Genomic DNA, 72089 nt, shown 5'->3' on the forward strand with positions numbered 1-72089 from the left:
TTTGACTGATTTTTTTTATGTTCTCACCCATGGCATTTGGAAGTTCCCAGGCCAGGAATTAAATTTGAATCCTGATACCGAACCCAAGTTCTAACCTTCACAGTGGATTCTTTTCTTTTTTTACATTTATTTTTATTAAAGTTTACTTGATTTACAATGTTTCATCAAGTTCTGTTGTACAGCAAAGTGATCCAATCACACACATTTCCCTGTACTGTGCAGTAGGATCCCATTGCCCATCCATTCCAAATATAAGAGTTTGCTTCCAAAAACCTCACAAAATGCCCATCCATCCCAACCCCTCCCCTTTCCCCCTTGTGAACCCCAAGTCTGCTCTCCTTGGCCATGATCTGTTTGTTTGTTTGTTTGTTTTTAGATAGGACCATCTATTCCACATTTTAGATTTCACAAATAGGTGATACATGGTATTTGTCTTTTTCTTTCTGGCTTACTCCACTTAGTTGAGAAACTCTAGTTCCATCCATGTTGCTGCAAATGGCATTAGTTTGTCTTTTTATGGCTGAGTAATATTCTATTGTGTATAAGTACTACATCTTAATCATTTATCTATCAATAGACATCTAGGTTGCTTCCATGTCTTGGATTTTGTGAATAATGCTGCTATGCCCATAGGGGTGCATGTATCTTTTGCAATGAAGGTTTTGTCTGGATACGTGCCCAGTAGTGGAATTGTTGGATCACATGGTAACTCTATATTGAGTTTCCTGAGGTACTTCCATACTGATTTCCATAGTAGTTTTACCAATTTACATTCCCACTAACAGTGATGAGGGTACATTTTTCTCTACACCCTCTCCAGCATTTGCTATTTGTTGAACTTGCTAATGATGTCAATTCTGACTGGTGTAAGGTTGTACCTCATTGTAGTTTTGATTTGAATTTCTCTAATAATTAACGATATTGAGCATTTTTTTCATATGTTTCTTGGCCATCTGTATGTCTTCTTTGGAGAAATGTCTATTTAGGTCTTCTGCCCATTTTTTGATTGGGTTTTTTTGTTGTTGTTGTTGACTGACATGGGTTCTTTGTATATTTTGGAGATTAGGGCCTTGTTTGTTGCATCATTGGGGGAGATTTTGTCCCATTCTGTGGGTTGTATTTTCTTTTTTTTTTTTTAATGTTTTCCTTTAGAAGAAAATGCTCTTCCTTGCAGGAGAAATCTAATCAGTAAAGTCAAAAATACTGATGGAATGAAAAAAACAACATTTTGGCAGCCACTACAATAATAGGTGTTTTAGGCAAAAATCATCAATGACTCAAAACCAGAGGGTGAACGTATGATGTAAAATGGAATATTCACCTAGTTTCAAAATATTTCCTTATGATATACTTATTAATTTCAAAGAAAAAAATAGTGTCTTGACAGTGGAGAAACCTGACAGAAATCATCTTAACCACACAAAGTTAACAGGCTTACAAATGGGACACATGGATGCCCTGTGCCTTTTGAGAAAGACATAACATGTACATGATATTTCTACAAGAATGCTTAACTGGACTCTAATCATGAGGGAATATCACATACAAAAGAATAAAATACCTAGGAATAAACCTACCTAAAGAGGAAGAAGAGCTTTACTCTGAAAACTATAAGATGCTGAGGAAGGAATTAAAAGACACAGAGGGACACAGAGAGAATGATACACCATATTCTTGGCTGGGAAGAATCAGTATTGTCAAAATTACTATACTAATCAAGTCAATCTATAGATTTGGTGCAATCTCTATCAAATTACCAATTCACAGAACTAGAAAATTTTTTTTGCAAATTTGTATGGAAACAGAAAAGACCCCCAAATTGTCAAATCTTGAGAAAGAAAAATGGAGCTGGACGGATCAGGTTCCCTGACTTTAGACTATACTGCAGCTACATCAAAAACCGTATGGTACCAGCAAAGAAAGAGAAATATAGATCAATGAAACAGCATAGAAAGCCCAGAAATAAATCTATGCACATATAGTCAACTAATCTATGACAAAGGAGGCAAGAATACACAATGGAGTAAAGATAGTCTCTTCAATAAGTGGTGCTGGGTAAACTGGACAGCTACATGTAAAAGAATGAAATTAGAACACTCTATAACACCATACACAAAAATAAACTCAAAGTGGATTAAAGACCTAAATGTTAGACAAGATACAATAAAATTTCTGGAGTAAAACAGAATACTTTTTGACGTAAATCACAGCAATATATTTTGGATCAAACTCTTAAGAGTAATAAAGTAAAAAAAATAAACAAGGGGGACCCAATTAAACTTAACAGATTTTGCAGAACAAAGGAAACTATTAATGAAATGAAAAGACAACCCACAAAATGTGACTAAATCTTTGAAAATCACGCAACTAACATTATATGAATCACTAAAATATACAAACCTACCAAACATATTTATATAAAAAACCAACCCGATTAAAAAATGGTCAGGTGATCTAAACCAACATTTCTCCAAAGTAGACATACAGATGTCCAAAAACACTTGAAAAAAGGCTCATCACTAATTAGTAGAGAAATATAAATCACAGCTACAATGAAGTATCACTCACTCCAGTCAGAATGCCTATCATCAAAAAAGCTACAAACATTAATGCTGGGGAGGGTGTGGAGAGAAGGGAACCCTCCTACACTGTTGGTGGGAATGTAATCACTATGGAGAACAGTATGGAGATTCCTTAATAACACTAAATATAGACTAACATATGATCCAGCAATTCCAATTTTGGGCATCTATCTGGAGAATGCCATAATTTGAAAAGATGCATGTACCCCAGTGTTCACTGCAGCACCATTAACAATAGCCAAGATGTAGAGGCAACCAAAATTTCCATCGACAGAAGACTAAATAAAGAAGATGTGGTACATATACACAATGGAATATAACTTATTCATAAACAGCATGAAATAATGTTTGCAGCATCATGGATAGACTTAGAAATCATCATACTAAATAAAGTATGTCAGAAAGAGAAAGACAAATTTTATATTTGATCACTGATATGTGAAATCTAATAGAAATGATAAAATGGAACTTAAAAAACAAAAAAGGCTTAAAGATTTCAAAACCAAACATTTTTATCAAATAGGAAATGTGGGGGAGATTATAAATTATGGGGTTGGGATTGATATATACACACTGCTTTATATGGTATAGATGGTAATGGGGACCTACCGTTTAGCACAGGGAAATTTACTCAGTACTGTGTGGTAGCTTGTATGGGAAAAGAATCTGAAAAAGAATGGCTATAGGTACATGCAATAATGATTTACTTTGTAGTATACCTGAGATTAACACAAATTTGTGAGACAAAAGTATTCTGATACAATTTAAAAAATTTAAGTATTGTTTAAAAAATATATACATATATATATATATAGGAATTCAATCACTAGAAACTTGTTTAATAAAAACTTGCATTTGAACTACAAACCTTGATGATTTGTATGCATAATGAAGTTGGACAAGTGCTTGTCTAGAACAGGTTTTTCTTACCTTCTCAATGTTGACATTTGGGGCAGGACAATTATTTCTGTTGGGTGTGGTCCCACGGTTTAAATGAAATTAGCCACATTTCTTCAGGCATGGACAAATATTCCTGGGGAAAATCATTTCCAGTTGAGAGAACCATTGCTCCAGATTCAAGCACTGGGAGCATCCTGACAGATTCCAATCAAGATCCCATCCCTTCCTGGGTGAATACCTTACAACGTTAAGTAACTCTAAGTCTCATTTCTATAATAGAGAATGGAGTCCGTAAAAGCAGTACCTCTCTAAAAGAATTCCAAAGGAATGCATTATTTTAAAATTAAATTCATCAATCCCTATCATATGCTAAGCTCATTTATGGTGTATAAAAATATCTAAATATGTCTCTTTAATTACAAGCATTTAATTTTCTCACTTATAATTAGAGACCAAATGGCAGTCAACTTGTGTAAGTATGAAATCCCTGATTGGCTTGGAAAAAAATGTCATAAGTCCAAGTAGTAAAGAACACATGCTTTTATATTAATGTAAGAGCAAATAATAAGAGCAAAGTTACCCTCCTTTTTGAAGAGGAGAGCATTTTTTTTAAAGAGATTTCAGGGGTTGTGACCTCCATAACCAAAGCTTTGAATATCCAAGGAACATATTCAAGACCAATCCTCAATATACTTTTGAAAGAGTTTGAACTCAATAATGAGATGATGTGATGGGAGGCTTAACGCTTTGGAACCAGGAAAGTTCATGGAGAAGGGGCAATACAAACTGAATTCACTAGCTTATAGTGTAGTCTCCTAGGGATAGAGAATTAGCAGAAAAATTCCATTCTGTCCATACCAGTGTCTCTAATAGAACTCATATAGTTAGTGGTTGGAATAATAACAGGAAAACAGGCCTAATGAGCAGATGTAGGAAGCTGTAGATATACAAGCTGCTGCAGTCCCTCGGCCTCTGCAACTTTTGCTTAGATAGGACATGGCCTTTAATGTTGCAGTCAAAATATGTATGGGAGACCAATACTTGATCTCCTCCTATTGTCTCATTTTAAGGGAAAACATGGTCTGCATCATCAGAAAAATTCAGCAAGCAATTTTGACTTCTGCATGGAAGGCTTCCTTTCAAAGTCTGCATGTAGGTGAGTCCAAGAGCTGAACAGACACTGTAGGACAGGATCAGAGAGGATGGAAGCCAAGAACATGTACTTGAGGTCTCCTGAGCACCACCCCAGCATAGCCCAGAAGCCAGAGGTCACTAGTTGTTTTACTTTTCTAATTACGTATTTATTTATGATGCTGAAAAAGTGAACATTGCACTCGGTGATGTAAGCATCAGCATAGACAATTAAATGGTATTCATGGAAGCTCAATTTGAAAAAGGAATGAGAGGCATACCTTGCTTCCAGTAAAAGTGGAACCTAAGTCCAAGGATCTTATTAATTAACTGGAACAGACAAATAGGGAAAAGGCTCAGGAGAAAAGGAGACTTCTAACATCATCATATCCCTGATTTCAACTTTTCTCAAAAGTATGTTGAGAAAATATACCCAGTATTATTGTATTTTGTATCTTTCCATTCTGAGTTGTTAGTTTATACCTGTGATTATTTTTCTCTTGGGATATTCTATCTGCAGAAAAAATTTTCTATCTGTAGAAAAAAATTTCATTATTATTTTTTTCTAGGCATCAAGTAGATGTCACTGGAGTTGGAATGCTGTCAAACTAAGGAAGCTTTTCTTCATCACACTCTGTCAGGGGTCATATGAGGTTATTCACTTTATTTAGATAATTATCTCCCCCCCCCAAAGTCCATATGTTCATTTTGTGCCTCTCTCTCTCTTTCTCTTTCTTGCTCACACTTAATTTTTCTTCTTTCTATACTGAGCAGAAAGTGTCACTACCAAAAAGTAACAAGTTTATTGTTACACAAGGACCTTGTGAACTGGAACTTTTATGTACCATTTATACATTCTTTAGGAGTAAAGTAATATGATATGACCAGTTGGAGCTGTAAACTTTCATGGCCTAAGGAGGGTGTTTCTGGATGAGAAATGAGTGGTACTAACACAGCCCAGGAGGCCATGCTGTTTGGTTGTGTGCCTTGTGGGTGTTAGTGCAATTCTCCAAGCAGAGGCACCTGTACTCATATATTAAGGTGAGTTCCGAGGTCTGAATTCAATCAACAGATGGTACTGAAGGATGGGAACTGCTTTAGCTCATACAATGACTTTGCACCAGAATTAATAAATTACAGGGGACATCATGTGAACAAGGGATTCTCTTTGTACTGAAGTTGAGGCTGTAGCAGGGAGGCCACAGTGTCTCTCAACATCCTCTGACACCATCTCTCATCACTCCTCTTCTTGCTCATTCCTCTGTCCCACTGGCTTCTTTGCTTGCATTTGAATGTATGAAATAAGTCTCTTTCTCATGTCCTTTGCAGCAACCATTCGCTCTACCAAGCACATATGTCTCCTGACATCATACTAGCTCTCTCTCTCTCTTTCCTGAAGTCTGTGTTCAACTATCACCTTGTTTTTTGGCCTTACCTGAATGTTCAGCACAAATAATATCTCCAAACACTCTCTCCTCTACACCTGGTTTTGTATTCTTCATAGCATCTGTCACCTTCTGACACAGTGTGTCATATTTTTATTTGCAGGTCATTTTTCATTAACCTTGGATTTCAGGAGATTTTTTTTTTGAGTACTATATTTATTACCTATATGTTCTTGGAACATGGTTTATAACTCAATATATATTTCTCAAGTGTATGGAAGAATTTCTCATTAAAATTACAAACACATCAATAATTCTGGCATATGTTGGGAATGGGACAAAAATTCCTAGTCAGAGATGAAATGGGACATAACTCAAGGGAAACTTATCTGTATACAAAATGTTAAAATCAAATTCTTGATGACAATAGGGACATTTCCCTACTTCAGCTTTGTGAGTTAGGCCCAGCTGTGCAAAAATTAGTCATGTTATTTTCCTTTCTCCTGGCAGTCACATCCACCATATGGAACCAGGGAACAACAATACACACACTTCAACATTTCTTCTTCTGGGACTTTCAGAGGAACCAAAACTGCAGCCTCTTCTCTTTGGATTTTTTCTCTCCATGTACCTGATCACTGTGTTTGGGAACCTGCTCATCATCCTGGCTGTCAGCTCTGACTCCCGCCTCCACACACCCATGTACTTCTTCCTCTCTAATTTGTCCTTTACAGACATCTGTTTCACCTCTACCACCATCCCAAAGATGCTTTTGAACATTCAGAATAAGAGCAAAGTCATAACCTTTGATGGCTGCATCACCCAGATATATTTTTACATACTCTTTGCAGGATTAGATGACATTCTCCTGAGTGTGATGGCCTATGACAGGTTTGTGGCCATTTGCCACCCCCTGCACTACTCAGTTATCATGAATCCCTGACTCTTTGGGCTGTTGGTTCTGCTGTGCTGGATATTGATGGCCATGTATTCCTTGTTACACACCTTAATGGTATCACGATTGTCCTTCTGTCCAGATTTGGAAATCCCACACTTTTTCTGTGAACTCAATCAGGTGGTACAACTTGCCAGTTCTGACACATTTCTCAATAACATGGTGGTGTATTTTTCAACTGTCCTGCTGGGTGGTGGTCCTTTTACTGGCATCCTTTACTCTTACTCTAAAATAGTTTCCTGCATATGTAGAATCTCATCAGCTCAGGGGAAGTTCACAGCCTTTTCTACATGTGTATCTCACCTCTTGGTTGTCTCCTTATTGTATTGTACAAGGCTAGGAGTATACCTCAGCTTTTCTGCTACCCAGAACTCACACTCAAGTGTAATTGCCTCAGTGATGTACACTGTGGTCATGCCCTTGCTGAACCCCTTCATCTATAGTTTGAGGAATAAAGACATAAAGAGGGCTCTGAAGAGATTCTGTTTGATGCCAGATACAAAGGCCCAGTTTTCCTGGGGGTGATGTAGTGCTCTTGCTGAATGGCTTAAAGTTTTGGAAAAAGCAATTGTGATTCTTTGATCATTGTGGAATAAAATTTGCTCCTTTTATTTATTTCCTGGGATATTCATCTTTTTAGTATTCAACTTCTCTATACAACTTCAGTATTTCACTTATTAAGTTTTATTTTTCTGTTTGATATTTTAGGCAGTTTGTACTTTTTCCTACCTCAAAGTTTTCCTAACTTTGGTTTAGAAATGTTTGTAAATTCCTTTTATTTGGTAGGACATCCTAGATTTATGTAGAATAATTGCTTTTGAAAAAAAATTCATCCCAAATAACTTTCTCTTGTTTTTATGAAAGAAACAATCATGAGTTGCATTACTCATATGAGGAACTTACAGATGACAACCAAGGCAATTTATTTATTTTTAATAAGATTGGTTGTATCAGTGGATATGGAGAAATGACTGTAAAGTTATATGAGGACTTTTGCTTATGCAATGGGTTGATATCCCAATTCTTTGTGTTTTTTAATGGTCAAGTTTATATGTATATACAATTTTATCATCCAAGGATGGCTCACGGGAGAGTTTGAATGCTTGTCCACTCATGTAGTTCAGGGTCACAATTTATACCAAAAAACAGGTCTTCCAATTTCATGCTTACCTGGAAGGCAACGTCAGTAGAGTCACTTTTTAACTCAGTTATCTGAAATTAGTTGTTTGGGGTTTGTAGATGCAAACTGTTGAATTTGGAGTAGATAAGCAATGAGATCCCGCTTTATAGCACAGGGAAGTATACCTAGCCACTTGTGATGGAACATGATGTAGGATAATGTGAGAAAAAGAATATGTGTATACACACAGACACACAGACAGACAGACAGACAGACACACACACACACACATACACTCACACACATGTATATGGTCGTGTCACTTTGTTGAATAGAAGAAATTGACAGAACACTATAAATTAACTATAATAAAAATTTAAAAAGTTAAAAAATAGAGTAATCATGAATGTTTACTTTAAATATGAGAATAAATGCCTAGAATGAGTAGTAAATTCTTATAATTGCTCTCAGTTCTGTTGACTTTTATTTTATAATAGTTAGCTATTGCTGCATTTGAACTTATCCTAATAATAAATATTTTATTATAAGGCATCTACTATCAAGTGAGACTGTGCTGAGGAGTTGTTCTGATCTTTGTTGGGTTGGGTGCCTCATTAATCTATATGCACCTGTAATCCTCTATGTTTTAATTCTAAAATTCATCTCTGATGTTGGATACAGCTTTTTTTATTTCTTTCTTCACCACTATATGATGGTTGGCTCCACTTATATATGTTTAACTTAGATTTTATGGAATAAATGGTTTACCATTTATGCTCATGGTGGAGTAAAACTCCCTTTAATCTCACACCTTCAATATATTATTAGTAAAATATTCACTAGTAAAGAAGAGCTTCTCTGACCAACACCTAAGGACACCAGAGATTCATACAGTTATGCATCTGAATATGGGTGGGTTGTAACAGATAGATAAGGTGGAATCAGGAGAACAGCAGAAACAGTGCCCCTAGGCTCAGATCCACAGCTGAGAAAGTTGAGCTAATAGCACCAGAGAATGTGATCATACCAGTAGAAGTGGCACACATGACTCTGGCCTCCTGGATGCAGCAGCTTCTACAGCCACGGGGAGTCATGCAGAAGGGGTGTTGTTGCCTTCAACGCAATTCATCCTGTATTCAGCAATATTGCCCACTATCCTGGCAGTCCCTCCTCTACTCCCAGAAGAGATGCCAGCCACAGTATGGACTCTGACAGACAGGCTGAGACTTGGGACCTGGGACCCTTTGCTGCAATGCTTACACCTGGATGGAAGTCTCCTCCAGCAACAAAATGCAAAGACACTATAAGGGACTAAAAATAACTGAGTGTCTGAATATTTGGGGCAAATTTTGAACAAGATACAAAAAGACCAAAAAACCCACTGCCACTTCTGAAGACCTGAGAGGTAAAGCAGGGCGCTGTGCGTGAACTTTGCATACAGCACCACCAAGGGGGTGAAAAGACCACCTAAGTCACCCAACAGGCCCAACACCTAGATCTGTCCCTATCCTCATCCTATATAAGGAATCAGCTCATGCCCCAACCCGCCAGTGAGAAAGGGAAAGTTTTACTTTCTCTTGCTCTCTCTTGGTGCAGCAGGAGCCCTAATAATGACTTGCCTGAATTTCCTGTTTGTCCACTTGTCAATTTCTATTTATTAATGAGGCCAAGAACCCTGGTTGGTAACAGCAGTAGCAAGTCTCCAGTGAGCCTGGAGTCACAAACCATGATGCAAAGGTCACTGGCAACACATTTGGCAGAGGCCATGAAATGCAAAAAATGTAGTTTCTCAAATAGAGACAGCTGCAGCTCAGGTAAAAGAAAAACTAAACCTTGTTCTACAGAGTCATCTAACTGAATCCTAGAAAGGCCTCTAGTTATCAATATGTTATTATTAGAATTAAAATAAACAAGGATTTACATAAATAAAAATGGTATTTGTTATTTCAAATGCACTGGGAGAGGAGCAGCTCATTGATCATTAAAAAAAAGACAGTAACATGAAATCACAAAAAAGAAAGGGCAATTATCCAGAAACCCATTTTAAAGTCACAGAGGATTGTGATCAAACACGTAGAGAATTCAAAATAGTGTCAGAATGAAACTTGACAAGCGATAAGAAACCTCACAAAGGGACTTAAATAAGCTCAGGGATAAAAATAATGAACATAAGAAAAATTTCCCAAAGAGATAAAAACAAATAATGAAACAGAAATTCTGGAGCTGAATAACTCAATAAATGAGATGAAGAATGCATTTGAAATCACTGGAGGGAATTCCCTTTGTGGCTCAGCCACAAAAGAAAATAAAGCACTGGAACTGAGTGGCATAAAGTTGGCCAACAAGTACATGAAAAGAGGTTCAACATCTTTAATCTATTTTGAATTTATTTTTATGTATGGTATTAGTGAGTGTTCTAATTTCACTCTTTTGCATGTAGCTGTCCAGTGTTCTCAGCACCACTTACTGAAGAGACTTTTTCCATTGCATATTCTTGCCTCCTTTGTCATAGATTAGTTGACTACAGGTGTATGGTTTTCTTTCTGGTCTTTTACCTTTTCCTACTGATCTGCATCTCTGGTTTTGTACCAGCACCAAACTGTTTTGATGACAGTATCTTTATACTAGTCTGATGTAAGGAAGCCTGAGTCCTCCAGTTCCATTTTTCTCTCTCAGGATTGTTTTGGCTATTTGGGGTGTTTTGTGTTTCCATACAAATTTTAATATTTTTTGTTCCAGTCTTTGAAAAAAATGCCTTTGGTCATTTGTTAAGGATTGCGATGAGTCTGTAAATCACCTTGGGTAATACAGTCACCTTGAAAATATTGATTCTTCCAATCCAAGAGCATGGTATATCTTTCCATTTGTTTGTATCATCTTTGATCTCTTTTATCAATGCCCTACAGACCTAAATATAAGAACAAATAGTGTAAAGCTCCTAGAAGAAAGCATAGGCAGAACATGCTCTGATATAAAATGCAGCTATATATTCTCAGATACACCTGCTAGAGTAATGAAAATAATAACAAAAATAAACAAATGGTGACATAATTATACTTAAAAATATTTGTATAGCAAAGGAAACCATAAATAAGCCTCAAAAGTCAATAGACAGACTGAGAGAAAATATTTCAAATGAAGTGACTGACAAGGAATAATCTCCAAGATACACAAACATCTTATGCAGCTCAATACCAAAAAGACAAACAGCCCAAGTGAAAAATGAACAGAAAGTCTCTATAAATGTTTCTTTAAAGAAGACATACATATGGACAAAAAGCACATGAAACAACACAAAAAGACAACCCACAGAATGGGAGAAAATCTTTGCAAATGAATCGACTGACAAGGGATTAATCTCCAAAATTTATAAACACCTTCTGCAGCTCAATACCAAAAAGACAAACCACCCCATCAAAAAATGGGCGGAAGATCTAAACAGACAGTTCTCCAAAGAAGACATACAGATGGCCGAGAAACACATGAAAAGATGTTCAGCATCACTCATTATTAGAGAATGCAAATCAAAACCATGATGAGGTACCACCTCACACCAGCCAGAATGGCCATCATCCAAAAGTCTACAAACAACAAGTTCTGAGAGGGTGTGGAGAAAAAGGAACCCTAGTACACTGTTGGTGGGATTGTAAATTGGTGCAACCACTGTGGAAAGCAGTATGGAGAGTCCTCAGAAAATTAAACCTAGAACTACCATTTGATCCAGCAATCCCACTCCTGGGCATCTATCCAGAGAAAACCCAACTCGCAAAGACACATGTACTCCAATGTTCATTGCAGCACTATTTATAATAGCCAAAACATGGAAACAACCTAAATGTCCATTGATAGAGGAGAGGATCCAGAAGATGTGGTACACATAAACAATGGAATATTACTCAGCCATCAAAAAGAACGAAATACCAGCATCTTTTGCAACATGGATGGACCTAGAAACTATCATGCTAAGTGAAGTCAGCCGTACAATGAGACACCAACATCCAATGCTTTCACTGACATGTGGAATCTGAAAAAAGGACAGACGGAACTTCTTTGCAGAATAGATGCTGCCTCACAGACATTGAAAAACTTATGGTCTCCGGAGGAGACAGTTTGGGGGGTGGGGGGAATGTGCCTGGGCTGTGGGATGGAAATCCTGTGAAATTAGATTGTTATGATCATTATACAACTACAGATGTGTTAAATTCATTTGAGTAATAAAAAAATGAATTTCCTCCCCCCAAAAAATGAATTCCCCCCCCAAAAAGGCACATGAAAAGACACTCAGAATTGTTTGCTTGCTCTTCTATATGCTAACAGATAGAGAAGTTAGGGAAACAATTCCATTTATCATCACATTGAAAAGAATAAACTACCTGAGAATAAACCTACCTTAAGAGACAAAAGAACTGTACCCTGAAAAATATAATACCCCAATGAAAGAAATCAAAGACAACACAAACAGATGGAAAAATATACAATGCTCTTGGATTGGAAGAATAAATATTTTCAAAATGGCAAGCAGTTCTGAGAGGGAAGTTTGTAGGAATACAATCTTATCTTAGGCAAGAAGAAAAATCTCAAATAAACAACCTAACTTTACACCTAAAACAACTAGAGAAGAAAAGACAAAGTGCAAAATTAGTAGATGAAAAGAAATCATAAAAATTGAGCAGAAAGTACTGACATGGGGGAGAGATCAAGACGGCAGAAGAGTAAGATGGGGCACTCAACTTTTCCCACAACACATAAAAAAAAAAATCTACCTGTAGAACAATTTGCACAGAACATCTACTGCATGCTGGCAGAAGACCTTAAAACTCCAAAAGGGGCAAGAAACCCTCAACATAACTGGGTAGGACAAAAGAAAAAAGAGAGAGAGAGAGAGAGACAGAGGAGAGAGAAAAGGAATCAGAATGAGACTAGCACTCCTGAAAGGGAGCTGTTAAAGAGGAAAGGAACCCACACCCTGGGAAGTCACCTAACTGATGGGGAAATCAGCCAGGATGGAGGGACCTCAAAGTCGCTGAGAAAAGCACAGCAGCTGGACTGAGGAGGGCAAAGCAGGGGGAAAGCTGCACAGATCATCTGCACCACTGCTCTGGACACCACATATTGAGAATCTGGGGTGGGGTTGGGTGATGAGACTCAGGCTCCAGAGGTCAGTTCTAGGGAGAGTACTAGGGTTGGCCGTGAGGAGACAGCCTGGGCAGCTAGGGAGCAGTGTGCCATGGGCTGGGGAGTAGAACACCACAGCTGAGGGAACCTGGGAGGAGGTCTGGGCCCATAGGTGGAGCAAGGTACCATTGTTGAGGAGGGAAAGAGGAGGAGGGGAAGACCACCATAGCAATCTCTTTCCCTGTGCACATGGGAACTCTGATACGGGAGCACCTCTGGTGCAGGCACCACTTGTTTGGGCTATGGGAGACCCAACTCCTCTTGTGTGGCCTAAGGAAGCGGGAGGCTAAGCATGACATGGTGTCTCTTGTGTGATCTACAGGTGGTGGGGACAAACCACAGAAGTCCTCTCAGAAACCAAAAGATGGCATGGCCCACCACCACTAGAGGTCTATGAACAGCTTCCACCTGCGGCCCCAGGCACCTCAGAAGACAGAGAAGAAGAGGAACTGCAAACAAGCACCAACTGTTGTTGTTCTCACTACTCAAGGAACACACTTGCCCTACTGCAGACATTGCTAAACACTCCAGGCACCATCTAAATCTGCCTGAGGTTCGTTACCACTTCCCAAGGCCCTGAAACTAGGAATAGACTGTGCCACCTTCTGTCAGGTCCTTGCTATTGTTAAGAGCCAGTAACTAAGCACTGACTACTAGCCCAGCCCATTGCCTCCTTTTCCTTGGAAACACAAGCAGCATCCTATCAAAGCCTATCTGTTCAGCAAAACTGAATCAAAGAAATAGATCAATTGAACAGATAGATCACTAGAAATAAAATTGAATGTAATAAAATACTCCCTACAAACTAAGCCCAGGACCAGATGGCTTCACAGGTGAATTCTACCAAACCTTCAAAGAAGAAATTATACCCATCCTTCTTAAATTTTACCAAAAGTTTGAAGACCAGAGGAACACTCCCCCTGAATTCCATGAAGCCACTATCACCCAAATAACAAAACCAAAGATACTACCAAAAGAGAAAGTTGCAGGCCATTATCTTTGATGAATACAGATGCAAAAATTCTCAACAAAATTTTAGCCAACCTAATCCAACAACATATAAAAAAGATCATACACCATGACCAAGTGGGAACCACCCCAGATTCACAAGGATGATTCAATATATGCAAGTCAATCAACAGCATACACCTCATTAACAAAAGTGAAAAACCACATGATCATCACAATAGATGCAGAAAAAGCATTTGAAAAAGTCCAACATCCATTTATGATAAAAACTCTAACCAAAGTGGGTGTAGAGGGAACATACCTTAACATAATAAAAGCCATTTATGACAAACCCACGGAAAATATAATACTCCATGGAGAAAAGCTGAAAACCTTGCTAAAATCTGGAACAAAACAAGGATGCCCACTCTCACCAATTTTATTCAGCATAGTATTGCAAGTCCTAGCCACAGAAATCAGACAAACCAAAGAAATAAAATGTATCCAAATTGGAAAAGAAGAGGTAAAATTGTCACTCTATGCAGATGACATGATAATATATACATATAAAACCCTAAGGTCTCCACCCCAAACTATTCAAACCAATCAATGAATTCAGCAAAGTAGCAGGATACAAGATTAACATTCAGAAATTGGCTGCATTTCTGTATACTAACAATGAAATACTGGACAAAGATTATAAAAAATATCTTTGAAAATTTCACCCCCCAAAATTAAATACCTGGGACTAAACATGACTAAGGAGGTGAAAGACTTGTATGCTGAGAACTATAAAACATAAATAAAGGAAATTAAAGATGATTCAAAGAAATGGAAAGATATTTCTTGCTCCTGGGCTTGAGGAATTAATATCATAAAAATGGCTACACTACCCATGGCAATCTGCAGATTCAATGCAATTCTTATTAAATTACCCATGACATTGTTCACAGAAGTAGAATAAACAATCCAAAAATTTATATGGAACCATAAAAGACCCAGAATTGCTGAAGCAATCCTGAGGAACAAAAACCAAGCAGGAGAAACCAAGCAGAAAACAGTATAGAGTTACATTAGAAAACTAAATATAGAACAACCATATGACCCAGCAATCCCACTCTTGGGCATATATCTGGACAAAACTTTCATTGAAAGAGATACATGCACCCCTATATTCATTGCAGCACTATTCACAATAGCCAAGACATGGAAACAACTTAAATATCCATCAACAGATGAATGGGTTAAGAAGACGTGGTGTACATATGCAATGGAATACTACTCAGTCTTAAAAAAGAACAAAATAATGCCATTTGCCTCAACATGGATGGAACTAGAGACTCTGTGAAGTAAATCAGAAAGGGAAAAACAAATACCATATGACATCACTTATATCTGGAATCTAATATATGGCACAAATGAAACTTTCCAAAAAAAGAAAATCATGGACTTTGAGAATAGACTTGTGGTTGCCAAGGGGTAGGGGGAGGGGGAGGGAGAGGGACTGGGATGGACTGGGAGTCTGGGTTTAATATATACAAACTATTGCATTTGGAGTGGATAAGCAATGAAATCCTGCTGTATAGCACCGGGAACTAAATCTAGTCATTTATGATGGAACACGATGGAGGATAATGTGAGAACAAGAATGTATGTATATATGTGTGACTGGGTCAGTTTGCTGTACAGTACAAATTGACAGAACACTGTAAACTAATTATAATGGAAAAAATAAAAATCATTAAAAAAGAAAGATCTTATACATTTCAAAAACACCAATTGAGGAACAACTCATCAAACACTGGCAAGAACCAGTCTAAGGGTTCATCTCTCATGAGCAGATTTTAAAAATATTTTTAGCTATAAAAAGACATAAATCCTGCTATATGTGACAAAATAGACAGACTTTGAGGACATTATGCAAAATGAAAGAATTTAGACACTGAAAAACTAATAATATATTTTCTCATACATATGTAGAATCTAAAGAAGGCAAACCTTAAAAACAGATAGTAGAATGGTGGTTTCCAGGGGCTGGTACACTGGGATACTGCACAGTAACACTACCACAAGAAAAGAAACCAACAGCTTTTTTAGAAACTAAAACTAAAAGCATGGAATCTTTCAGTCTAACTGATAGATAATTCAAAAGAGATTTTGTGAAGAAACTCAATGGAAGAAAACTAAGAAGGGCAAGGACCTAGGAATAAAATTAATGAACAGAGGAATGCTTTACCTAAATATTGAAACTTTAAGATTGAACCAAACAGAAATTCTGGAACTGAAAAAAAATCAATAAGCCGGATGAAACATGCACTAGAAATCACTGGCAACAAAGAAGAGAGAAAATATGATACTGGTAGAGGGGAGAGAAATGTGATATTTTTGAAATGAGGAACTTTAACAAGAACTCTCTCTCTCTCTTTTAGGAAGGTCAGTGTTGGGGTAATGGGCATCTTAGGAGGAGAAGAGGAGAATAAAAATGTGGGGAGTTTACTTAAATTATAAACTTCCCAAACTTGGGGAAGAAACTGGATTATGAGTCCATTGAACTAAAAAACAACTAATTACCTAAATGTAAAACAATTTTCTCCAAGATGTATTAAATAAAATAGTCAAAAGTCAATTAAAAAGAAAGAATTTTAAGGCAATAAGAAATTTTTTAGAATGGTATCATACAAAGAAACCCCCATTAGAATTTTAGGAGAATGCTTAGAAAAAACTATATAGCCAAGAGGGTAAGGAAAGACTTTCTCAAGTTATCGAAAGAGAAAAACTGTCTAGAATATTCTATCTAGCAAAATTACAATTCAGATCTGAAGGAGAAATAAAAGGCTTTGCCAGATTGCTCCTGGGCAAATGGTGAAGGGGCCCATCATTGCTAGACATATCTTGAAAGATCTTCTGCCAGAAACCGAGTGAAAAACACAAAACTTTGGGTATTATGATAAATAGTAAGAATCAAACAACTGCAAAACCCTATCAGAAGAGTTTAGAAATATTTTGTTATAGCATAAAGTTTAAAGGGAAGATAAAAAAATATGGCTACTTCAATTTAGTACCAAACTCAGAACATAAAAAGGATAATTTGAAGAAATGAAAATACAAAAGGGAAAAAATGGAACCCATATATAAATGAAGATAAAATGCTATCAGCAGAAAATAAGGACTATTTTTATCTGTTAGATGCTTAATATGAACCCCTTGGTAAGCTTAAAACATAAATCTAAATGAGAGGCTCACAATACCAAAAAAGAGGAAACAGAACAACTCAGAAAACCACAGAGAGAATCAAAAAGCAAAGGAAAAACAGAGGAATAAAGTGACAGAATAAAAAGAAAAAATGGCAAATCTATCTCATCTATTAATAATTACCATAAATTTAAATGGATTATATATATCAATCAATAAATCAATAGATACAGAGTGCCAAGATGGATTGAAATACAAGATCAAATTGCATACTGCCTCCAGGAGAATCACTTCAGTTTTTTTCAAAAAAAATTTTGTCATTTTGTCTTTTTAGGGCTGCATACAGAGCATATGGAGGTTCCCAGGCTATGGGTTCAGTCAGAGGTGTAGCTGCCAGGCTACACTGTGCCACAGCAATGCAGGAACTGAGCCGTGTCTGAAACCTACACCACACTCTTGGTAACACCAGATCCTTAACCCACTGAGTGAAGCTAGGAATCAAACCCATGTCCTCATGGATGCTAGTTGGGTTCCTTAACCGCTGAGCCACAATGGAAATCCCATTTTAGCTTTTCTAAAAAAAATCAGCTTTAAGCTGTTTCTATTTTGTAGGGGTTTTTTTGTGTCATTTTCATTAGTTTCCACATATTAGTGATATTGTTTGATATTTGTCTTTGATTTCTTTAGGATGATAATTTCTAGATCCATCTATGTTGCTGCAAGTGGAATTATTTCATTCTTTTTTTATGGCCAAGTAATACCCCATTGTACCACATCTTCTTTATCCAATCCTCTGTTGATGAACATGCAGGTTGCTTCCATGTATTGGCTATTGCAAATGGTGCTGCAATGAATAATAGAGTGCATATATCTTTTGGTACTATGGTTTTCTCCATATACACACTACTATATACAATAAGTATGTAACAAGGACCTACTGCATAGCACAGGGAAATCTTAATATTGTGTGATAACATATATGGGAAAAGAATCTGAAAATGAAAGTCAGATATTTGTGTATGTTCATCTTATTTTTTTTTTGCATCCCTGAAACTAATACAACTTCATAAGCCAACTATGTTCCAATAAAATTTATTTTAAAAACATAGACTTAAAATGAAGTGATGGAAAAAGATACTCCAAAAATGGCAAACAAAAAGGGTATAGCCATATTCACATCCCCCCAAAATATATTTCATGTCAAAAGGGAAACATAAGACAAAGATTAACAGAATATAATGATAGAGGGAAATATTCATCAAGAAGACATAATAGTTTTTAATGTATATGCACCTACTATACAAGCACCAAAACATATAAAACTTTGATTAAAAATTAAAGGGTGATTCCCTTTTCACCACACCCTCTCCAGCATTTTTTATTGGTAGACTTATTAGCGATGGCCATTCTGACAGGTGTGAGGTGGTACCTCATTGTAGGTTTGATTTGCATTTCTCTAATAATTAGTGATATGGAGCATCTTTTCATGAGCCAATTGGCTATCCATATGTCTTCTTTGGAGAAATATATATTTAGGTGCTCTACACTGTTGGTTGAAATGTTAAATTGGTACAACCACTATGGAAAACAGTATGGAGGTTTATCAGAAAACTAAATCTAGAACTACCATATGATCCAAAAATCTCATTCTTGGGCATATATCTGGACAAAAATATCACTAAAAAAGATGCATGCACCCTTATGTTCATAACAGCACTATTCACAATAGCCAAGACGTGGAAACAACCTAAATGTCCATTGATGGATGAATGGATTAAAAAGATATGGTACATATATACAATGGAACTACTCACCCATAATAATGAAAAACTAATGCCATTTGCAGCAACAGGGCTGCAATTAGAGTACTCATCCTAAGTGAAAGTGAAGGAAATCAGAAAGAGAAAGACAAACACCATATGCTATCACTTATATGTGGAATCTAAAACATGGCACAAAGGAACCTATCTACAAAACAGAAACAGACACAGAGACATAGAGAAGAGAATTGTGGTTGCCAAGGGCAAGAGGGGGAAGGAAGTAAGATGATTTGGGGGTTTGGGGTTGGTAGATGCAAACTATTACATTTAGAATGAATAAGCAATGGCTTCCTATTGATTAGCACAGGGAACTACATCCAGTCTCTTGGGATAGACCATGAGGGAAGATCATGTGAGAAAAAGATTGTACTATGCTGTGCAGCAGAAATTGGCACAATTCTGTAAATCAACTATACTTTAATGAAAATAAAATTTAAAAAATTAAAAAATTTTAAAGGACTAAAGGGAGAAAGTGACAGCAAGAAAATAATAGCACATGAATTTAACACACCTGTTACCAATGGCTAGATCATCTGCACAAAGTAAACAAATACACAGCAGGTACATGAAACATAAGACCAGTTGGATTTGATATATTTTTACAAAACATTCCGTCCAAATGCAGCAGAATACATTTCCTCAAGTGCACATGGAAGAGTCTCAAGAATAGATCATATTTTGGAACACAAAGCAAGCCTCATAAATTTAAGAAGATTGAAATTACACCAAGCATCTCTTCTGATCACTAGGGTGTGAAACTACAAATCAAATAAAAGAAGAAAGCTGGAAAATACAAAAATACATGGACACTGAACAATATGTAACCAAATGACAATTATGTAAAGAAGACACCAAAGGAAAAATGGAAAAGTACCTGAAGACAAATAAAAATTAAAAGTATTATATACCAAAATCTATGGGATGCAGAAAATCTGAACTAGGTCAGAAGTTTATGGCAGTAAATGCCTACCTAAGAAACCAAGAAAAACACAAATAAACACCTTACACTTAAAAGAACTAGAAAAAAAGGACAAAGTCTAAAGTAAGTAGGAGTAAGGAAATAATAAATATCAGGAAAAAATAGGTGAAAAAGAGACTAAAAATCAAATAAAAAGATTAATGAACTAAGAGCTAGTTCTTAAAAAATAAACATAATTCTCACATTTTTAGTCATACTCACTAAGCAAAAAATAGAAATGACTGAAGAATAAAATCAGAAATTAGAGAGGGTAAATAACAAGATATCAGAGAAATACAAAGATTATAATAGAATATTGTGAATAACTACACACTAACAATTTGGAAAACCTAGAAGAAATGGATAAATCCTTAATCATATGAACTCAGAAGATTGAATCATAAAGTAACAGAAATTATGAGTAGGTGACCACCAAAACAAAGATTGTAACAGTTATCAAAAATAACTAGAAAAAATGTACAGTTCCAGATAAGTTTACAGGCAAATTTTTATAAAACATTCAAAGAATTTAATACTTACCTCCTCAAAAATCTTCCACAAAACAGAAGAGGAGGTAATGCCTCTGAATGTATTTTCTGAGGGAAATGTTATCCTGATTTTAAAAAAAAAAGAGAGGGACAATACACACAAGAAATGAAAATTTCAGGCCAATGTCTCTGAGGAACATAGGTGGCAAATGCAATTTAGCAACATATTACAAGGCTCATACACCACGATCAAGTCAGATTCATTGCGGGGATGCAGCATTAACACTCCCAAGAGAGAGATGCTAATTTTTTGAAGGACCTCTGTAATATTTTCCAGAGTAGTTGCACCTGTTTAAATTCCTACCAACCTAAGGCACATATTTTTGTCTCACTGTCTTTTCTGAGATCATTCATCTGCTGAAAGTTGAAGTAGATATACAACATAATCAAAAGTTTTACTTGTATTAGACTCTCTGTAAACCTGGCTCCAATTCACCACTTTTCTCTGTATCCGTGTATTGGCAATATGACAGTGAAACACCTTCCATCATGTCCTGGAATCTATTTCTCCACTTTTGCATCTATTCTGGGCTCAGGAGTTTTTATTTCCTCTGGCCCATGATATATGGTGAAAATGATGATGTGCCTTTAGAAGACTTGCTCCATTTCTGTAGATGTCTCCTCAAACTCTGCCTCAGAAATATGAAAAAACCCAGAACTAACCAGAGGACAAGATAACATCTGGAGCAGAGCCCAACTGTCTCAGCCTAGGCTACGATATGTCAGCCTACAGGTAGTTGAGAACCCAGAATATTTGAATGTTCAGATAAGGTCAACAGAGCCTCCTAGGCTGAATTAGAGGTGAATAAAGACACACGAGGATCCCAGCAGAGATCAGAAAAATTCAGCTCCATATCATTCCATTTCAATTATTAAATCAATGTCAAATCATTGGCTGGCAGGATGGCTTGTTGCACATCAATAGCTTACTAATACAACAATCAAAATGAATAGATTTGAAGGCAATTATAATTTGCTATTTCTTTTTTTTCCTGCCTTTTTGTCTTTTCTAGGGCTGTACCTGTGGCATATGGAGGTTCCCAGGCTAGGGGTCTAATCAGAGCTGTAGCCTCTGGCCTATGCCAGAGCCACAGCAACTCAGGATCTGAGCCACGTCTGTGACCTACACCATAGCTCACCACAATGCCAGAGACTTAACCAACTAAGCAAGGCCAGGGATTGAACCCGCAACCTCATGGTTCCTAGTTGGATTCGTTAACCACTGAGCCACGATGGGAACTCCTATTTCTTATGTTTGACATTTGCTTTGATATTGAGACATTAGTGATCACTCTGTTATTCAAGTTTATTTCAGAAAAATGTATTAACATGTGACTCTATGGAGGTTCTCTTCTAGGTAACCAAGGGGGTTTGGAAGGAAATGAATGTTTACAGAGAAAAATTTCTGACCCTTGACCAGAGGAATACATAGCAATTCTACTTCTCTTATGAGTCTCCCTTTGATTATACTCATTGAAGTGACTTGATTACAAAGAGGACATATAATGGATGGTATTTATTTATTTATTTGTTTGTTTATTTATTGTCCTTTTAGGTCTGCAGCCATGGCATATGGAGGTTCCCAGGCTAGGGGTCGAATCAGAGCTGCAGCTGCTGGCCTATGCCACAGCCATAGCAATGCAGGATCTAAGCCATGTCTGTGACCCATACCACAGCTCAAAGCAATGCTGGATCCCTAACCCACTGAGCAAGGCCAGGAATTGAACCTGCAACCTCATGGTTCCTAGTCGGGTTCATTTACTACTGATCCATGACAGGAACTCCCTAATGGATGATATTTATGTACATTCATCTATCTTTTTATTTTTTGGGCTAACTTTAGAAAAGAGGGAGACATTTCTTTAGGCAAATGTAGAATTCATGTGTAGGTAACACTGTAAATTTTCAAGCAGAAACAGGAGATAATCCAGTAAAAACACATGAAGCAAACTATCAACTCCTTCACTCCAATGGGTAAACCTCCTTTCACATAAATGTTGATCTCCCATAATTGAAAAAGTAACTGTATAGCATGTAAAACACTATCTTGCTCAGTAACACAAAGCATATTTAAGATTTTTTCTACTTCCTATTTCACTTATTTATTATATCAAACTTTTTATTCTTATTTGTTTTACCTGTTATCTGATTTATTTAAACAACTGGTATCATCTAAGATCAGCATTCCCTTATTGATTTTCTGTATGGATGATTCATCCACTGATGTAAGAGGGAATGTAAATCGTTACAGCCACTATTGAAACAGTATGGAGGTTTCTCAAAGAAATAAAATAAAACTACCATATAATCCAGGAATCTACTCCTTGGAATATATCTAAAAAAAAAACCTCAAACAGAAATTTCAAAATATATATGCACCTAACTGTTCATTGAAGCACTATTTACAATAGGCAAAATATGGAAACAACCCAGATGTACATCAAGATTAATACATAAATAAGATGTGGTATAAATATCAACAATAAAATATGACTCCTTTTCCAAAAAAACAGTCATTTTCAGCAACAAGAGGTTATTATGCTTAGTAAAATAAGTCAGGGAGAGAAATATAAATACTGTATTACATCAGTTCTATGTGGAATCTTCAAATAATATGAATAAAAGTATATGCAAAACAGAGATTTACAGATACAGAAAACAAAGTAGAAGTTACCAGAGAGTTGAGGGAATCGACGATGTGCAAAAAAGGGGTATAGGATTAAGAAATACAAACCTCTCTGTATAAATTAGACAAGCAACAGGGATGTATTGTATAGCACCATGAATTATAGCCACTGTCTCATAATAACATTTAATGGAGTATAATCTGTAAAAATAGGGAACTGTTATTCTATGACCTGAAACTAATAAAACAATAAGGAAAAAATTCAAATATCGTGCTACCTTGGAGTTGCCACAGGGACATGTATTTGATGATCTGTTTTTGTAAGTGAATATGGTAGGTATTGTGGACACAGAGCTGAATAAGACAGTAGGATCCCAAGAAGAGAAAAAAATTCAATGGCACATTACAAAATACACAGCAAGTTAAAATCCAGAATACCAGGAAGAGCAGTTAAGGGAGTGATATTCAAAGGGATGATATAACAACTTGAAATTCTGTGCTCTTAGATTTTCACTGTTAGGAACATATAAATAGCCAGGGATGCCTAGTTTTTCCATAGCAGCAGTACAACTCATGACCATACTTTATCAAGACAAAAGAAAAAGTACTTGGTACTGTCTGTGTTATTTGAGAATAAATTATCCTTAAGAAATCCATCCATTCCTATTTAAAAAAATGGCAATTCTCCTATTTTTCAGATCCAAGGCTGAGAATAAATGTGAGAGTGGGAAAACGGTTAAAGGGGAAAACACTTGCATATGAGAAGATCATGAGGCTAATCAAGTGAGTTCCATAAATTATATCAAGAAGCAGATGTCAAAGAAATGAAAATCCCAGAAAATAAATAGAAGCTCAGATTCAAATTCCAAAATCTGGTCAAAGGTTTGCAGTGTATGGCACAAGGCTCTGAACCCTTCAGTCATGTGCTCTTCTTCAGCCCAGGTCAACTGGGCTTCTGATGGCTGCCATATGAAAGAAAGCTTTCAGAGCTCTCTTAATGTGTTTGTTTCTCAGACTATAGATGAAGGGGTTCAGCATGGGTGTGACCACTGTGTACATCACTGAGTTGATCTCAATTAAGTATGAGCTGTGGGTAGCTGAAGAGCTAAGGTATACTCCCAGGCTTGTAGAAAAAAATAGGGAGACAACTGAGAGGTGAGATGCACAGGTGGAAAAGGCTTTATACTTCCCCTGAGCTGATGAGATTCCATGTATGGAGGCAACAATCTTATAGTAAGAGTAAAGGATACCAGCAAGGGGAACACCACCCAGCAACCCAGCTGCAAAATTCATCACCATGTTATTAAGACATTTGTCTGAACAGGCAAGCTAGATTAATTGTTTGAGTTCACAGAAATAGTGAGGCATTTTCACCTCTCTACAGAACGACAGCCTCAATGTCATTAATGTTTGCAACAAGGAATGCCAAACACTGATAATCCAGCTAACCATAACCAGAATTCCAGAGAGCTGGGGTTCCATAATGACCCTGTAGTGCAGGGGGTGGCAGATGGCCACAAAACGGTCATAGGCCATCACATTCAGGAGGAGGTCATCCAATCCTGCAAATAGTAGGAAAAAATACATCTGGGTTATGCAGCCTGCATAGGTTATAACTTGCCTCTTGCTGTAGATATTCCACAGCATCTTTGGGATGGTGGTGGAGATGAAACAGATGTCTACAGAGGACAGGTTGGAGAGGAAGAAGTACATGGGTGTGTGGAGGTGGGAGTCTGAGCTGACAGCCAGGATGAGGAGCAGGTTTCCAAACACTGTGATCAGGTACATGGAGAGGAAGAGCCCAAATATGAGGGGCTGCATGGCTGCTCCCTCTGAAAATCCCAAAAGGAAAAATTCTGAAATTCCTGTTATGTTTCTTGGTGCCATGTGTTGAAGGTGACTAGGAGGAAAGGGGAAGAAAACATGACTCATTTTCACATAATCAGGAATAGCTCACATTGTTTTCATTGGCTGTCAAAAATTAATTTCAATATTTTGTGAATGGATTTGGCTCCCTTCAGTACATTCCCTCTGTCATACCTAATTAGCAAGTTTATTCTACTTTCATCTTGTTCCCCAGTATGCCATGGGTTCCACCTATTTAATGTGAAAATTTTTCATTCGTGTAGGGAATATAAATTGAATGCTAATAATATTTTAGTTGCTATCCAGGCAATGATTATAGCATACCAGAAAACAAAAGCTCCTAAATTCCAGTTATGAAGAAAAAAATGTAAAAAAATAAAAAATTGTACACATGTCAGACAGTACATGGTACTACGAAGAAAACGAAAGCAAGTATGAGAGAAAGAGTAAAGAGGAGTGCTACTTTTTTATTGGCCTTGAGGAAAGACACACAAATAAGTTAATATTTGAACAGAGACTTCAAGGAGGAGAGGGCATGAGTCATGAACATATCAGGAGAAATGAATCCCTGGCAGGGAGACAGCCAGTGCAAAGATTCTAAGAAGGTGCTTGTTTAAGATAATTCAATTTTTTTTTTTAAAGAAGTCAGTGTGGGGAGGGTAATGGACCGGAAGGAGAGTGAGGAGCGATGGTATCCAGGATTGTTGAGAAACAAGGTGACCTCCGTGATCCCGCTAAAACTTAAAGTCAAAATGAGTCCCTCATCCATATTATGTTCCTCTAGCACATCATGAAATTGTTGCAAAGGATGTCTGAATGTTTAAATGAATTCCTTCAGTTGATTGAGTTCTGGCCTCTGAATATAAGAGTCACCCTGGAATATATCATAGCTCAGTACCCTTCCTCTGATGACTTCTCATAGTGCACAATCCATAGACAGACACAGACACAGACACGGACATGGACACAGGCACACAGACACACAGACACACAGACACACACACAGAAATCCTGTCTTCTTATACTGTATTTTTTCCATGTCTTTTCCACCCCAACCCATCCTGATTAAGTTACAGTTGATAAAACTCAGATTGATCAGATTATATTATGTACAAAGGTCACTCAGAAATTCCAATTTGAAAGTACCCTGGGTACCAAGAGGCCTTTTGTATAGCCACTTGATGTCTCACAATTAAAGAACTAAGCTTAAGGTAAGCTCATTACCACCTCCCCCCTTGCACATCTTAATTTCTTTCTTATTTTTCACAGAAAATAGTGCAAAATATATATCTTTTGCTGCTGCTGTTTCTAGGACATATTTGTAGTTATTCATTGGTGTGGATCTTTTTCATCAATATGGAAACATGGTCAAACATGCCCCCCCCCTTTTTTTTTACATTTTTAGGGCCACAACTGCGGCACATGGAGGTTCCCAGGGAAGGGGTCCAATTGGAGCTATAGCTGCCAGCCTACGCCAGAGCCACAGCAACCCCGGCCAGATCTGAGCCGCGACCGTGAACCACACCACAGCTCATGGCAACGTCGGATCTTCAACCCACCGAGCGAGGCCAGGGATCCACCGAGCGAGGCCAGGGATCCAACCCGTAACCCCATGGCTCCTAGTCGGATCTGCCTCCGCTGTGCCATGGCGGGAACTCCACATGCCCCTTCTTAAGTGTTAGAAAGAAATACCTTCTTTTCATTTTATATCCCTTTGTAAGGAATATCCTATCTACTCCAATTAATAAGATACTTGTACATACGTTCAACTTTTAATGGGAGCATTTTATGCCTCTCATTCTTCTTCTGATAGAGCTTCCATTTTTATCATCACTGGCATCCCCACATCCTGCGGAACTTTCAAATTGGAATTTCTGGGTAGCTTTTATACAAAATCTGATCTGATCTATTTAAGTTTTATCAACTCTAACTTAATCAGGATGGGTTAGGGGTGCAAAATACATGGAAAAAAAGAGTAGAGTAAGACAAGACTATTCTGTGTGTGTGTGTTGCCTTACTGAGTTCAGTGTTCACTTCTCTTTTTGGCATCATAACAATACATTGACACTTTAACCAAGCAAGCAAAACACCACTGTGGTCTCTAGGCTCTGGACTAGGCTGAGTTGTTTCTGACATTACCTCAATTAATGTTCTTGGAGATCATTCTTTCTGACCTTTTTATGCAGTAGTTTTTGGGCTCTTGGACTTACCTGGATAAGAACTCTGAGAGGAAGTTATCTCTGTGAAAGTCTGAATCCCTTCCTGGGTGGTTGATGGTGGAGACCATCTGTTTCCCCAGACAAATGAATAGGAATGGGTCAAACACTGGTCCTTTAGCCAGATTTAGGACTCCAAAAGCAAGAACCTGTCTCATCCCATGTCCACTTTGTACAAGCTCAGGGACTGAGCAGAGGAGATATTTATAGCTCCCTATGCCTGTTCGTTAGGTACACTTCCCTCCGGGTACAATGACCAAAAAGCACCTGATTTCCCTGTGCGACTTGGTCTGGACAGGAGGATTTTTTCCCAGCTGACTGTGTTCTCGGGAGATCAGGTTAAAAGTCAGGTGAATTTAGTTTTTATTAACTGTTCTTCATTAATTCTTTGGCCTTCCAAACACATTGTCCCAAACCTCCAATCCATCCTTCCATGCCTTTCCCCCTTTAGTAACCATAAATTTGTTTTCAAAGCCTCTGAGCCTGTTTCTGTTCTGCAGATAAGTTCATTTGTGTCACATTTTAAGATTCTGTGTATGAGTGATATCTTATGCTGTTTACTTTCTCTGTCTGATTTACTTCACTTAGTATGATAATCTCTGTGTCCATTCACGTTGCTGCAAAAAGTGGTTGAGTAGCATCCCATTGTATATATGTAACACATCTTTATCCAGTCCTCTGTTGATGGACATTTAGGTTGCTTCCATGTCTTGGCTATTTTAAAGAGTGCTGTGATGAATATTGAGGTACATATATCATTTCAAATTATGATTTTTCTCTAGGTATATGTCCCAAGTAGGATTACTAGATCATATGGTAGTTTTATATTTAGTTTTGTAAAGAATCTCCATACTGTACTTCATAGTAGTTGTACCAATTTGCATTCCCACCAACAGTGTAAGAAGGATCCCTTATCTCCACATCCTTTTCAGCATTTATTGTTTGTTCATATTTTGATGATGGCCATTCTGACTGGTGTTAAGTGATACCTCATTATAGTTATGATTTGCATTTCTCTACTTATTAGTGAGGATGATCATATTTTCAAGTGTTTTTTGGCCATCTATATGTCTTTGGAGGAATGTCTATTTAGATCTTCTGAACATTTTTGATTGGTTTTATTTTTAAATAAAAATCTGCATGAAATGTTTGTATATTTGGAGGATTAATCCCTTGTTGGTTGCTTTGTTTTCAAAGATTTCCCCCCATTGTTTGGGTTGATTTTTGTTTTTGTTATGATTACCTTTGCTATGCAAAAGCTTTGAAGTTTAAATAGGTCCTATTTTTAAAATATTTGTTTTTATTTTTATTACTCCAAGAGGTGGACCCAAAAATATATTGCTGCAGTTTATGTCAAAGTGTTCTGCCCATATTTTACTACAAGAATTTTATATTATCCAGCCTTACATTTAGAGTTTCATTTTGAGTTTATTTCTGGGTGTGGTTTTAGAGAATTTTTTTTTTTTTTTTTTTTTTTTTTTTTTTTGCTTTATAGGGCAACACTTGCGGCATATGGAGGTTCCCAGGCTAGGGGATGAATCAGAGCTGTAGCCACCAGCCTATGCCAGAGCCACATGCCATATCAATGGGTGATCCTTTGTCTGCAACCTACACCACAGCTCACAGCAACACCAGATTCTTAACCCACTGTGCAAGACCAGGGATTGAACCAGCAACCTTGTGGTTCCTAGTTGGATTCATTAACCACTGAGCCACAAAGGGAACTCCTAGAGAATGTTCTAATTTAATTCTTTTATATGTACCTGTCCAGTGTTCCCAGCATCACTTATTAGAGAAACTATCTTTTCTTAATTGTATATGCTTGCCTCCTTTGTCATTGTTTAAATGGACACAGATGTGAGGGTTTATCTTTGGGCTTTCTATCCTGTTTCATAGATCTATATTTCTGTTTTTGTGCCAGTACCATACCATTTGGAAACTGTAGCTTTGTAGTAGAGTTTGAAGTCAAGAGATTCCACCAGTTCTGTTTTTCTCTTTCAAGATTAATTTTGCTTTTTGTAATCTTTTGTGTTTCCACATGAATTTTATTTTTTTGTGTGTTTTTGTTCTATGAAAAATGCCATTTGCAATTTGCTAGGAATTGCATTTAATGTGTAGATTGCCATGGGTATTAGAGTCATTTTGACAATATTGATTCTTCCAACCCAATAACATGGTATATCACTCTATTGTTTGTGTCATCTTTGGTTTCTATCATCAGTGACTTATAGTTTTCATAGTACAATCATTTTTGCTGTTTTGGTAGGTGTATTCCTAGGTATTTTATTCTTTTTGATGTGATGGTAAATGGAATAGTTCCATAATTCCTCTTTTTGATCATTTATTGTTAGTGTATAAGACATGAGGAGATTTCCATGTATTAATTTTTTTATGCTGCAAATTTACTGAATTTATTTATCAGTTCTAGTAGCTTTCTAGTATCATCTTTAGGATTTTCTAGGCATAGTATCATGTCATCTGCAAACAGTAATAGTTTTACTTCTTTTCTGATTTGGATTCATTTTATTCCCTTTTCTTCTCTGATTGCATTTGCTAGGACTTCCCAAACTATGTTGAATAACAGTGGTGAAAGTGGACATCATTGCATTATTCCTGATCTTAGTGGAAATGTTTTCAGTTTTTCAGCATTGAGAATGATGTTAGTTGTGGGTTTGTTATATACAGCTTTTATTATGTTGAGGTAAGTTCCCTTTATGCCCACTTTCTGGAGAATTTTTTCATAAATAGGTGTTGAATTTCATCAAAATGTTATTCTATATCTATTGAGAAGATCTTATGATTTTTATTCTTCAGTTTACAATGTGGTGTGTCACATTGATTGTTTGCAAATATTGAAGAATTCTTGCATCCCTGGGATATAGTCCACTTGGTCATGGTATATGATCTTTCCTTTTAATGTATTGCTGGATTCATTCTGATATTTTGTTGAGGATTTTTATGTCTATGTTCCTCAGTGATAGTGTCCTTTAGTGTTCTTTTTTGTAGTTTCTTTTTCTGGTTTTATATGAGAATGACAGTGGCCTCATAGAATTAGATTATGTGTTCCTTCTGCTGCACTTTTTTTTCAAAGAGTTTCAAAAGAGTAGGTGTCAACACTACTCTAAACATATGATGGAAATCACCTGTGAAGCAATCGTCCTGGACTTTTGTTTGGTGGAATTTTTAAAACCACAGTTTCAATTTCAGTACTCATGATTCATCTGTATTTTCTAATTATTCTTGATTCAGTCTTAGAAGGTTGTACCTTTGTAAGAATTTTTCCATTTCTTCTAGTTTGTCCATTTCATTGGCATATAGATGAATATAGTAGTCTCATATGATCCTTTGTATTTCTCTGGTGTCAGTTGTACTTTTTCTTTTTGCATCTAATTTTATTGATTCAAACCCTCTCCCTTTTACTTTTGATGAGTCTGGCTAAAGGTTTATCAAACATGTTTGTATTTTAAAAGAATCAGCTTTTAGTTTCACTGACCTTCATTGTTTTCTTCATCTCTATTTCATTTATTTCTGCTCTGATCTTTATGATTTCTTTCCTTATACTAACTTTGGGTTTTTTTTTCTTTCTCTATTTGCTTTAGGTGTAGGGTTATGTGTTGTTGGTTTACGATATTTCTTGCTTCCTGCAGTGAGACCGTACAGCATAAACTTCCCTCTTATAAGAGCTTTTACTGTGACCCATATCTTTTGGATTGGTTGTTTTCATTGTCATTTTTCTCTAGGTATATATTTTTTAAACATGTGCATTTATTTATTCTTCAGTTATATTGAACTAGGCAGATTTGTATCTCTCAATCCTTAGCAAATAAAACAAATAAATCATTACATATATACAATTATAGAAGCATTTGTATAAAATTGAATGTGCATGATTTTAAATTTTACAAATATTGTCAGGTAAAATGCTGACTGTCATACTGAGTTGACCTTTCATTCAATGTTCAACCTGAAATATGTTTTACATAAGACTCTAACAAAACGGGTTATATAAATATGTCACTAACACTGCAAATATAAATATGTCACTAACACTGCAAATCTGACCACTTGATTAGATTGAGGTGGAACAGAATAATATCTAATACCATATGGTGAAACAAGCAATCAAACACAGAATTCATGTCTGAAAAAAAACTGGTTTAGTCTTAATTGGTCAATACCAGCACTTAAAGGGAGGCAATTCTGTCACTTCTCTTTAAAGCAAATTACTCTTTCAAGCACACTGTATCTCTCTCAAACAAATAATTCTTCAAGGGACATTTGTTTAAGCAGATCCTCTTGTACTAAAACAAAACAAAACAAAGCAAATCCTTGCACTCAGTAAAAGTGCAAATGCATGGTAAAATTATCCACACTGCTATTGTAAAAGTCAGGACAGAAAAAATTTGCACAACCAACCAGGGATTGTGGATGGCAGAGAAATCAGTGCCTGAGATTTGGAAAAACCAATAGGGATAATGATTTTTATGTTAGGGTGAAAACACAGTCCTTATTTATTTGATGTCTCTATATCCCTCACAACCATCATACTGGATATTTTGTGCAACAGGAACACTTTTAACTTGCAAGAGGCCATTAAGATAACACAATGCCTATTTGTCAAAAAAGTTTTTAAATACTGGTTAAAATGGAAAATAACCTACAGGGCTAAATTTTTATGTGTTTTATGTCAATATCATAGAAAAGAGTAATTTTTCTAAAATTGCAATATTTTGCATATGCTAAATTGAATGTCAAAATTAGATAAGATCCTTGAAATTGTGGTGTCGAAAATCTGATAGCAAATTTGTTGCTCCATCCCACCTGTACCATTATACGACTTGATGAAGCATTCCAGTCATGGATATGCACTAATTTTTACTCCTATAGGACAAAGCATATCCATAATCATATCCATAATTTGCTGAAGATTATCATTGACTAGGACTTATGAAGCTGGAATCTGGAAGAATTTTTCAGAATCCATGATATAAACTTCCTATATTCCTGTTCCATCATCATACCTAATACTTCTGCCATAGAAGACAGAATCCATGATGTTTTATCAGTCAGGGAATTTAGCTTTTGTATTGATCTCAAACTAGAACACTGTTTACATCCATAATTATGAATTTTTCCTTGTTTAAGAAATGGTGTTGAAAGTTCGAGAAATTCCAGTTCTTGGCCAGATCTCACAGGCCAAGTCTTTCCAGTCTCACTACTTGTTTGAGAGTTTCAAATTTCAATGAGTGTACCTCCTTCTATCAAAATTAGGCAATCAGGAGTTCCTGTCGTGGCACAGTGGTTAAGGAATCCGACTAGGAACCATGAGGTTGCGGGTTCGATCCCTGCCCTCGCTTAGTGGGTTAAGGGTCTGGCGTTGCCGTGAGCTGTGGTGTAGGTCACAGATGCGGCTCAGATCCCGCGTTGCTGTGGCTCTGGCGTAGGCTGGTGTCAACAGCTCCGATTAGACCCCTAGCCTGGGAACCTCCATATGCCGTGGGAGTGGCCCAACAAATGGCAAAAGACAAAAAAAAAAAAAAAAAAAAAAAAAAAAAAAAAAAAAAAAAAAAATCAGGCAATCATTTGAAAGTGAGAGAATAGCATAATTTTTCAGAAAATGAATTGCTACTTTTCATTCTCCTTGATCTTTAGTGGTCCAGATTTTTGAATCATATAGTGATGTGTTTTGTAGTTTAGTATCTGGGGTTTTGTTTTCACCCTCTTGAAAAATTATATCCAAATTGCCCTCATATGGAACTTGCTGCAGTGAATGACACTTAGGGCAATAAAATCTAACAGACTGAAAGAGTGTTCTGGGTCAACATGACCTTATTTTTGCTTGGACATGATCCTGTTTAAGAGGTTTTTGTTTCAGAATGGGACGTGGTGGGGTTTTCTCCAAACATCTGTAAGTATTATAGCTGAAAACTGTTGACATCTTTTTAAAAAAAATTATCTTTATTTTATTTTATTATTTTTTTAATAGTTATTTCCCCAATACAATTTTTTTCTACTGTACATCATGGTGACCCAGTTACACATACATATACACATTCTATTTTTGCACATTATCTTCTGTCAACCTCATAGAGTGAGACTGATCTAGAGCTTGAAATATTTGAAAAGTTGTCCTCCCTTTGGGATTGACATATATTATCTGCAGATTTGAAAACCTTTTTTTCAGTTGATCCACATCACTTACTTTCTGGCAAGACTCTGATTTCCTGACCATAACTGGTACCTCCATGGAGATGAAAATCTAGGGCCAAAAATGTTGCCGTATTCTTTGAATTGACTTATTGAAGCCTTGCAGGGAGGCTATAAATTCTAAGAAAACTTCCAACCTTCAGAGATTTGGCCACTTGAACATCATAGACTAAAATGTCTATTGTCAGATTTTGAAGCCAATGGAAGTTATTTAAATCACCTTCAATAACAAGGTCTTGTGTTAAGACTCTCCAAGATGGGAATGGTGTCCTGGTGCCATCCCATACCTTTAGAAGATATCATGCTCCATCCACTTCTGCTTTGCCCAAGAGCTGACAGGTCAGGTCAAACTACTGCATTGGCTGAACATCACATAATTTCACTAATGGTGAAGAAGGTGGAATATGAATAGATTCCCAAACACGTAAAGCCTCTATCATTTTGTGGTCCTCAGTGGTGAAGTTAAAACCCTTGCTTGAAGTACAAGGTATAATAGGAGATCCTAAACTTCCCTCAAATGTCAAAGACATAAAGCCAGAACTGGTGATACCTTGAGTCTCATTTTTTACACTTGGATCATCCACAGAACTGAAAATCCTCTTATAACTTATAGTCAGCCCTCTGTATCCTCAGTTGAGCATCCAGAGAGTCAACTACCTGTGGGATCATATAGCACTGCAGTGTTTACTACAGCCTGTGAAAGTGAACAATGTCTTCATTTTTATAAATTATTGGAAGGGCTTTATAATTTCCACTAAAGAATAGGCAGGTTAACGTTACATTTGTCAGGTCCACAACTGTTACAACCAAGCAATAAACACTTCCTTTGCTTATGGAGATATGGAAGCTTAAAGAACATCACAGTACTACAGATGTTGACATGCCACCCTTAGGTTGATTCAGGGGTATGTATTTATAATGCATTGTTGGAACCAAAGACATTGATTCTGTAGAAAAATCTCTTACAGATTTAACATAAACATAAGCAGTTGATTTGAAATCATCAGATGCTTTCAAAAATAAGCAGTGTTTACCATCTTTGCTTGTCGATGCTGCTGACAAATCAACAAATCCAGCCACTGCAGTGGTGTCCCCATCTTAGAAAACTTTAGCACAGTCATTCTCTAGTTTTCCAAAAAATAATACATTGATGTCGCTGATCTCTGAACTTGAATTTTCTTGTTCTTGCCATCCAATCTTCAAAACAGCATTTTTGTTTTCACCATTAGTTAAAGAAGAGATAACTGAAAATTTTCCATTGATATATTTCTTGCTGTAATCACAATCTGGCTGTAAGGATCTAAAATATACTGTGTGTAATTTACTTAGCAGATCAACTTGAGGCACTCCATTGACTTCTTTTATTAATTCAAGTGGCATATCAGATTTTCACAGCACCATTGAAAGCAAATTCAGTTGTGGAAATTAATAGATTATGATTTGTACATTGCAGTTTCTATCTTTTCCCTCAAAGTTCTTGCCTGAGTCATGCCCTAGTAGCAATATTTAATTTTAGTGTGTGCATGCCAACCTTCCCCAAGGCAGTGGAGCAGTGTGAGGGCAGTTACATGGGCTAATTCGTGTCAGCTGCTTACAAAGTGCCAAGATGTTCGACACACTAGACTCCTGAGAAAGACAACTGTGAAGAGATTCTCTTCAACAACTCCTCCAAGTTTTTATCTAAACTAAATCAGCCTTCTCATAATATTATTCTGTCCGGGACTCACCTTGTACACTTTTCATAATATTGATTCATATTGGGACTATCTGGGTATATTTTGATTTCCACATTAATTTCTTCAGTGATCCATTTGTTTTTTAGTGGCATAATGTTTAGCCTCCAGGTGTTTGTGATTTTTTCCTTTTTTTTCCTTTGTGGTGCATTTCTAGTCTCACAGTGTTGTGGTTAGAAAAGATGCTTGACATGATTTCAATTTTCTTAAATTTACTGGGGCTTGCTTTGTGGCCCAAGATATGCTCTAACCTGGAGAATGTTCCATGTGCACTTGAGAAGAATATATATTCTTCTTTCTATAGAATATTCTGTAAATATCTGTTAAGTGTATCTGGTCTAATGTGTCTTTTAAGGCCTCTGTTTTCTTGTTGATTTTCTATATGGATGGTCTGTCCATTTCTATAAGAGGGGTGTTCATTTCCCCCACTATTATTGTGTTTCTGCCACTTTCTCATTTTATGGCTGTTAGTATTTGCCTTACATGTATTGAAGTGCTCCTATGTTGTGTGCATATATTTACAATTGTTAAATCTTGTCGGATTGTTCCTTTTATCATTATGTTGTGCCCTTCTGTCTCTCTTGTAACAGTTTTTATTTTAAAGTATATATATGAGTATTTTTTATATTTACATCTTTTGGTTGGAAGATTTAATCCATTTAAATTCAATTTAATCATATATATATATATTTATATTAACTGCAATTTTCTTATTTTTTTGCATTTGTTATTGTTGGACATTTTCCTTGTATTTGATGGTGATCTTTAGTGTTATATTTGGTTTGCTTTTGGTGTGTATGTGTGTGTGTGTGTAAAAGTGTGTCTATTGTAGTTTTTTGGTTTTCTCTTCCCATTACATTTTAATATAGCAGTATCTACATATACAAAATTGCTTTGGGTTGCTGGTCTTTTAATTTCAAATGCATTTTCAATATTTTACATTTGTACTTTCCTCTCATGATTGCTGTTTTTTTTCTTTTATTTTTTTCTACTGTACAGCATGGTGACCCAGTTACACATACATGCATACATTCTTTTTTCTCACATTATCATGCTGTGTCATAAGTGACTAGACATAGTTCCCAGTGCTACACAGCATGATCTCATTGCTAATCCATTCTGAAGGCAATAGTATGCATCTATTAACATGTAGAACCTTTATATATCCAAGCAGTAAATCTTTCATATCCTTTTTCCAGTTATATATACATGGAACCAGTTATATATAGTTTTTAATTTTTATCACCTTTAAGTTCTTCAATCTTTACACTTTTTTTTAAATTTAATTTTATCAAAGTATAGTTGACTTACAATATTGTATTCATTTTAGGTGTATAGAAAAATGAATGTCATACATACAAATATTTTCCCATATAGTTTATTACAAATATACTAATTATATCCATTATTTTCCTATATAGGTTATTACAAACTATTGAGTAGATTTTCCTGTGCTACACAGTAGGTTCTTGTCAATCATTTATTTTATACAGTAGTGTGTATATTATTCCCACGCTCCCAATTCTTCCTCCTTCCCCAATGGACTTTGCTTGGCACAGTCTATTATATGTAATTATGCTTTAATAAATATATTAGAATTAAAAAATTCTGGCCTGTATGCAAGTGTCAGGAGCACAGGTAGCTGAGTTACACCTAACAGGGGTGGGATATGTTTCTTCCAACTAGGGAAAAAACAAAAAGTTTTATGTGTGGATATTGAATTAGTAGGATTTAGAGTAATTAACTTTTAATAAACTCATTTTCCATGCACATTAGAAGATTAGTCTACACAGATTAAAGGACTCAAATGGCAAATGTTGGCTCAAGTCAGGAGAGCAGTACAGCCTCATAAAACTTCATGGATTATCCTTAGAAACTCAATAGAGAGACTGACTCATGAGAGGTCCTGCAGAACAAGTCTCCACTATGTGATCCCACCTGATAAGAAAGATGTTATCTTAAATAATTTTATTTCATAAAAGTACATGTAACAATAACTGTTAAAATAATCAAATTGGACAGAACTGGGGGCAATTTTAATCATCTGATTTTTATGTTCTAGGCATTTTTCTGATATATTCATAAGCAATGTTTTTCAAGTGTATTTCATATAACTCTATGAAAAAGTGACCCAAAAATAAATAAATAAAAGGAGTTCTGTGTATCTAGCATTGTCATTGCAGTGGCTTGGGTCACTGTTGTGGTGTGGGCTCAAACCCTGACACTGGAAGTTTTACATGACCCAGGCATGGCCAAAAAAAAAAAAAAAAAAAAAAAAGAAAAAGAGATGAATCTATTGAGGTCCTTTGAGGTCGCATGGAGAGTTTGAAAAGACATATCTGTTTGTACACACCTGTGACCCTGGATCACACACTTAAACGGGGAGCTGAGCTTTCTAATGAGTTCTCCTTTGATTATGAGGATGATATGTAGTGGGTGATATTTGTCTTGCTCATTTGCTGCCCCCTTATTGATTATGACAAAACATTGAATGATAGGAGATATTCCACTTGGGGAAATTAAAGGAATAATATTTACTGTAAATATTGGAATTTTTCAAAAAAATCATAAAATAATTTAATAAAAGCAAAACTTGTTTCCAGTCCTTCAGCTCAATGAGTACACCTTGCAAACAGACACTAATATCCCATATTACAATGATTAGATGAGCTGCCAGAAAAAGTTGCATAGTAATAAATGCATGATTCAATATTTTGCTTCATCATACTGGGGATTAATAATAATAATCTAAAGCCATATTATATCCACTTTTAAAACATTTTTCTTTCTCTGTGGATTGCACTTGGAGACATATATTTTATTATCAGTTTTTTCCTATAATTATGGTAGACACATAGATGACATAAGTTGTGTAGCAGAACAGAGAACCTAATGAGTAGGAAAAAAACCATGTGAAAACGACAAGTACATTAAATTTTGTACTATCAGGGAGAGGAATTAAGGTAGTGATATGCAAAATGACATTCACAAGAGTGAGAAAAGGAGGTCTCAGATTTTTCTCTATAATAATGTTTTATAAGTAGCTGTGATTGCTAAGAGGAATTCTCCCCCACCACAGTTCAGCTCCTGACTATTAAAACAACTTTATTTTATATTAAAACTATAAAAACAACTCAGTATGATATATTTCATTTGAGAAAAAAAATTCTTAAAAGATCCTTGTATTCCCTTGAAATAAAGAGGAATTTACAAACACTTCACATCCAAGGTTGGGAATCCCATTTGGAAAAAGGAAAGTGGAAAACTCTTGGATACTAGAAAATTCACAAAACTTAAAAGTGAGTTACATAAATTGTGTAGAGAAGTTGGAATTAAAATGAAATTCCAAGAAAATTAGAATTGGGAGCTCTACTTCCACAGTTTGATCAAAAGCTGTTTGAGCTTACATTCAAGGACACTTCCTAAGCCCCAGGACAAGAGGACCTTTTACAGTTACCTTTCTATAGAGTATTTTCAGACCCTTCTTTAAGTCCTTATTTCTCAAACTGTAGATGAAGGGGTTCAGCATGGGTGTGACCACAGTGTACATCACTGAGGTTGTTGCACTTGAGTATGAGCTGTGGGTAGCAGCAGAGCTAAGGTACACTCCTAAGCTTGTACAATAAAATAAGGAAACAACTGAGAGGTGTGATGCACAGGTGGAAAATGCTTTATACTTCCCTTGAGAACATGAGATGGCATGTATGGAGGAAACTATTTTTGAATAAGAGTAAAGGATACCAGTAAGGGAAATACCAGCCAGCAATACAGCTCCACAATACATCACCAGGTTATTGAGAAAGGTGTCAGAACTGGCAAGTTGGATCATCTGATTGAGTTCACAGAAAAAGTGGGATATTTCTAAGACTGGACAGAAGGACAGTTGCAACACCATTAAGCTTTCTAATAAGGAATGCAGGGCACTTATGATCCAGGACACCAGAACCAGCAGTAGACAGAACCAGAGATTCATAATGACTGTGTAGTGCAAGGGGTGACAAATGGCTTCAAATCTGTCATAGGCCATCACAGTCAGGATTAGGCTGTCCAATCCTGCAAAGAGTGTGAAAAAATACATCTGGATGATGCAGCCTTCAAAGGGGATAACTTTGCTCTGCGTCTGGATGTTCCACAGCATCTTTGGGATGGTGGTGGAGGTGAAATAGATGTCTACAAAGGACAGGTTGGAGAGGAAGAAGTACATGGGACTGTGAAGGTGTGAATCTGAGCTGACGACCAGGATGATGAGCAGGTTCCCAAACACTGTGATCAGGTACAGGGAGAGGAATATAATAAATATGATAGGTTGCAATTCTGATTCATCCATAAATCCCATAAGAAGAATTTCTGAAATTCCTGTTTGATTCCTTGGTGCCATGTGGTATGGTGAATACTAAGAAAGAGGAAAATAATATGACCAATTTTCACATAAATGAGCATTATCTCATTATTAAAATATTACCATTTATATATTGCCATAAAAATTAATTTCAATATTCTGTTCATGGACTTTGTGCTCTTTAGGGGAACTGCTGTGTCAGCTCTAGTTAGCAACCATTCTACCTGTCAGTATTTTCCCCAAGATGTCATGTATTAACAGTTTGATGAGGACTTATTTTATGCATTTGCAAAAAAAAATGAATTGTGGCAAGGTTCCAGGTACCATTTATGCAGAGAGTATAGGGTGCTGAAAAATAAGTGCTCCTAACATCCAGTTATGAAGACAGAATATAAGCAAATAAAAATTATATACAATGCAGGTGTTATAAGAAAAATAAAGCAGGTGTAAAGGATTGGGTAAAATGGTAGCACTTTTAATGCACGTTGGGGCAAGACTTGCCAACCAGATGACATTTGAACAGAAACCTCAATGTAGAGAGATCCTTGCCATGAGCATACCTGGGAAGTGTGTCTTGTGAAGGAACACCTAGTGCAAATGTCCTGAGTGAAATATTTGTTTAAGATGCTTCAGTCCAAAAAAAATTAGGTCTAGCAATGGAAATCAGCAGTGAGGAAATGTGGATTCAGAGAATGTTGACAAATGAGCTGACCCCCTCCTATTGCTGAAAATGCAGTGCAAAGGGGATCCCTTGTCCATATTAGATATCTGTGGCACTTTGGACTATTCAATATTAAAAAAAAACTATATGAAACAAAATTGAATGAGAATCAAATACAGATTTCTAAAAGAAAAGAGATATAATATTTATATATAATGAAATATATATATCATAATATGTATAATTTAATGAAATCAGTGTGGATCACCAATTCACTTATAGATTACCCAAGATTTGGACATAAAAGAATGTGAGAGAAAGTCTTTTAAAATGTGTGTGGACTAAACAGTATCTAACTTATATTTTCCTCTCACATAGAGACATATGGATTCAAATATGAGTACAAAAGCTAAGGTGATCATTGGTCAAAGATAAAGAAGAATGCCTTCCAGACAGAGGTTGAACATGATGCAACTTTCATAAATAGATCTGATCAAAATAGAATAAATTAAACACTAAGGGATAAGAGAAGGAAAAGTATTTGGAAATACACATAAAGCATGATTTATTAGCATCACATAGGCAGAAGAACATTCATTTTCATTTCTGTTTAAAGCAAGGATTGGCAAGTAAAGAATATTTAAATAACAATACTGATCATTCAGATAAAAAATTACAGCACAGAGAGAGCACAAGATGACTTGACACAGAGTTTACCTCCCCAAATTTATAAACTCTCAGACATTCTGTAAAAATATCTGTATACATTAATAAATAATGTAAAACCACAAATTTGAGGGAAATATCCCAATTTTTTGTTTGAAAGAATATAATCAAAAATAGGAATAGGAGTTCCCATTGTTGCTCAGAATGTTAAAAACCCTACTAGTATCTAATCTGATGTGGATTCCATCCCTGGCTTCACTCAGTGGGTTAAAAATTCCTGCGGCATTGCCTTGAGCTGTGGTATAGATCACAAACACAGCTCAGATCTTGCATTCCTGTGATGGTGGCACAGGCTGGCAGCTGCAGCTCCAATTTGACCCATATCCTGGGAACTTCCACATGTAGCAGGTGCATCCCTAAAAGGCAAAAAGAAAAACAGAAATAAAAGCAGGCTGGAATCACTATACAAAAGGAACTGAACTGGCATGTCTCTACTTTTTTGATAGAGAAAGTAATTGGCTAGCTAACCTACAAATAAATTCAGTCTTATATGAAATGAAATAATTACATCATCTTATACAAAATGAAATAATTACAAAGTTAGCTCATTAGCTTCTTCACGCAGTAAATTTTTTTTTTCACTTTAATGCTGTAGAGAGGAGTTACTGTGAAATATATGTCTCATGAACTGTTGTTGCAAGGAAATATTTGTCATCATTCCTTGGTCTGGATATTCACATCATAGTCAAATATGCTCCAAGTTAAAAAAAAAAAAAAACAACTTTCATCTCTACATCCACCACAGCTAATACCCTATTACTCTACCAGTTAACTGCAAAGGTCATTGGCCTTAGGTTCTACTTTTACTGGAAACATTTATACCTCCATTCCCTATTCTAATTGGGCTCCCATGTCTGTCATTTAACAGTCAGCACTGACCTTTGCATTGCTGTGTTCATATTCACTCTATAGTTGGCATCAAAAACTAATACATTAAGTAATTAATTAAAAAACCCCACAGTTATATTGGCTCCAATTTAGTTTGGACTAGCTCTCAGGTGAACTCAGATAAATAGTTCTTGGTTATCATCCCCAGTGACTTGATCCTGTAGTATTTATTGGGCTCATTGACCCACCTGGGTGAAGTCTCCGAGAGGAAGGTCTCAACATAAATTCATTTTGGATGATTGATGTTGGAGAGAGAAGTTGTTTCCAGAGAAGATGGTGGAATTAAACCAAGCTTTGTTCTTCCATCCAGAGTTATGATCGAAAAAGCAGCAATTATATCCTAACCAGTCCATGGTTGCTCAGGTTAAGACATTGCAGCAGAGGGGATATTTACAGCTTCTTATCTCTGATAATTAGCATGTTTCCCTCTTGTTACTACTACCTCTAATAATTGATTTCCTGAGGGACACTGGTCTGGACAGAGAGAAAAATTTTCCTGCTCATTTTCTGTGTCTAGGGGACAGTGGTACAAGCCAGATGAATTCAGTGTTTATTGCTTCTCCCCTTGACCTCTTCTGTGTTCCAGAGGAATAGACATTAATGTCCCAACCCTGACTTCAACTTTTCTTTGGAGCCCATGATTGGGATTCTATCTGGATTTGGTCCCTAGTCAAGCACTGGATCTGTTGCGGAAATTGCAAAAACTGTGGCATTGGAAGGAGACAAATGACACTTGGAGATATAGAAAAGCAAGATTTATTCAGCATGGGTATGGGCTCAGAGGAGTCACCTCCAGAGTCTGAGCACCAGGTCTTTGTTCTCAGCAACTGTTTTTTTTTTTTTTTCTTTGTCTTTTTCCATTTCTTGGGCTGCTCCCACAGCATATGGAGGTTCCCAGGCTAGGGGTCAAATTGGAGCCATAGCCAGAGCCACAGCAACTTGGGATCCAAGACCTACACCACAGCTCTTGGCAACACTGGATCCTTAACCCACTGAGCAAGGCCAGAGATTGAACCTGCAACATCATTCCTAGTCGGATTCGTTAACCCCTGAGCCATAACAGGAACTCCTTTTAGCAACTTTTATACATTACAAGGTCTTGATTTTCCCATGTAAGCATCCCAGACCTCCCCCCTTCCCCGAGCAGACAGTGTTCCTCCCTAAGAAACTGAGCAAGCAAGGTTACAGAAGCAGAACTGATAAGCAATGCTGGGAACACAATTAGCAGGGCTGCTGGCTTGGGCATAGGGTGCATAGTTGCTACATTATTAAAAGAGAAGTGGTAGGAGGTGAGCATAGCTGAAAAGACTTGCAGCTGCCTTTTTAGCCAAGGGGTGGTGTGTGTGGGGGTTATTCCTTAGTTAAAACTTTTATTTCAGATCTAGTGGGTCACAGCCCCTAAGAGACTACCCCCATCTTCCAGAAGTGAGTTTCCATTGTCCCTTGAACATAAAACGTTTGGCAGCACACTGCTTGGATTCATAACAATTTTGCAGATACAATTAGGAATTTCATAATTCCAATACAAGTTAAGAGCAGGTATCTTGTCCCTCATTAGAAAATATTTGTTAATTATAAGATATATTTAGATCTTAACACCTTCTAGGTTTTTTTAACTTTAGGAAAAAAATCTGTTCTCCGAGGCAGTACTACTATGAATTCCACTTTCCTTTGCAGAGATGGGGTTCTTGGGATTAGTGATCTGCCAGTTATAATCTGAGTAAGGCATAGGATATTTATTGGAATTCTGTCAAGTTTCTTCTAATTTTAAAACTGTGAATCAGTGACTCTTAACCAGATTTGTCTTTGCCCTGAGTGATATTTTGTCATGTTGAAAGCATATCGCTAAAAACCTATGCACAAGGCAGGATCCACCACAACGATCCTGCCTCCAAATATCAACAGTGAGAAAATGAGTAGACCTCTTCTGGACCAGCACCTTCCCCACTCCACTGTGCATACCAGTCACCCAGATGCTGGTTCCAATGCAACATCTAATTCAGGACATCCTGCCTGGTGAGCCAAGAGGTTTCTGGGTGGTGATGTTGGTGAAGGTACTGAATTGGGGAAAACATTTTGAGTGAGCTAGGTGTAGTCATTTTATAGATTACTGTGTCCATAGTTTTACATTTTTTTCTACCAAAAACCATCTTCATATGAAGCTTTGAACAAAAACTGTGTGCTTTTATTCCAGAGGCTCTGATACATTTTGTCCAGCTCAAAGGCCATTGAATCACCTCAAATCATCTACTTTTTAAAAAGCCTTTGTAATGGCAGATGTCCATATTTTAATATCCATAACTTTTGAATGTATAGTCTATGTCTAAGGGACATTTTATACAGCATATGGAATAAAGTTTATAGTAATCTAATTTTAAGATTAGCTATGATTACCAAGGTGTGACTAACTTAGTCACAATAATCCTCTAAATGTGGATGAGAGGTGAATTAGAGTTGGAGTCCCAGAGAGATTTGAAAATGTAAACTGCTAACTTGATGATGTGGCTCTTAGCCAAGCAATGCAGATGACCCCTAGAAACTGGAAAAGGAAAGACAGAAAAAAAGATTCTGTCCATCCTCCAGGAGGAACTCAGCCATGTTGATCTCATTACTTTAGTTCAATAAAAACAATTTCAGGCTTCTGACATCCAGAAAATTAAGAGCATAAATTTGTTTTATTTTTAAAAATTTTCTTGGAGTATAGTTGACTTACAATGTTGTCTTAGTTTTAACTGTACAACAAAGTGAATCAGTTTTTTTTAATCAATTGTTCAGATTCTTTTCCCATACAGGCTATCACAAATATTGAGTATATTTCCCTGTGCTATACAGTAGGTCCTTGTTACTCATCAATTTTGTATATAGTCATGTGTATATGCCAATCCCAACCTCCCAACGTAACCTTTTCCCCAACATTTAAAATAGATATTGTTGTAATTTAGTTCAGTAGCAGTAAAAATCCCATAATGATATATACACAATAAAATTTAGTTTGAGGAAAATGAATTTCAACTTAATTCAGTCATTTAGCTTTCCTTAGTTATAGCAGTTTTGTGTTGATATTTCACCTGAAGTAAAAGTATAAACTAAAGTCGATTTAGAGATATTTGGTCCATTTGCTGACACAGAGAACTTTCCATTATATAAATTGAAATGTGTTTCTGGTTTTGAAGCCTGTGACAAATTAATATAGTAAAATTAATTCCTTGTTAATATTAAGTTCATCTGTTCTACTTTAAACTGTGTTTAGGAGTTCCGGTCGTGGCGCAGTGGTTAACGAATCCGACTAGGAGCCATGAGGTTGCGGGTTCGGTCCCTGCCCTTACTCAGTGGGTTAACGATCCGGCGTTGCCGAGAGCTGTGGTGTAGGTCGCAGACGCGGCTCGGATCCCGCGTTGCTGTGGCTCTGGCGTAGGCCAGTGGCTACAGCTCCGATTGGACCCCTAGCCTGGGAACCTCCATATGCCGCGGAAGCGGCCCAAAGAAATAGCGAAAAGCCAAAAAAAAAAAAATAAATAAATAAATAAATAAACTGTGTTTAAATTTCTACAGTCCTTCTATTTCATATTAATTAAAATTTCATTCTATTTTTTAACCCTCTAACTTCCTTTCAGTTTTCCAGGAAACATAAAAGATAGCAATGTAAATGTGTTTGTATGTGTCAGCATATTTAGTAATGAAAATGTATGCAACACAGGCACACACACACACACACAAACACATGCACCTTATTCTTGGACATTTTAATCAGACTCAACAAAGTATTTCCACACATTTGCTTTATTTCTCCACACATCAATCAGAAATGCTGCTTAGTATCCTACATTATGTTCATAAATAAGTTTACTGAGCCTTAGGGAAATTAAACTGTTCACCATTACATACAAAACACAAAAGATTATTTTGCACTGTAGTGAATTGTGTACAAATAGAGTCAGGCAGTATATACTCATATTTATGGGGCTCCTTTATTTCTACAGATGGTACATTTTATTTTATTTTTTTCCAGGTCCATTGAGATGTAATTGACCTATATAGCATTGTGTAAGTTTAAGGTGTAAAATGTAATGATCTAATATATATATATTATATATATATATATACACATATATGTATTCCAAATTGATGATCAAAATAACTTCTCTTTTGTCTTTTTAGGGCTGCACCTGTGGCACATGGAAGTTCCCAGGCTAGGGGTCAAATTGGAGCTGTAGCCATAAGCCTACACTTCAGCCACAGCAACTCAGGATCCATGCCGCATCTGCAACCCACACCATAGCCCACAGCAATGCCAGATCCCAACCCAGTGAGCGAGGCTACTGATCGAACCTCTGTCTTCATGGATACAAGATGTGGCATAGGTTGCAGATGTAGCTCAGATCCCATGTTGCTATGGCTGTGGCATAGGCTGGCAACTGCACCTCTAATTCCACCCCTAGCCCAGGGAACTTCCATATACTGCAGGTGCAGCCCTTAAAAAAAAAAAAAAAAAAAAAAAAAAAAGAAGAAGAAGAAGAATATGATGAGAAAAGTGTAAATGTGCATGGCTAAAGTCATATGTAGAACACAGGTAGATGAGTCACACATTCTTTAAATGACAAGAAACCAAAGTGTCCGGTAGAGATAAAGGAACACTGATGGTAAAATTAGTAATTCATATTTGATAAGCTCATTTTTGCATGAAATAAATTATCCTAGATATAGAAATGGAGTAAATTGATTCTATATGATTGAGACCTCTTTAATACTGTATTGCATATTTATTTATTTATTTATTTATTTTTTCCATTTCTTGGGCCACTCTCGTGGCAGGTTCCCAGGCTAGGAGTCTAATCGGAGCTATAGCTGCCTGCCTACGCTAGAGCCACAGCAACGTGGGATCCGAGACTTGTCTGCAACCTACACCACAGCTCGTGGCAACACTGGATCCTTAACCCACTGAGCAAGGCCAGGGATCGAACCTGCAACCTCAGGGTTCCTAGTCGGATTCATTAACCACTGCGCCATGACGGGAACTCCTGTATTGCATATTTAGACATCGCCAAGAGAGTAGATCTTAAAATTCCTCATCACAAGAAAAATTGTAGCTATGTATGGGAATGGATGCTACCCAGACTTAGTGTGGTGATTATTTTGCAATACACACAAATATCAAATCATTAGGTTGTACATAACAGACTTATGCAATGTTATATGTCAATTACACTTCAATTTAAAAAGAGGGAGAAAACACAAAGGAAGTCATGTGAGAGAGAGAGAGAGAGAAAGAGAGAGAGAGAGATCACCCCAACCACACAAAATATCACAGGTAAGTCTTAGACACCAGTTATGTACAGTTGACTACAGCCATGAGGAGACCAGCAGAACTCCAAATAACTTCTCACCATACAGTCTCGTTTGATAATAAAGATATTATGTTAAAGTGCCTGCCTTTAAGACGGCTTGTTATGCAGTGGTGCAGAACTAATTCAATAATCAAAGCTTAATAATGTGCTTCTGCTGATTCTCAGCATTTGTTTTTATATTTGAAGACAGCATTCATGGTTATGCTCTTATAAAGTTTATTTCAGACAACTGTATTAAAAAGTAACTACGCTAGGGTTCCCTTATAGGAAAGGAGGAGAGTTTGAAAGGGTATGCATGTTTGTATAAGATGATGGTGACCTTGAGTCATACGACTGTCCAGGAATTTAAGCTGCCTCATTTGTCATTCTATGTCCATAGCGACGAATAGCTTCATGAGCATCAAGGAGATATAAAATGTAAGATATTGATAATTCACTAAATTCACTATTCCTTTAAAGGTTATGTATACATTTTAAAACAGGGAGATACTCCATTTAGAGCAATGCAGGGTCAAACTATAAGGAGTATTGGAAGTTTTCTAACACAAATAGAAAGATAATTCAATGAAAAAAATGCTCAACATCACTAATTATTAGAGAAAGCAAATCAAAACTACAAGGTACTACCTTACACCAGTCAGAATGGCCATAATTAATAAGTCTACAAATAATGAAACCTAGAGAGGGTATGGAGAAAAGGGAACCCTCTTTCACTGTTGGTGGGAATGTAAATTGGTACAACTACTATGGAAAACACCTAAACACATGCTGAATATAGAATTACCATGTGATCTAGCAATCCCACTCCTGGGCATATATCCAGACAAAATTTTCATTCAAAAAAATACATGCACCCTTATGTTCATTGTAGCACTATTCACAACAGCCAAGACATGGAAACAACCTAAATACACATCAACAGATGAAAGGGTTAAGAAGGTGTAGTACATATACCCAATGTAATACTACTCAGCCATAAAAAAGAACAAAATCATGCCATTGCAGCAATATGGATAGAACTAGAGATTCTCATATAAGTGAAGTCAGTCTGAAAGAAAAGGACAAATATCATATGATATCCCTTGTGTATGGACTATGATATATGGCACAAATGTACCTATCTACAGAAAATATACAAACTCATGGACATGGAGAACAGAATTGTGGTTGCCAAGGGGGAGGGGGAAGAAGTGGGATGGACTGGGAATTTGGGGCTAGTAAATACAAACTATTACATTTGGAGCGATAAGCAATGAGATTCTGCTCTGTGGCACAGAGAATTATATCTAGTCACTTGTTATGGAACTTGATGGAGGATAAAGTGAGAAAAAAGACTATATACATAGTTTATGTATATATAAAACTGGGTCTCTGCTGTACAGCAGAAATTGACCAAACAGTATTAATCAAGTATAATAAAAATTTAAAAAATATTTTAAAATGACAATGAATTCTTCATCCATATGTATAAACACACGGACAACAATACTTACAGACTGACAAAAATTCTTCAGGTTTAAATGAGTAGATGGGCAAAATGGTTAAAATATATTTTTGCATAGTGATATATTGAATGATTTAAAATCTTGCTCCACTGTACTTAAGGTCATCTCTGGCTCTAAGATCATATTAGGGTCATCTATTTATTAAATTTTGTCTTTTAATGAAGAATCATCTTGGGATATTGTATTTAATGATCAGTTGTTTACAGGGACTATGTTTGGTACTGTGGACATGCAGCTGAATGAGGGAACATGGTCCTAGCACCTAAAGAGAAAACCGGGTCCTAACGTGCATAATAAAACCCAGTGACTGTCTACAAAATGCTATATCCTAAAGACTACATTTTCTTGAAGCACACTTAAGGGTGATACACAAATGATTGATATACACATGAATAAAGATCTGCAGTGTATTATACAATTTTATAAATTGCCTTTGTTGCCAAGTGTTATTTTTCATAGCAGTAGATCAACCCATGATTATTCTTTTAGTCAAATAAAAGAAAAAATATTCAGTATGATATATATTGAGAAGAAATTATTCTTTAAATATCTACTTTGTCTCACTTGGTAAATGGCGATAACCAAATATTTCCAGTCCAAATCTGAGAATAAATTTTGAAAATAAGAAATCAACAAAGGGAAACAGTGTGATTTTAAAGAATGAGAAATCTTAATTGAATTACTTAATTTGAATAGAGAGGGTGAAATTAAAACTACAAGAAATGCATAGAAGGGCTAAGTCCTATTTTCAAAGTCTTATCATAGGATTACAATTTCTGATGCTGAGGGTTCGATCACTGCAATTGTGGCAATTCTTCACCATAGGAAAAATGGCCCTTTTACACTTTTCCCAAAAAAATCTCTTCAGAGCCCGCTTTATGTCCTTGTTCCTCAGACTGTAGATGAAGGGGTTCAGCATGGGTGTGACCACAGTGTACATCACTGAGATAACTGCACTTAACTGTAAGCTGTCAGTAGAAGCAAAACTGAGGTACACTCCTAAGCAGGTACAATAAAATAAGGAGACAACTGAGAGGTGAGATGCACAGGTGGAAAATGCCTTATACTTCCCTTGAGAAGACGAGATTCTATGTATGGAGGAAACTATCTTTGAGTAAGAGTAAAGGATACTAGCCAGGGGAGAAACACCAAGCAGCCCAACTGCAAAATACATCACTATGTTATTAAGAAATGTGTCAGAACAGGCAGATTGGATCATCTGATTGAGTTCACAGAAAAAGTGAGGGATTTCCAAGTCTTTGCAGAAGGACAGTTGCAACACCGTTAAGATTTGCAACAGGGAATGCAGAACACTCATGATCCAGGAAACCAGGACCAGTAGTCCACAGAGCTTTGAGTTCATGATGACCCTGTAATGCAGGGAGTGGCAGAAGGCTACAAACCGGTCATAGGCCATCATGGTCAGGAGGAAGTCATCCAGCCCTAGAAAGAGTGTGAAAAAGTACATCTGAGTGATGCAGCCTGAATAGGTCATAAATTTGCTCTGCATCTGGATGTTCCACAGCATCTTTGGGGTGGTGGTGGAGGTGAAACATGTCTACACAGGACAGGTTAGAAAGAAAGATGTACATGGGTATGTGGAGGTGGGGGTCTGAGCTGACAGCCAGGATGATGAGCAGGTTTCCAAGCACAGTGATCAGGTACATGGAGAGGAAAAGCCCAAATATGAGAGGCTGCAGTTTTGGTTCCTCTGAAAATCCCAGAAGAAGAATTTTGGAAGTTTTTGTGCTATTGCCTGGGTCCATGGTTGGAGGTGACTACCAAGAAAAGGAAAAACAGCATGATTAGATTTATAGAAATGAGAATTACTCTCATAGTTGAGATGATACATTTTATATTTTTCAGTCAAGAATTAACTTCAATATTTTCTGTGAAGACGTGTTTCCTCTCAGTGGTTTCACTGTTTCATCTCTGATTAGGAATCTTCCTCCAAAATCAGCATTTCTCTTAGGAGATTATATACTCAACAGTTGAATGAGAATTTTTTTCATGAATTTGAGAGACATATGCTCAGTGTAGACTGTTTCTTAGTCTAGTCAGTATTTTCAAGTGGAAAAACAAAAATGGCTACAATTTAATGATGGTGAAAATATATAAGTAAATATAAAAAATTACATAAGTACATCAGATGGTAACAGGTGCTATGAAGTAACTAACCAATGCAAGTATAAAGCAGAGTGTGGCTATAATGTATTCTGTTTTGCTGGGTGTTGTGGCAAGACAGTCAAATAAGGTGAGAGGTGAACAGAGACCTCAAGGAAGAGAAGGTAGAAACCTGAGCATATGTGGGGAAGTGTGTGCCTGGCAGAAGGAATAGCCACTGAAAAGGCCCTCAGGAAGATGATTCTTTGAGATGTTCAAAGCCAAAACATGATATTAGTGTGGAGAGTGTAATAAAAAAGTGAGAGAGTGATGAGTTATGGTGTTTGTGAATTTTAAAGAAAAAGGGGATCTCAGTACTGCTTAAATTTCAAGACACAGGGAATCTCCTCTTCACACAAATTACCTTTGGAACTTTATTACAGGGTTGCCACAGAATTATGTCCAATGAAACAGATGTCCTCCTTGGTACCATGTGTTGATTGTGTTCCAGTTCCCTGTATTATAGGCATGACCTCAGAATAAATGAGCCCATATACCCCAGTCTGAGGAGTGTTCTCACTCCACAAAGTCTACACACATACACACCATAGCACATCATGGCCTCCTGGTGTGTGTTACTTCCATATCCTTCTAACCACAACACTGTTTAATATCTGAATACATAGAACACAAGTTTGATCATATTAACTCTCTCATAAATTATGGTGAAATGGTACCTAGAAATCCCTATCCTTAAGCTTCTCATAGACAGGTAATTTTGGGGGTCCATTTTGGTTTGGTCGTATTCTGTCCTGTATATAAAGGAGTGAGAGAGAGAGAGAGGTGGGGGGAGGGAAAGAGGGAGAAATTAAATGGACATGGAAAGCAATAGATCTAATAAGCTCAGTTGTCCTGAGAGACTGTGAGGAAGGAAATGCTTTGTTCTGGTGCCATACAATCCAGATTATGTCTCACTGATACCCAGGGAAAATAAGAATGGAGGGACAAATATGTGCCAGGGAAATGTAATGATAACTTTATGGTTTATACCACCTTACAGATTGAACATCAGGAGAGAAAAATGAGTAAAAGTAGTAAACTATACTTCACTCTCCAAACTTCACACTTCACTTTTTAAAAGTTGGGCACTTGGGGAGTTCCCATTGGGGCTCCATTAGAGAGTGGAAGACTTGACTTTCTTGTGCTCATTCCACTTAGCCAGCTGGTCTATACATAACCCAATACAGGATGAGGCAAACCCCTTCCTCATGTTTTATAGGTGGCACATTTATTTGTTATTCTTGGGCATTGGGGGTTTCTGTTGTTGTTGTTATTTCCCCAATACAATTTTTTTTTCTACTGTACAGCATGGTGACCCAGTTACACACATATATATATATACATTCTTTCTTCTCCCATTACCATGCTCAATCATAAGTGACTAGACATAGTTCTTGGTGCTATAGGCATTGGGTTCTGATCTCTTTTTTGACAAGTCCAATGGACACAACTAGTCATGGGTCTATTTCTTGTTCAACATTCAAAAGCCTCCCCAGACCATACTCTATAAAATCTTGCAGCCTCCATGCCAATCCATGCTCTTATCTGATTAATTTTCTTCATGTTATTCACCTGAGGACATTACTTCATACTCACATTTAATTGAGGTACTGTCTTCCTCACTGCAATGCAATCCCAAAGAAGCCAGGATTTTAATTGCTTTGTTCACTTTTATATTTTATGAAAATTATGTGAATGTATGTACACTTATATAGAAAATAATGTGAGAAAACAAGAATTTATGAATAAAAAATGAGACATAGGATATAAACATAGGTTAAATAGAATGCTTTTCAAAGAACTGAATCAAGCAAAATTGAATTGAACATTAAAACTAACTGAAACATGATATACAATAGGGAGAATTGAACAAATCATTCTGATTAATAATTAAATTACCTAAGACCTTGACATATAATAATTTAACATATAAAAACCCTAGAAATTTCTGATATTTGGCAGATATTATGTTATTATCTGGTGAGTGAATCAGAAAATTAGGTCTCAGTTTAATATATGACATAATTGTATTTCAGTTCATTTGGAAAAGTTTGGATTGTTAAATAAAAGCTGGCATAGATGTCTCTCTATGCGGAAGAAGGTGAGTGGTTCTCCATCTCACATCTAACAAAAAATCAGAAGGCATAAAGCCTCAGTGTAGGAGTAACCATTACATTTTAGAGGCAAATCTTGAAAACCACATGCAAGATCTATAAGAGGGCAAAGCATCATAATTAAGGCAAGAAACTCAGAAGTCAGAAGATAGGCATACTTTACAAAATAAAAACTGAAACTACTTTATGGCCCCAAATACCTAGCCAAAAGTTAACAGAGAAACAATTACCTGTTAGAATTATTTTAATTGATGATTTCTATAATTACATGAAAAAGGGCATATAATATGTGGACCTAAATAATAAGAAGAAAATGAATGGGGTGACGAAAGATGTGAGTACTTGCTCAAACTGGTTAAGAAACAAGAAGAATTTTCTTTCACACCCACATTCCTGAGGGGGTGGGAAACTTAGAGAGTTGCTGCCTTGATGGTATTTGGAACTTTTAGACTGGTAGTATATGCAGTCGTATCTCATTTTTCTAGTTGAGTTGTCAAACTGTAGTAAATGGAGTATTCTCTAATTTTTCTAGTCGAATTGTCAAACATCTTGGGGAAACATTCTGAAGACATCTATAAATGTTAACTATACAGGTATTCTTTAACTCAGTATTTCTCAATCTTGGCCCTATTGCTATCCTGGGCCAGATTATTCTCTCTGTTGGTTTTTGTCCTGTGCATTGCAGGATGTTTAACAGCATTTCTGCCACCACCCACCCCACTGCATTGTGACACCTAAAAATGTCTCCCAATATGGCTCAGTATTCCCTGGGGACAAAAATCACCTTCAGGTGAGAAATATAGATGTCATTTAACTATCCTGAAAATATTTTCTAGCATTGATATAATACAAATTTATAACAAAGAATATGAAAGCCCATCAAAAATATAACTAGCACAGGCACAGCATGGAAAGTTATGCAGACTTTGAAATAGGGAGTCATTGCTGCAGTTGATTGGAAGGATGTCTATAAGGTAGTACTGAGAAAGGAGAAATGAGGGGGAAAAGCTAGGGAATGAAAAGATTGCTGCTAAAAATTAGGAGCATTTATGTTGATGTGCAAAGTGTTGTTATCACAATCACACACTTGAATTTAAAGTGTGTAAATGTATATGTGTGTAAAAGAAAATCTTTGAAAGAGACAAAGATTTTTGGAAGAAAAAATGAAAATGAAATGCAATAAGGTTAAGTACAGTGGTTCAAAACAACTGTGGAAGCAAAAATTGAAAGAAATTCAAAATCAACTTCTGAAAGAAGATATTTAGAATGACAATGTAATGACAAACATGGATCACTAACATAGATGAAATTGTCAAAAACTCAGAAATTAAAAAAAATATATTTAAAATTTCTTTCAAAATGTGGGAATTAAGTGGTATTTTAACTTTTAATTTCATCTTATGTAATGATATAGGGATGCACATATGGTTAAGGAGGATAAGTGTGATCATTAGTCCAATGTAAAACATGCTTTCCAAATGGTGACTAAAGGTGATGCAACTTTTAGAAATAGATCCAACAGCAAAAGTCCAAAAATAACAATAAGGAAAAATAGAGATGTGAAAATTAGTTAGAAATATGGATATTATCCCCTTACTATTGGGGGATTGGTTCCAGGACCCCCCAGGGATCCCAAAGTCCATGCATGCTCAAGTCCCATAGCCAGCCCTCTGTATCTGTTATTTCACATCTGCTGATTCAACCAACCACCAATTATGTAGTATTTTTTATTGAGTAAACTCTGCATGCAGTTCAAATCCGTATTGTTCAAGGGTCAACTATATAAAATTGATTTATTAGTAATAAGTGTGTAGAACAGAAGGGCATTCACTTTCATTTGTTTTGAAAGCAAGACTAAAGTGAAGAATATTGAATGCTAAATTTCTTCAGATACAACAACTTAAAAAGTAATATAATAATGACTGTCTGATATTACTACCCAAAACTTATAAACTCTCATATAATCATCACAAACATATTTACAATACATTAAAAAAAAGACTAAATGGAAAATTGCAAAGTCGGTGAAAAAAATCTCCAATTTTTTGTTATGAAAGAGTGTAATCAACAGAGGAAGAAAAACACTCTGACCCCACTATCCAAATACCAAAGATGCCACAGACAATTTTCAATAGATAAGGTAAGTGGATAAGGAACCCACAATTACATTCAGCTTCAAGGGTAATGAAATAGTTGAATGTAAGCTCATTTGCATACCCTTTCTCACATAATAGATTGTTAAAATTTCTTTTGAATACTCAAGAAAATTAAGATGTTGTGATATGAATGGCCCCTACTGTGCTATTTCAAGGATTTAATTGCAAGTACTCTTTCCTCTGGTTCTTTCTCATTAAATGGAAATGTTGTTTGATACAACACATCTTAAAAGTAAAAAGAAAGGCCCTCACTTCACTTTATATCCCTCTACAGCTAACAGTTTACTTTTCTCCTCTAGTTAATAGCAAACACCCTTAGTCTTATGTTCTACTTTTACTGGAAGCTCTTTATGCTTTTCATTCCCCATCTATTTGGGCTTCCGATATTGTAAATTAATTGTTAACCCAGACCCTTGCCTTGCTGAGTTCAATATTCACTTCTCTGTTTAGCACCATAAATAAATAAATACATTTATTAATCATGCCAGTAAACCATCACAGCAAACCCTAGGTTGTGCACTAGCCTGGAATGGCCTCAGGTGACCTCAGGTAAACATTATTAGGTTTCATCTTCTTCATCTTCTTCTGCAGTACCTACTGGGCTATAGAACTCACCTGAATGGAGTCTCTAAGAGGAATATCTCCACTTGGAAGACAACAATCTTCTCTGTATGGTAGTTGATGGAGACTGTAGCAGACAGGAAGTGTAAGAAGAAGTCAAGCTTCAGAGTCCCAGCTAGACTTAGGACTCCAGTGGCAACAACCATGTCCTGTCCAGTCCAAGGCTGCATGGCTGAGGGGATGCAGCAGAGGGTTATTTACAGCTCGCTCTGTCTGCTCACACCACCACTTCTGCGTAATTGGTTTTCCTGAGGGAAATTGATCTGGACAGAAAGAAAAATTTCCCTGTTGACACTCTATTCCTATGAGACTGGACTATAAGCTGGGTGAATTCAGTTTTTATTAATCCTTCTCCATTACTTCTCCTGACTTATAGAGGTCTAATCCTGAGCTAGAGTTTTCCCACTGTAGAATACTGAGAAAACCTGTCTTGATCAGGTTCTGTGGATCTTCAAAGCCTTGACTTGTGGTGGGAATACAACCCCTCATATGAATAGAAAATTAATTTCCCACCCTCAACAAAGGAAATGGTTTTCCTTTAATAATAAAACTTTGTTCAGTATACTCCCTAGCTTCATAACACTTTGGCTAAAACAATGAGGAATTTCATATTTGTCTAAGAGTGTGGAGCTGTCATTTAGTATCATATTATGAAATGTCTGTTAGGGAGTTCCCGTCGTGGCACAGTGGTTAACGAATCTGACTAGGAACCATGAGGTTGCTGGTTCGATCCCTGGCCTTGCTCAGTGTGTTAAGGATCCAGCATTGCCATGAACTGTGGTGTAGGCCACAGATGCGGCTCGGATCCCACATTGCCGTGGCTCTGGCATAGGCTGGTGGCTGTAGCTCTGATTAGACCCCTAGCCTGGGAACCTCTATATGCCGTGGGAGCGGCCCTAGAAAAGGCAAAAAGACAAAAAGACAAAAAAGTCTGTTAATTATAAGACATTATTTATTTATTTTTGGCTTTTTTTTTTTTTCTTTAGGGCTGCAGCCATGGCATATGGAGGTTCCCAGGCTAGGGGTCAAATCGGAGCTATAGCAGCTGGCCTATGCCACAGCCATAGCAATGCCAGATCCAAGTAGTGTCTGCAACTTATACCACAGCTCATGGCAATGCTGGATTGTTAACTAACTGAGTGAAGCCAGGGATTGAACCTGCATCCTTATGGATACTAGTCAGATTCATTTCCATTCATCCAGAATGCAAACTCCACAAGATGTATACATAGATCTTAGCCCTTTATTTGAATTGTGTAATTTAATTTTTGAAAAGTCCAGATTGGGAATTATTACTATTATGAACTCTGTTTTTCATTGCAGAAATGGGCTCTGGAGGGGTTTAGTGATCTTCCCAAGTTACAATCTGTGTAAGGGATGGAGTCTTGATTGGAATTATGTCAGGATGCTTACCCTTCTCAACCTCTGGGGCAGTAGTTGTCAATCACGTATGATTTTGATCCTGGGGACATTGGCAATGTCTGCAGGGGTGGACTGATAAATACCAGCAATGCACAGGATAGCACCAACACTAGTAATTATATGACCCAAAGGTTAACAATAAGAAGGTGAGAAAATTTATGTTAGACCAGACACTTTTCCAACTTTTTAATGTGAACAGTAATCACCTGGGATTCTAGTTCAAATGCAGATCCTGATTCAGCAGGTCCCCCATAGACCCAGAGACTTCATTTCTAACAAGTTCCTGACTGTTATTGGTGCTGCAGATCCTCATATGTGGAGTACTGTTTAAGTAGCAAGGCTGTGATCACGTGTTTTATTAGAGTCAGCTGTAATTATTTTTAGGTCTTTGTCACCATAAATTTTGTTTGTTTAGGGTTTTGAATGAAGAGTGTATTCACACAGTTCAGAGGCTATGATAAATTCTGGGTATAATTCTTTCATACTATGACCTTGAATGACTTCATAAACCTCTGAAAACTATTTTGTAGTAGGTAGAAAAAGGGCCTCCAAAAGATGCTCACATCCTAATCCTAAGAGCCTTAGAATATGTTAGTTTATATAGCAAATTGGGATTAAGAAGCACATGGGATAAAGTTACTAATCTGTTGATTTTAAGATTGGCTACTTGGGGGAAAAAACTGTAACTGCAATGTATACATCTAAGGATAACCTGACCCCCTTGCTGTACAGTGGGAAAATAAAAAAAAAAAAAAAAGATTGGCTACTATTTTCCAGGTGGACCTAATGTAATCACAAGTACATTACAAATCTTTTATACTTACACAATTGTACAAAATGAACAATCACAAAATCCTATAACTATGGAAGGAATGTGGTAGAGTGAGAAAAGTTTCTGAGTCATGGAGAGATATGTGTATTTTATGCTTCTGGCTATTAAGATGGAGGAAAGGCTATGAGACAAGGAATGCAATTGCATCATAGAAACTGAAAAAAAGAACTAAATAGACCCTCCCTTGGAGGGCATAGAAGATCCCAGCTCTTTAGAAATCTGGAGTTTTAGTCTAATGAAATCAATCAGGTTTCTGACCTGACTAAATAGATTCATAAAAGTGTTTAAGCTGCTTGTGTGATAATTTTTTAGCCCGCAAATAAGAATGTATAATATAGACATTTATTAAATGTTATTTTATTTGAGGAAAGTGAGTTACACCTCTCCATTCAATCATTTAGCTTCCCATGGGTAAGGGCATTTTAACTTCAAATTCTATCTTAAGCAGAAGTCCGATATTTTAAGTCATTTTGCCCCCATCGGTTGGTCCCCCATCAGTGTGCCCATTCACAAAGGTAAGCATGGCTCTAATTTTGAAGTCTTTCAGCAATAAATACAGGGGAAATAATTTATTATTAAAATTATAGTCACCTATTCTCCTTTCAATTTGTGCTCGTCAATTTTTACATTTAACAAATTTATGTTAATTTGAACATTCGTTCTTTGGTTTCTAGCCTCTCTATTTTCTCAAATTTTCTTTAACCTTAAAAAAAAGAACTCACACAGAGTTGCCATTGTGGTTCAGCATGTTAAAAAAATGACTAGTATCCATGAGGATGCAGGTTCAATTCCTGGCCTTGCTCAGTGAGTTAAGGATCTGGCATTGTCATGAGCTGTGATATAGATTGCAGACCCAGGCTCGGATCCTGTGTTGCTGTGGCTGTGGTGTAGGTCTGCAGCTGCAGCTCCAATTCAACCCTTAGCCTGGAACTTCCTTATGGCACAGGTGCAGCCATTAAAAAAAAAGACCTCATACATATGTCTCTATGTTTGTACATATATATGTGTGACTGTGTTTATTTGAATGAAGAATGTGTACAAATGTACATGCATAAAACACTTCCCCTTGAATGTTTTCTTTGGATCCAATGATGTGTTTTCATAACTTTATTTATTTATCACATGTCCTTTTAAAATTATGTTTATTATCCTGCATTATAGTCAGAAATGATGAAACTAATGTTAAAGGAGTTTAAACTTTTAACAAATACATAATAAAGAAGTTACAACTTACTCTTCACTCACTTGAAGTATACACAAATGCAACCACGCAATATGAACCCTTGATTTTGTATAGCTCCCTTAATCCATCACTTTGTATACCATTTATTGTGTTCATAATACCCTAATAAATTATTGGGAAAAAAACCCCTCATGGTCCATGCCCAGGTTGTTATCTTGATAAAGCAAAGGTACTCGATGCACATAACATAGGTGAAAGATACATTTTTATGACTATGAAGAAAGAAAAATATATTATATACATCTATACATATGATATATGTATGTTTATACATAATATTCATGGGATGAAATTAAAGTAATTTATGTGCTAAATGAAATTTTCAGTAAATAGAAGGTTAAACTAAACATAGAATTGAAGTAAACTGACCATAAATTGGTTCAAGCAGAAGGATAATATAGACACACCCTGCATCTCAGATGAGTCTTAGAAACACCATGCAGAGATGGAGAGTTGACTACAGACTCATGAGGAACTCTGTAGAAGTCAGAATAATATGTTCCCTTTTGATAATAAAGGACTTACATGAAACCATTTGATTTTTGGATGACTTGTGATATAGCAAGTTAACTGATGTAACAATCAAACTGACCTATACTGAGGACAACTATAACAATCTGCAGCATCTAATTTTAGTATGTGTTCTGATATTGGAAGACAGTGTCCATGATTACTCTGCTATTAAATTTATTTCAGGTAACTCTTCTAACAAATGACTGTATGAGGTTCTGTTCCAGGGAACTTGAAGAAGTGGGAAGGACTTGAATATTCACACAGAAAAACTACTGTCCCTGAATCATATAATTGGGAAGAAATTCAAGCTCTCTTGTGAGTTGTTATTGATGATGAAGACTGAAGAAATATCTTTGCAGTAGAGGAGACATAGAATGAATAGTATGTTTATTCACCACTCCTTTAGCAGTGATGATGCAATTTGGAAAGATTGAGGTATTTCCTTTGGAGCAATGGAAGGATTGATATATGTAGGTAGCAATGGACATTTGTAATCAGAATCAGAAAGACAATCAATGTCAATCAAATCTGTAAAACACTCCATCCAGTCCCTCACTGCAATGTATAAACCCTCTTAACACATAAACACAGCTTTTCCATAGTTCGATGAGTAGATTTCCAGCATGAAAAAGAAATATTTTATACAGTAATACAATGTATATTTTTAAATTGTATTGCAGTGTAGTTGTTTTAAATATTGTGTTAGTTTTAGGTGTACAGCAAAGTGATTCAGTTTGTACATGTACATATATTCATTCTTTCTCAGATTATTTTCTCATATAGGATATTAAAAAATACTGAGTAGATTCACTGTGCTATATAGCAGGTCCTTGTTACTTATCTATTTTATATACAGTAGTGTGTATGTGTTTATCCCAAACTCCTAGTCTATCCTTCCCTCTTTTTCCTTTGGTAACCATAAATTTGTTTTCAAAATCTGTGAGTTTTGTTTCTGTTTTGTAAATTTCATTTGCATCATTTTTATTAGATTTCATATGTAAGTGATACCATGTGATCTTTGTCTTTCTGACTCACTTCACTTAGCCTGATGATCCATATTGCTGAAAATGGTACTATTTCATTCTTTCACATCTTCTTTATCCATTCTTCTGGTGATGGGCATCTAGACTGCTTCCATGTTTTGGTTATTGTAAATGGTGCTGCAATGAATACTGTGGTGCATGTATCTTTTGAATTATGGTTTTCTCTGAATATACACCCCAAAGTGGGATTGTTGGATCATAGGGTAGTTCTATTTCTAGTTTTTTTAAGGATCTCCAAAGTGTTCTCCATAGTAGTTGTACCAGCTTACATTCCTGCCAACAGTGCAGGAGGGTTCCCTTTACTCTTCACCCTCTCCAGCATTTATTGTTTGTAGACTTTTGATGATGGCCATTCTGATTGGTGTGAGGTGATATCTCATTGTAGTTTTGATTTGCATTTCTCCAGTAATCAGTATTATTGAGCATATTTTCACATGCTTTTTGGCCATCTGTATGCCTTAGAGAAATGCCTATTTAGATTTTCTGCCCATTTTTTTTCTTTGTAAAAATGTTTTTAATGACATTTAATTTCTGTAATAGATTTAAGGACATTCAGTTCCCATTATAGAGCGTTAGCAGTTTGTGTCTTTCAAGGAATTGGTCTGTTTTATTAAAAAATGGTCAAAATTTTTGACATAAGATTATTCATAGCATCTCCTTATTATCCTCTTAATAACCATAGAATTGGAGTTCCATGGGTTTAGAATCTGACTACAGTGGCTTGCCTCTCTGTGGAGGTGCAGACTTGATCCTGGCTGGCTGGTCCAGTGGGTTTAAGGATATGGTGTCAGCAGAACTGCTGCATAGGTCAGAGCTGTGACTTGGATCCAATTCCTGACCCCAGAACTTCCATATGCCACGGGTGTAGCCATAAATATGTATTTTATATTTATATATAAATATATATATATATGTATCCATAGAATGTGTAGTGATGCACATTTGTCATTGCTAATATTGGTGGTTTGTGTCCTTTTTAATTGATCATTATGGCTATGGACTTGATTAAATGTATTGATCTTCTTAAAGAAATAGCTCTTGGATTTATTGGTTTTTCTCTATTGTTTTTCTGCTTTCCATTTTATTATTTCTTTTTGCTTTAATTTTTATTCTATATTTTCTTCTGCTTACTTTAGGTTGAGCTTACTCTTCTTTCTTAGTTTTATAAGACAGAACTGAGATTTATCTGAAACTTTTCACCTATTCAAATAAAGGGACCTCATTCTATAAATTTCTTACCTAGTATTGCTTTATCTTCATCTCACAAATTTTATATATTTTCATTTTTGTTCACTTAAAATGTTTATAGATTTCATTTTTATTTTTTTGACCCATGATTACTTGATGCATTATTTACATTTACAAATTGGTAGTATTTTACAGAGATTTTTTTAATTGATTTCTAATTTTTTTTATGGTGATGCTCATTTTCAGAAGTTTAATTATGAGGTGACTGTGGTTTTCTTTGTCTCTTATGTAATTGGACTTGATATTCTGGGTGAGCATGTGTTTATGTATTTAATCAATTTGGAGAATTTTTTGTCTAATGTTTTCTCAAATAATTTTCTACCCTTTGTCCTCTCTTTTTACCTTTGGACACTTGGATTACACAGATATTAAGTCACCTGAATTTGTACCACAGGTATTTATTTATTTATTTACTTACTTACTTATTTGTTGTCTTTTTAGGCCTGCAGCTGCAGCATATGGAAGTTCCCAGGCTAAGGGTGGAATCCAATCTATAGCTGCCAGCCTAAACCACAGCCACAGCAATGCAGGAGATCCAAGCTGCATCTGTGACCTACACTGCAGCTTGGTTCTGCCCATTTTTTGATTTGGTTTTTTTCTTTTAATTTAGAGTTGCATTAGCTGTTTGTGTATTTTGGAGATTAATCCTTTGTTGGTTGTTTCATTTTGAAATATTTTCTTTTTTGGGGGGGTCTTTTTAGGGCCACCCCCACAGCATATGGAGGTTCCCAGGCCAGGGTCAAGTTGGAGCTGTAGCTACTGACCTACACTACAGTTACAGCAATGCAGGATCTAAGCCATGTCTGTGAACTAAACCACAGCTCATGGCACTGCCAGATCCTTAACACATTGAGTGAGACCAGGGATCAAACCTGCATCCTTATGGATACTAGTAAGATTCATTTCCACTAAGCCATGATGGGAACTCCTCTATGGGTGGTCTTTTAATTTTGTTTATGGTTGCTTTTGCTGTGCAAAAGTTTTTGAGCTCAATTTGGTCCCATTTATTTTTGGTTTTATTTTAATTAGTCCATGAGATATTGCTGCAACATATACCAAAGAGTTTTCTGCCTATGTTTTCCCCCAAGGGTTTGAAAGCTGGACAGCTACGTATAAAAGAATGAAACTAGGAATTCTCTAACACCATACACCATAAACTAAAATGGATTAAAGACCTATAAAGTATAATTTTAAAATTTGCTTTATCATATCTAAGGTCGTCTGTAACTCTAAGGTCATATCAGGTTAATTTATTTATACAAATTTGTGTTTCCTTGTAGATACCACATGAAAACTATATTGGATAATTTGTATTTGCCAGTGACCACGGTAGGCATTGTGAACATAGAACTGAATAAAAGAATAGAAGATAATAAGTTCCTAAGGAGAAGAATAAAATTGAATGAATTTTTGTAAAGCGCAATATATGTCGAAGTCAAGATTATCAGAAAGGGAAGTTAAGAAAGTGATATAGAAGGAATGATGAGCCCAAAAGGGAAGACAAGTCTGAGATTTTCCTATGACATACACATAAAACAGGAATGATTTCCAAGACTAACTTTTTAAAATAAGAATATACAATTTAAGACTATTCCTTTAGTAAAACAAGCAAAATATGACTTGAAATAATACACTTTATTTGAGAAAAAATTATTTTCATAAATCCGTCTAGTCACAACATAAATGGGAATTATCCACATTCTCTCTTTAAAGGTTGAGAATAGCTAGAGGGAGTAGGAAAATGATAAAAATTAAAATTTGGGGAATTGCAATATCTGGCTCCAAAGAAATGAACTCTGCATTTTTGGGCCCTTGTCCTGCCTCAGCACAATTGCCCCTTTTATAACTGCCATCCCAACAAATCTCTTTTAGAGCCCTATTTATGTATTTGTTCCTCAGACTGTAGATGAAGGGGTTCAGTATGGATGTGACCACAGTGTACATCACTTAAGGCTGTTGTACTTGAGTGGGAGCTGTGTGTAGCAGCAGAGCTGAGGTATATTAAGGATGTGGGTTTGATCCCTGGCCTTGCTTAGTAGGTTAAGGGTCTGGCATTGCTGTGAGCTGTGGTAGGTTGCTGACATGGCTTGGATCTGGCATTGCTATGGCTGTGGCATAGGCCAGCAGCTGTAGCTCAGATTTTACCTATAGCCTAGCAACTTCTAAATGCTGCAGGTGCAGCCCTAAAAAGCAAAACCAAAAATAAAAAGGCAAAAAAAATTGAACCTAATTATACTTGAAAGTGCCTGACATCAAAGGAAACCATAAAAAAATCAAATGATGACCCATAGAATTGGATAAAATATTTGCAAAAGAAGCAACCAATAAGTGACTAATCTTCAAAATAGACAAACAACTCAGGCAGCTGAATATATATTTATAAAAAATGACCCAATCAAAAAATGGGCAGAAGACCTAAACAGACATTTCTCCAAAGAAGACAGACAGATGGCCAAATTCACATGAAAATATGCTCAACATCACTAATTATTAGAGGAATGAAACTCAAGACTAAAATGAGTTTTCTTTTCACACTGGTCAGAATGGCCATAATCAAAAACTCTACCAACAATAAATGCTGAAGAGAGTGCAGTGAAGTGGGAACACTCTTACACTGTTGGTGGGAATATAGAATGGTATAACAAATACGGAGTACTGTATGGATGTTCCTCCAAAAAACTTAAAAATAAAAACTACCATATGATCCAGGAGTTCCCATCATGGCTCAGCAGTTAGCAAACCCAACTAGTGTACATGAGGATGCAGGTTTGATCCCTGGCCTTCCTCAGTGGGTTGAGGATCTGGCATTGCAGTGAGCTGTGGTGTAGGTTGCAGACGTGGCTCAGATCTGGTGTTGCTGTGGCTGTGGTGTAGGCCAGTGACTGAAGCATTGAGTTGACCTCTAGCATGGGAACCTCCATGTGCCACAAGTGCAGCCCTAAAAAGACAAAAACAAACAAACAAGCAACTACCATATGATCCAGCAATACCTCTTCTGGGCATATATATGGAGAAAACCATAATTCAAAAGGATACATGCGCCCCAATGTTCTTTGCAGCAAAACTTATTTATTTATTTATTTTTTATTTAATTTTTTATTTATTTTTTGGGGGGGTTCTTTTTTTTTTCTTTTCTTTTATTACTCAATGAATATATCACATCTATAGTTGTATAGTGATCATAACAATCTGATTTCATAGGATTTACATCCCACAGCCCAAGCACATCTCCCCACCCCCCAAACTGTCTCCTCCAGAGACCATAAGTTTATCAATGTCTGTGAGTCAGCATCTATTCTGCAAAGAAGTTCAGTCTGTCCTTTTTTCAGATTCCACATGTCAGTGAAAGCATTGGATGTTGGTGTCTCATTGTACGGCTGACTTCACTTAGCATGATAGTTTCTAGGTCCATCCATGTTGCAAAAAATGCTGGTATTTTGTTCTTTTTAATGGCTGAGTAATATTCCATTGTTTATGTGTACCACATCTTCTGGATCCACTCCTCTGTCGATGGACATTTAGGTTGTTTCCATGTCTTGGTTAGGTTGTTTCCATGTCTTGGCTTTGTAGCAAAATTTATAATAGCCAAGACATGGAAGCAAAATAATATCCATCAACAGAGGATTGGATAAAGAAGATATGGTAAATACATACAATTGAATATTATCCATAAAAAACATGATTATGCTATTTGTAACAACATGGATAGATCTAAAGATTACCATAGTAAGTGAAGCAAATCAGACTGAGAAAGACTCATGTCTCTTATACGTGGAATCTTAGAAAAATGACACAGATAAACTTAATTACAAAACAGAAAGAGAAACACAGATTTCAAAAACAAAATTATGGGAGTTCTCTTGTGCCATAGTAGGTTCAGGATCCAGCATTGTGACTGTAGCAGTTTGGCTCATTGCTGTGGTGCAAGTTTAATCTCTGGCCTGGGAACTTCCATATGCTGTGGGTTAGGCCAACAACAAAAAAGAGAAAACAAACTTGTGGTTACAAAACGGCAAAGGTGGTGGGAGTTTGGATTAATATATGCAGGCTACTATACATAAAATTGGTAATCAACAATGACTTAGTGTATAGCACAGGAAAATCTACTCAATATTCTATGATAACCTACGTGGAAAAAGAATCTAATAAAGAATTGATATGTGTATATTTACAAGAGAATCACTTCATTGTACAGCAGAAATTAACACAGCATTGTAAATCAACTATACTTTACTAAAATTTTTTAAAAATTGAAAAAGAGAACAATAAATAAGGAGGTTAAAAATTATGACCAGCTATAAAACATACAAATTGTTAAATCTACATTATCTTGAACAGCAGTTAAGTTAGTGATACATAGTGAAAGCTGTGGTCTCAAATTTTCTCCTCCTATAAACTTGTATTTGTGGCAGTGGTTACTAAATATGTTTTTTTCTCCATAAGGTTGTACAAACTAAGACTATTTTTTTAGAATACCTAGGAAATATTACATGGTATGTTATTTTTCATGAGAGAAAAATTAATAAAAATTTATGTGGTCCCAGAGACATATGGAAATATCCTAATATTTCATATCCAAAATTGGGAATAAAGTTGGTATAATAGGAAGGAAACAAGGGGAAAATTTTGAGTATTAGAGATAGAAAGGAAAGCTTAATAATTTAAATTGTACAAGGAAACAGAAGTCAAATAAATAATACCTCCAGAAATTAATAGAAAGAGTACATTTTTACTTTCAAAATCTGATTAAATATCACAACTTATGGCTTTGGAAATTTGAGCCCAGAAATCAATGCCAGTTCTTCAGCCCCAAAGTAATTATCCCCTGTATTTCTTCTTCCCAAATAATATTTTCAGAGCTTCCTTTATGTCTTTATTCCTGAGACTGTAGATGAAGGGGTTCAGCATGGGTGTAATCACACTGTGCATCACCGAAGCTGTTGCACTTGAGTGTGAACTGTGGGCAACAGCAGAAATGACATACACTCCCAGGACTGAACAATAAAATAAGAAAACAACTGAGAGGTGAGATGCACAGGTGGAAAATGCTTTATACTTCCCATGAGCTGATGAGATTCCTTTTATGGAAGAAACTATCTTAGAGTAAGAGGAAATTATTCCAGCAAGGGAACCACCACCCAGCAGCACTGCTGCAAAATACTTTACCATGTCACAGATGAAGGTATCAGAACAGGCCAGTTGGACAACCTGATTGGTTTCACAGAAAAAACTGGGGATTTCCCTGTTTGTACAGAAGGACAGCTGTACCACTGTTAAGCTTTGTAACAAGGAATACGGGAAACTTATAGTATAAGATGACAGAAGCAGAAGAACACAGTGCCAAGGATTCATGATGACTGTATAGTGTAAGGGGTGACATATGGCCACAAACCTGTCGTAAGCCATCATGGTCAGGAGGAAGACGTCAGATCCTCCAAATAATAAGAAAAAAAACATCTGTATGATGCATCCCTCATAGGTTATGACTTTGCTGTGAGTCTGGATGTTCCACAGCATCTTTGGGATGGTGGTGGAGGTGAAACAGATGTCTACAAAGGATAAGTTGGAGAGGAAGAAGTACATGGGTGTGTGGAGGTGGGAGTCTGAGCTGACGGCCAGGATAATGAGCAGGTTTCCAAACACAGTGATCAAATACATGGAGAGAAAAAGCCCGAATGTGAGGGGCTGTAGTTCTGGTTCATTTGATAATCCAAGAAGAAGAAATTTTGAAATGTGTGTATTATTATTGGTTCCATACATAGAGGTGGTGGCTAGAAAAGAACAAAAATAAAATGACTAATGACTAATTTTCATACAAAGTGGAAAGTTACAATTATTTTGAAGTTAAGCAATTAATATATGTTTTGTGTAGATCTCACCCCCTTAAAGTAGTCTCCATGACTTCCCTGTCTATAAATTTTTAGCTCAGGGTTTTCCATACAATTCTACAATTAGGTTATAAAGAATGTAAGCACATAACTCCATATAAGGTGTTTTCAGGTCCTATGAAGGGAAAAAAGTGCACTATGAAAGAGAAGATAAGGTGTTATTTTTTATTGGATGTTCTGGAATTTTGCAAATAAAGTGACATTTGAAAAGAGACCTCAAGGAAGGCACTGCAGGTGACAAGAGACCATTGAGGGGATGTGGGTATCCCATAGGGGAAAAGAACCAGGGCAAAAACAATGAATGTCTTTTTTCAGATATCCAAAGCTCAAAAGTAAGCCAGTATTTGTGGGAAGGCAAGAGGAAGGGGATGAAGATTGTGTTAGAGGATGCTGAGGAATAAAGTGGCTGAGGAATAAAATAAATAAATAAAACCCATAATGTGAAAGGATACATGCACTCCAATTGCAGCAGTATTTACAATAGTTAAGACAAGGAAGCAACCTAAATGTCCATTGACAGAGAAATGGATAAATAAGATATGATATGTATATACAATGGAATATTACTCAGCCATATAAAAGGATGAAATAATGCCATTTGCACCAACATAGGGGGATTTAGAGATTAGATTATCATACTAAGTGAGGTACATCAGATAAAGATAAAAATCATACAGTATCACCAATGTGTAGAATCTAATAAAAATGATACAGAAATATTTATTCATAAAACTGAAACAGATTCAAAGATTTTGAAGCCAAACTTCTAGTTACCAAAGGGGAAATGTTAGGGAGAGGGATAAATTAGGTTGGGATTAAACATATATACACACCAGGTAGGCAACAAAGGCCAACTGAATAGCACAGGGAAATCTATTTCCTGTAATAGCCTATATGGGGAATCTATGTGAAAAAAGAATACATATATGTATATGTAAAATTGATTCACTTCACTGAACTCTTTCTTAAAACTAACAAAACTTTGTAGGTAAGTTATATGGAAATAATTTTTTAAAATAAAAATAAATTAAAAAATTAAAAGTTGTTACTTAAAAAAATTAAGATTTTTTGCCTAAAATATGTATGGAATATCAACTGGGAAATAGTCATTTTAAAAATAATTTAAAATATTGATAATGTATCAAAATGGGTATATGACATGTGAGCATATGATAATAGGCCAATAAAAAAGATGATCAAATGCATAAATCTTTGATCAAACTCAGTAATAGTTTACAAAATCAACCAGAAATCACTTTTCATACCCAGCTTAAGAAAACATCAAAAGTGCGTCACACTGATTGGTTATAAACAGGTATAAAAGGGGTACTCACTCTCTAATTTTGCTGACTGAAATGTGAAATGTAATGAGGTTGGGAAACAATCTGAAAACAGCTATAAATATTAAAAATAGATCTTTACTCAGACTGTCTATTTCCTGGCACTTTTGACATTCTGGCACAGATTGTTTCTTGTGGTGATATGATTCTTGGATATTGTAAGATGTTTACTGCATCCCTGGTCTCTGCTGACAACTCCCCACATGACATGCAAAAGTCTCTGGGCATTGCTCAGATTCCCCTGGGCTGGGGCTGAATAGTATTGCTTCTGTGGGGTCTAGAGTTTTATAGTAAAAATCTCAAAATATTTTTGTGTAATTATGGTAAACTTTCAAAGCATGAGTAGCAAAGCTACACCATGAAATATCAAGCAGACATTGAAGTAGTGAATGAACACTACACTACCAGATTGGAAGCAAGTCCCTGAGGCATTATTGAGTAGGAAGGAAAATTGGACACAAGGTAGAAAAAAAAAGATTGCACTAAAAAATCAATAGCATGTATGATTATATATAGGATTTTATTCATGCATAAAAGTTATGAATATGTGTATGTGCATATATAGGAAGAGAACTTTTAAAAGAAGCTTAGTATTTATAGAAACAAGAGTGTCAGTAAGAATAAAATTAAGTTAGGATTAGGTTTCAAAACAACAGTGTGAAACAAAATTGAGATAGTATCCAAAACTAACCTTTAAAACAAAATAATATAATAAAAATGAATAACATCAACACATATCTCTAACAATAGATAAACTTCCAAAGACTTGGAAATGTAAGGATATAAGGTAAGTGATTTTAAAATTGTGGAAGAAGCAGTACCTAAAGTATACTTTCATCTTATATAAAGATATACAAGAGTTCCTACTATGGTGCGGTGGAATCAGTGGCGTCTCTTCATCCTGGGATTTGGTTCAATTCTGGACACAATGGGTTAAGGATTCTGCATTGCAGCAGCTGTGGCATAGGTCACAACTGTGACTCAGATATGATCCCTGGCCCGGGAAATCCATATGCTGTGAGAGGGACCAAAAAAAAAAAAAAAAGATGTATGATTCAATAAGTTTATGGAATGTAGCTCACCTTTAGTCAAATGTAATAAGATGCTTTCCAGGTCCATCCCAGATGATGTTTGAAGGTGGTGAAACTTTTATAAATGAATCCAACCACAAAAGCCCAAATAAACAGTAAGGAAGTAAAGAGATTTTTTAAAGACAGATCATATCCATAAAGGGTGATTTATTAGCAGTAAGTATACAGAAGAGGTATCACTTTCATTTTGTTCATACAAAAAATTTGCAAGTAAAGCATACTAGAAAGATAGCTCAATTTTCAGTAAGGAAAAATGTAGAAAACACAATATGAATAAGTGATAGCATGACCACATGCTGTGATAAACACAATTCTATAATATACATCTATACATACATAAAAGAACTCAGTATCAAATAGAAAAGTTAATGGGAAAACTCCAATTCCTTCTTTAGAAGAATATAAGCAAAAATAAGAATAAATACACTCTGACCACACTATGGGAATGTAAAGGGTTTTTTACAGATCCTTTACAGAGAATATAATGAGTAATTAGGAGTTCCTTCTGTGGCTCAGCAGTAACAAATTTGACTAGCATCCATGAGAATGTGGGATAGATCCCTGGCTTTGCTCAGTGGGTTAAAGATCTGGCATTGCCAATGAGCTGTGGGGTAGGTCACAGACATGGCTTAGATCTCACATTGCTGTTGCTGTGGTATAGGCTGGCAGCTGAGGCTCTAATTCAACCCCTCGCCCAGAAACTTCCAGATTCTGAAGGTGAGGCCCTAAAAAGAAACAAAACAAAACAAAACAAATGAATAACCCACAGATGTACTCAGCTTCATAGGTAGGAAATATTTGCAAAATAAAGCTATTTAACATACTCCTTTTTATTTATCAAATGGTTTTTAAAATGTGAATATGAAGAATGAAAAGAGAATCAGTGAAATAAATGTCTCATGAGATGTTGCAAGACAATAAATTGATTTGAATCTTTCTCACAAATACATATACATTGTTGTAAATGTCCCATATTAAAAAATAAAAAGAAATTCTCTCAATTCACTGAAGAGACCTCCACACCTAGCATTCTGTTTTTATTCCCTTTAACTACAAAACTCCTTGAATATGTTCTCCCTTTACCAGAAGCACTGTATGTCTTCCATTCATTTCTCTGATGGACTGCAATCACTTAACTGTCAACCATCACTCCTGTATTGCTGAATTCAATGTTCTCTTCTCTTTTTAGCATGATAAATAAATGCATTAATTAGTTAATCAGGCAGACAAGCAACTGTAGAAATCTCTTTGCTTTGGGGTCCAGCTTGTGGGAATCAGGTGATCAATGGTTTCTGTGTTGGGGAAAAGTGACTGGCTTGGATCATCAGTGTCAGAAAGTAAGACATAGGAACAAGGGGAGATCTCGACCAAGGACTTCTGTGGAAGGGCGCCAGTGCCCAAAAAGCGTGCATGTGAAGAAGCCCCTATTTATCCCTAACACACGTGGAATATCTGTCCCCTTCTCAATGGTCAGGTCAGGGCACACATTCTTCTCAGTTGGCTAATTTGAAACAAATTTGTTACTGGGAGGAGAGGTAAAAGGGGAGGGGTGGAGGAGGGTGTCTCAGACGAAGCAGGAACAAAGTAGA

General features: G+C 36.3%; 2 protein-coding genes and 4 pseudogenes across 2 annotated transcripts; 1 reads left to right on the plus strand and 5 right to left on the minus strand.

Moving 5' to 3' along the window:
- Positions 1–6521: 6521 nt before the first annotated feature.
- On the plus strand, positions 6522–7478 carry LOC100514567 (olfactory receptor 7A5-like; annotated as a pseudogene).
- A 16795-nt stretch (positions 7479–24273) lies between these two features.
- On the minus strand, positions 24274–25059 carry LOC100511805 (olfactory receptor 7A10-like; annotated as a pseudogene).
- A 7077-nt stretch (positions 25060–32136) lies between these two features.
- Positions 32137–35009, minus strand: LOC100511984 (protection of telomeres protein 1-like; annotated as a pseudogene).
- A 3762-nt stretch (positions 35010–38771) lies between these two features.
- LOC100512156 (olfactory receptor 7A17-like) lies at positions 38772–39740 on the minus strand. Its single transcript, XM_003123411.2, has one exon. The coding sequence runs from the start codon at positions 39738–39740 to the stop codon at positions 38772–38774; it is 969 nt and encodes a 322-aa protein (XP_003123459.2).
- Positions 39741–49574: 9834 nt separating this feature from the next.
- On the minus strand, positions 49575–50424 carry LOC100512334 (olfactory receptor 7A10-like; annotated as a pseudogene).
- Positions 50425–66999: 16575 nt separating this feature from the next.
- On the minus strand, positions 67000–67941 carry LOC146405457 (olfactory receptor 7A17-like). Its single transcript, XM_085011695.1, has one exon. It carries the CDS (start codon positions 67939–67941, stop codon positions 67000–67002), a length of 942 nt encoding a protein of 313 aa, XP_084867821.1.
- Positions 67942–72089: the final 4148 nt, after the last annotated feature.

This window comes from Sus scrofa, chromosome 2 (genome assembly GCF_054392235.1).
Source record: "Sus scrofa isolate SSC_HxYL_T2T_F1_AM1 chromosome 2, Sscrofa_HxYL_maternal_Yorkshire_Landrace_v2.0, whole genome shotgun sequence".
Lineage (NCBI taxonomy): Eukaryota > Metazoa > Chordata > Mammalia > Artiodactyla > Suidae > Sus > Sus scrofa.

Coding starts and splice junctions, on each gene's coding strand:
- LOC100512156 (XM_003123411.2), bottom strand. CDS start 39,740: ATGGCACCAAGGAATCAAACAGGAATTTCAGAAATTCTTCTTATGGGA.
- LOC146405457 (XM_085011695.1), bottom strand. CDS start 67,941: ATGTATGGAACCAATAATAATACACACATTTCAAAATTTCTTCTTCTT.